We start from the raw sequence: 72089 nt of genomic DNA, 5'->3' as shown, positions 1-72089 counted from the left end.
ACATTGTCTGATATCGAGATCGTATCTTCAGTTGCAGGTGTCAGTACCCAGCTTGAAGATTCCGATGAGGACGGCGACGATGATGTGGACTCCTCTCAGCATGACACGACTCCAGCCATCCCCAAGCTGAGCGCACTCCGGGAACACCTAGAGTTTGTTCTCGACTACCTGGAACACCCGGACTGCGACAGGGAGATGGGGCCCTTGGGACTTGTGGAGGAAGTGCGTGCTTTCGGGCAGCGCATCATCAATCGTCAGAATCGTCGGTCCTTGCGTCAATCAACCACTGACAGTTTTTTCAGGCCCGTGACTCCCAGTGTGCCCTGCCCTGGCTCCACTCCGTTGCCTCCCCAAGACAGGCCCTCATGCTCCGAGCCACAGCCCAGCACATCAGCCACGGTGGAGTCACCGCTCGACGTGAGTTTGCGTCTATCTTCAGAGTCGTCTGCAGTGGGTATACCATCACCACGACCCAGCGACGCACCCCTAGGTCACCTGCCAGTGATACTCTCGGACTCTGACAGTGATTAAACAGCAAGAACTTCTCCACTAGACCACACGGGAATTTACAGTGTTGTGCAGTGAAAAAAAACAGTGCGTTGTGTTAAGGATTTACAGTTGTGAGTGAAAAGACAATTTTTGAACTAAATTTAACGTAAATAGACTTGTTTGTTTTTGCTTTAGAAAATGGTTAGAAGAGTGGGAAAAGTTAAAGTGCAGAGTGCAACACTTAGTAAGTTACAATGGAGCATAAGTTAGACAAGAGTGCGCACTGTGAAGAGAACGGGCTTCTGAGTGAGACTGACTAAGTTCAGTGCAAGACTTCATGAACAGTGTACTGCAAGTGGTTCAGGAAATCCTTCTTACTGTCAGAGTCTGAGAGGAGGCGGTTATTCATCGAGATGGCCATGGACTTGCTGTAAGTAGGCAGAATGTTTCATACTGTACTTTTTTCCATACTATACTTACCTCAAACACCTCATTTCACTCTTTAATGTCCTTTATTGGTGTGAATAGGGTGTTAGGAGCTATGCATGTGCAGTAGGAAGGTGTTTTTCTGAGTTAGGCTAGGTTAGGGTCCATAAGTACCAGTCCAGGAGCCAGGGACTTGTACGTACCCAGAATGTTGAATATTGTATGAACCTACCTCAAAAACATCATTTTATGCTTCTTTTGCATTTATTTCAGTCTTTTATGTGCCTTATTGGTGTGATTTAGGTCTTAAATAGGTGCTATGCATGTCCAGAGGGAGTTGTATAGGTGTTTCTCGGAGTTAGGGTCCATAAGTACAAGTCCATAAGCTGGGGCCCAATATCTGGACAGGACCACTATCCAGACCTGCCTATGGCTCTATTACATCGGATATCGGAGGGATTACTGTACTCAGTTTCGGACTGTTTCCCGCACATGTTCAGTGTGTGCTGCAAGTTGAGTGTTACACTCTCGTGTCCTTGATTAGTAATTGATGGAAATGCTGTACGTCATCTTGTGCTTCAAGTGGTGCCAAAGGTGGACCGAGTGATAGTGGAAATGGTGTAAGAAGGCTTGAACCTGGAACAGCAGGCAGTAAAGGGAAGGCCTTGTGTGACTACCACAAGGGGGTGAAAAAAACGGATGCACACTATGATAGCGAGTTAAAAAATAAAATTATGATGGAAATGGAGAAAGGTGCTCATAACTCTGAAATATACAAAATACATAATGTGCCTGAGTCGAATGTATGTAGTATGAGAAAACAACCAAGTGAACTTAACCCCCGGTGAGCTCATTGCCTCACATGACGCGATATGCAGGCCACCCCGGCCGAGCTGATCACCTCACATGAGCCGATGGGTCTCCACACCATAATTTCAAGCATGAGGAAGCGTCAGTGGTTTCCATGGGAACGCCGAGTCTCCCTCTACACCATCAGAGCAGCTGCCAAACCTTGCCACATACCGCATATTTAGTAATTCAGATATGCAGGACATCCCTGGCAGCACTGCCTCATATCAGGCAATGGGTCTCCGCGCCATAATTACGAGCAAGAGGAAGCGTCAGTGGTTTTCATGGGAACGCTGAGTCTCCCACTATGCCATCAGAGCAGTTGCCAAGCCCTGCCACACTAAAGTTGCCAAATACCGCATATTTAGTAATTCGGTTCTCATTTGTAGCCCAGCAATGTCGGATTCACACCCATCTACTTCCCGCTGAGCTGGCAACTTATTGCCGCCCTCACAACAACCCAAGAAACATAAATTACAAAAAGAAAAGAGTGATGAAGAGTTCGAGCTCAGAAACACTTGATCTGATGACAAAAAATCATATTACAGTAAAACCTAACTAGAACAGACTAAATGGGGCCCAAGCCATTCCAAAAAAGGCGACATATGGACTTCCCCCTGCTAAGATATTTTCATACATGAAAAGCATCACGGTCACCATCCTGCTTTGCCCCACCATTTCCTTCTAACTTTTGGCAATATCTCACTTGCCTCTTAACTTTTCTCAAATGCCACTATAAAGAATTTACTGCATACACAGTATAATTGTAACAAGGTTTAGACTCGATAAAGGCCATCTGTAACACACTCAAGAACATTTTGTCATACATGGAAAGCATCATGGCCACCATCCTGCCTCACCCCACCAGTCTCTTCTAACTCATGGCAATATCCTATCTGTCTCTTAACTTTTCTCTAATGCCACTAATGCTACTATACTGCTTAACAAAGTAAATTTTAAGCAAAGCTTGAACACAACATAACTCATAAGTAATAAAAAAAAAAATATTTTCTTACATAGCCATTCTGACTCACTTGGCTCATCCTATTCTCCCCCCCTTCCACCCTGCCAAGGATTTATCATCATTCAGCACACAGTGAAGGATCCTTCGGAGCAAATCCTTCAAAATCATTATCGATTATCTTCAGGGTTATTTTCAAGGAACAGCGAATCCTCCTCCTGCTTGTCCTCACTGGCAGGAGCTGAATCATAGATGGGAACTGGAGGTGTAGCTTGTACCTTGTGTGCCGTGTGGTGTACTTAATTTTAACCCCTTAACCGCAGGGCGTCACTTTCGTGACGCTTGGGAGCAAGGGATCATACCGCGGGGCGTCGCTTTTGTGATTCTGTGTTATTTTGAATTCACCCGGGCTTCCAAGTGGGAGGCTTGTATCATCTATCAGTACTGCCAATGTCCAACACTAGTCAGCACTCCTAATCTCATCTGTACTCCCATCCATTGTTGACAATTTAGCCATTTCTCCCCGTTCTTGACTCCCCTCCCTACCCCCCCTCCATTACCCCATCCTCTCGCCTGCCCGGCCGTGCTACGCTAAGTAAATCTTCCCTGGAATTTTTCACTGATTTCATCCATTGAAATATGCCCTATGCCCTATTCTTAAACCAAATAATATATACAAGAAAGAAATAAGGTAAGTGAGAGTGTCATACACCTGGAATTGGCTAATTATCACCTGACAACACCTCACGTGCACTCGTTCGCTAATTTTCACTGTTTGTTTCCCCTTGAAATATGCCGTATAATCTATTTTCATAATAAATATACATATAAGGAGGGTAGGGAGAAGCCTAAGTGATATTTACATTCACCTGGAACTACCTAATTTATAATGTATTGTCTACATTTCCTGCCAATCATTTCACTGCTATATATAGCTGTTTCAACAGGCTAACATTGGTAGTAATGAATTTCCCTAGGTAGGCCACCACCCCGGTCCACCCTTATCAGTTCACTCTCATCTTCTAACGTGGAGGTACGTCAGTTCGCTCTTGCTAGCTTCAGGGACTTTTCACCCCCATGCAAAGGGCCCTGTGACCTTTACCCCCCACTAAACCTCATATGGAAAGAGGTAAAGGGCTGACAATTGATAAAAGAGTGACTACGATCTTTCTATTGAGTAAAACAGTGCAAGTGGAATTGTAAATAATGTGTAAATAATGTGTAAACAGCAAGTGAAAGTAATGAATGTAAATATACATGAACAGTGGAAAATAGTTTTATAAGTTACTTCAAGTGACAGTGCATAACAGTGTAAATAAAACAGAAATGTAAATAACGTAAATAAAATAGAGAATGTAAATAGAAATGTAAATGAGTAGTATTATAAGAATACGAGTATATACCCTAGGAGTAATGAAAGTGAAAGTTTCACTCTAGCATGTCTGAATACTATGAGTTATGAGAGTGAAGCTGAAAGTGACATTCACTCTCAATGCTAGTATACAGGACGAGAAAGTGAATGCTACGTATTTTACTGAAAGAAATTGAATCCCTACAGTGACACTCCGGTACGGCCTGTGGACCCTCCAGGGAAACGTCGTCTGTGGCATTTTGGAGCCACGGACTGGGAGGCCCTCACGCAGTACTTCTTTGATTTTCCCTAGAATGATTATTGCTTCCATGGCCGGGAGCCATCTGAGTGTGCCTTGCGCATTATGGAGGTTATTCTCTCTGGCAGGGAAGCATACATTCCTTTCTCATATCCTTTGACTAACGCAAGAAAGCCTTGGTTTAATCACGCTTGTTCTAATGCTGTCCGCAACAAGGAGAGGGCCTACAAAAGGTACAGGAGCCAACCCACCCCTGAATCACATCATCTTTACATTTCTGCCCGGAATCGTGCTAAGTCTGTTCTTCGCTCTACTAAAAATAATTTCATCCATACTAAATGCTCTCAACTCTCCAACTCGAATTCTTCCCGCTCCTTCTGGCACCTTGCCATAAATCTTTCTAACAACTTTACCTCATCATCCTTCCCTCCTCTTTTCTACTCTGATGGTTCTGTAGCTATTTCTTCTACTGATAAAGCAGATCTCTTTGCACAGACTTTCTCCACCAATTCCACCTTAGATGATCCCGGTGCTGTTCCTCCATCACTTCCCCCCTCTGACTTCCTCATGGCTGACATTAAAATTTCTTCAGTTGATGTATTTTTTGCCATCACTGGCCTCAGTACTAACAAGGCATATGGGCCTGATGGGGTCCCTCCTGTTGTTCTCAAGAACTGTGCTTCTGTGCTTACACCCTGCCTAGGCAAACTATTTCGCCTTTGTCTGTCAACTTGTACCTTTCCATCTTGCTGGAAATTTGCTCTCATTCAGCCAGTCCCAAAGAAGGGTGACCACTCCCAACCCTCCAACTATCGTCCAATTGCTTTAACATCCTGTATTTCAAAAGTTTTTGAGTCAATTCTCAATAGAAAAATTTTAAGGCATCTTTCCTATCACAACCTTCTTTCCGATCGTCAGTACGGATTCCGTCAGGGACGCTCCACTGGCGATCTTCTCACCTACCTTTCAGACTCCTGGTCATCCTCCTTTCGGGACTTTGGCAAAAGCTTTGCCATTGCACTTGACATCTCAAAGGCTTTCGATCAAGTCTGGCATAAATCTTTAATTTCCAAACTGCCCTCCTACGGTTTCTATCCTTCTATCTGTGCCTTCATCGCTAGCTTCCTTTCTGGTCATTCTATAGCCGCTGTTGTAGACGGCCATCGTTCTTCTCCTAGATCTATCAACAGTGGTGTTCCTCAGGGCTCTGTCCTATCACCAACTCTCTTCCTTTTATTCATCAATGATCTTCTAAGCTGTACATCTAACCCTATCCACTCATACGCTGATGACTCCACCCTTCACCTTTCCATTCGGTTCCCGCAACGCCCATCTCAACAGTTACTTCAACAAACAAGGGATGAGGCTAGCGCACATCTAATGTCTGACTTGGCTCGTATCTCTGACTGGGGTAAAAATAATATGGTTGTTTTTAATGCATCTAAGACTCAGTTCCTACACTTATCAACCCGACAAAATCTTCCACAGGTATACCCACTAATGTTTAATATTATTCAGCTTAATCCTGCATCATCCTTGAACATGCTTGGGGTTTCATTTACTCAGGACTTATCTTGGAAAGATCATATTACATCTCTTGTAAAATCTGCTTCCAAGAGATTGGGTGTGCTAAGCCGACTCCGCTCTTTCTTTACCCCTGCACAATTGTTGACTCTATACAGGGGTTTTATCTGCCCCTGTGTGGAGTACAACTCTCATGTGTGGGGAGGCTCCCCACATACAGCTCTTCTCAATAGGGTGGAGTCAAAGGCTTTTCGTCTCATTAACTCTCCTCCTCTTACTGACTCCCTTCAACCTCAGTCTCTTCGCCGCACTGTTGCATCTTTATCTCTTTTCTATTGCTACTTTAATGGTCACTGCTCCTCTGAACTGTCTGCTTGCAGTCCTCCACCTCTACGACGGGCGCGTAGCACCCATCTGGTAGCAAACTCTCATCCCTTTTCTGTCCAACTCTCTAATGCAAGAGTTAACCGTTACTCCCAGTCTTTCATTTATGCAACAGGTCAGCTCTGGAACTGTCTCCCTCTGTCTGTATTTCCTGCTGCCTATGATCTCCAGTCTTTCAAACGCAGTGTGTGCAGGCATCTCAAAATGATCGGATCTTGAATTTGGCTCTCTATTGTATTTTGTTTTTCTCTTGGAGGGAACTGTTACTGCAGGCTCATGGCCTTTGGTTCCTTCTTCCTCGCATAAAAAAAAAAATAATAAAAAAAATAAACTAATACTACTGAAGGAAACTTATGGATAAAGACTGTAGATATATATAAGTGTTATATAGTAATAGAAATATAAAGTGTGAGGGGTTTTATGAATAATGAATGACAGAGTACCAAGAGCGAACTAGCGCAAGTGCGACAGTCAGACGCACTCGTAATTTTCATTGCTTTCACAGTGTTTTTTTTTTTGGAGTATGGATCCCAAACTACTTGAAAATCATGGGGTAGTGTTTATAGTGTTAATATCTGGCTGTGGTAATCATATTACGGGTTGTCGGGAAGTGTAAAGTGGAGACTTCATTACCCAGCTTCAGAGGTCTCCACAAGTCCTACGGTAACCGACGAAGGCTAAACAAACATTCCAGGAGAAAGCTGAATGTATGTCCCATAAGCATATGTAATTTTAATATTCTAGGACTAATAACTGATTTCTGGCAAATATTTTTTGAGAGTCTGTCGAAGCCTGAATAACCGCACGGCACATGCAAAACATTGGTAAACATGGCCGCTGTGTAGGGGTTAAGCACTTTTCAAAGACTGTACTGTACACTTTATCTATCTATCTATTTATCTATAGCCCGACGCCCTAATCCCGCAAAGGGTGGCCGCAGACAAAACGCCTCCAAGTCACTCTGTCACCCACCATTTGACTCCTCTCCCCCCAACTCACCCCCCCCCCTCCCTCATATACCTCTCAACTCCATCCCTCCACCTCATCCTCGGTCTACCCCTCCCTCTCCCTCCCTCCACCTCACCTACATACACCCTCTTAGTCAGTCTTTCATTCTCCATTCTCTCCACATGTCCAAACCACCTCAGTGTATTTCTCCTAATCTTTTCAACCACATCCACATCTACCCCACGACGTTCCATCACTTCTTCATTCGTCAACCTGTCCCTCCACATCACTCCACATGCTCCTCTCAAGTAACTCATTTCCACTGCTCTCACTCTTGACTTGTTCCCCTCTTGCAAGGTCCACACCTCGCTTCCATACGTCAGGGTAGGGATCACAATACCATCATGCAGTGACTTCTTAACTTCCATACTCACCTCCCTATTTCTCATCACTGCTTTCAGTGTACCAACAACCTTTCTTCCCTGCTGTACCCTTTCACGTACTTCATCCCCCAAAGTTCCATCCTTACTCATCACACTACCCAAGTACTTGAATGCACTCACATTCTCCATATCCTCACCATCCAACCTCACTGCACACTCTGTGACTTCATTCCTCTCAAACACCATAACTTTACTCTTGTTTACATTAACTTTCAGCTTCCTCCTCCTACACACTGTCCCAAATTCATTCACCAAACCTTGCAACTCCCATTCATCTTCACTCAACAATACTGTATCATCAGCAAACAGCAACACCGGAAGCTTCCAAATCTCACCCTCATTCATTAGGGCCACCCCCACATCCACTGCCCTACCTTGCACCTCCTTTACAACCCCATCCATATATATATTAAACAGCCATGGAGACATCACACACCCCTGTTTCAGTCCCACATTGAGATCAAAGAACTCACTCAGCTCACCATCCACTTGCACCGTAGCCCTAGTTCCCTCGTACATACTCTTCACAGCACTCAACAATTTCCCCTCCACTCCATATATTCTTAATACCTTCCACATACCTTGCCTATCTATTCTGTCATACGCTTTCTCCAAGTCCATGAAGGCAGCATACACTTTCCTTCCCTTCTCTAGATACTTCTCCACTAAACATCTTAGAACAAATATCTGATCTACACACCCTTTTCCCTTCCTAAATCCCCCTTGTTCTTCTCCAACTAGCTCCTCTGTCATATGCCTAACCCTATCAATGAGTATTCTACCATATATTTTACCAGTCACACTAAGAAGGCAAATACCCCTATGGTTACCACATACTTCTCTCTCCCCTTCTCCTTTGTACAGAGGAACAATTATACCTGATTTCCAGTTCTCTGGAACCCTTCCCTCTTCCCAAGCCAATCTACACAACTTCCATATCCACTCCACAACAATCTCACCCCCATACCTAAGCATTTCACCACACACTCCATCAATTCCTGGGGCCTTTCCCAGCTTAATCTTCTTTATACACCTTATTATTTACGATGTTACAAACTAAAGATGTTCACTTTGTCTGTATATTTCACTTATCACTCGTCACCCTCAAGCAGTATATTAAGGACTTTCAGGGAAATGATGTAGGTCAGACTGTGGCAAAACACGGGGGAGACAATAGTGATGCCGCAAGCCCGCCACCAACCTATACATATTCAAGGGATGGTTGGGGTTTATTGCTCACGTAATACCACTCGGGGATGAGCGAGGCTGGTCACTCTCATCTTAAATGCCAGGACCAACTTGCCTAGCCCCAGGTTCCTACGCTCCTCAAGGGGCGACACAGGAATGATGGATGGATTAATGTAGACCCCTTTTCTAATTATTTAGCATTTAGAAAATACTTTATTGGTACAACTTAATTCTAAACAGTTTTCAAATACTGTACTGCACACTTTATGCACCTTATAATTTATGATCTTACAAACTAACGATGTTCACTTTGTATGTTTCACTTATCATTTTTCATCCTCAAGTAGTAAATCAGGGCCTTCCAGGGAAATGATGTGGGGGAAAATAATGTGGGTCAGACTGAGGCTGACCATGGGAGGACAACAGTGATGCCGCCAGCCCGCCAACAACTAATGCACGAACACACAATATGGCCGCCCTGGGCTGAGGTTAGGCAGTCCAGACCGCTTCTAGCTTTTTCTAAGTTTTCTTGATACACAAGAAATTATTCTGGTCGGCTCCTCAACTCCGAGGTCTAATGAAGTCTGTTGTAGTGAGGACATACTGTACTATAACAAAATACAAAATACAAAAATAAATTTTTTAAAAAATCCAAAAATGATGATGATGTGAAGATAACTGGGTTGATAAGAATTAGAGCAGCAGGGGTTAAAGCCAATCTAGCCCTTGCGAAGAAGTATTCTGAACCAGGCATTGGAGGTAGACAAAAAAAAAACAATGACCGAGTACAGCTTAATTATGCTAGTGGTTGAACATTATCTGTTACAGCGGCTGAATTGGGAAAAAAGCTGCATGCGGCCTTCATGGATTTGGAGAAAGTATATGACAGGGTGGATAGACAAGGATTGTGGAAAGTATTAAGAATATATGGAGTAGATGGGAAGTTGTTGAAGGCCGTGAAAAGTATGTATGAGGGTGCTAAGGCTGCAGTGCGTGTGGATAGTGAACTAAGTGAATTTTTCTATTTGAAGGTTGGATTGAAACATGGATGTATCATGTCTCCATTGTTGTTCAGTCTGTATATGGATGGGGTTATAAAAGAGATACAAGGTAGGGCAGTGGATGTTGAAGCGATCCTAGTGAGAGAGGGCAGCGTCTGGGAACTATCTGTACTGTTGTTTGCAGATGATACTGTGTTGTTAAGTGAAGACGAAGGGGAGCTGCAAGGCTTTGAGGACGAGTTTGGGAGAGTGTGTAAGAAACAGAATCTAAAGGTGAATGCAGGGAAGAGTAAAGTTATGGTCTTCAAGAGAAGTGAAATCAGTGAATGTACAGTGAGGCTGGATGAGGAGGAAATGGAAAATGTGAGTGCATTTAAGTACTTGGGGAGTGTGATGAGTAAGGATGGAAGTTTAGAGGGTGAAGTGACTGAAAGGGTGCAACAGGGAAGAAAGGTTGCCGGTTCCTTGAAAGCAGTAATAAGAAACAGGGAAGGGAAGTAAGCATGGATAAGAAAAAGCTACTACATGACAGTATCATGATACTAACTCTAACGTATGGAAGTGAAACCTGGACCTTGTTGGAGGGAAGTGACTGAAAGGGTGCAACAGGGCAGAAAGGTTGCTGGTTTCTTGAAAGCAGTAATAAGAAACAGGGAAGTGAGCATGGAAGTGAAAAAGCTACTACATGACAGTATTGTGATATTAACTCTAATGTATGGAAGTGAAGCTTGGACCTTGTTGGAGGGACAGAAGTCAAGGGTGAGAGCAGTGGAAATGAGTTATTTGAAAGGAGCATTTGCAGTCACATGGAGAGACAGACTGACAAATGAAAAGTGAAGGAGCGTTGTGGTGTGGATGTGGATGTGATAGGAAGCGTTAGGAGAAACACACTGAGGTGGTCTGGCCATGTGGAGGGGATGGAGAGCAAGAGAATGATGAGGAGAGTGTATGTGAGTGAGGTGGAGGGGGGGAGAGGGAGGGCGAGACCAAGGATGAGATGGAGGGATGGAGTGGAGAGGTATATGAGAAAGGGGGGTGTGAGCTGGGAGCAGGGCAATGAAATGGCAGGAGACAGGGCAACATGGAGGCAATTTGTTTGTGGCCACCCCTTATGGGATTAAGGCATCTGGCAATAGACCGATAAATAGACAGGCTGAATTGGAGGACCCAGGAAGGCATTAGTGTGTCAGGGCCTGAAATTCAAGATCAGGCCCGCCTATTTTATGATGCAGTTCCAAAGACACGTTAACACTGCATCACCCCCACAGTTCACTGCTTCACAGGCTTAGCTACAGAGGTTCAAAGGCAAATTAACAGAAACATAACTTTAGGACATATTTAAAGTAGGAAATACTCTAGGGGGGTGAGTTTTCTTGAGGACCCAGTCCCTATCAGCTTATTTCCCATAAGGCCAATGCCCCAACTTTGGAGGAATAAACTTTGGTGGCACTATTCATGGTCCCTATTAGGTGCAAAACCTGGTGCCTTACTGTAGTCACTAACTGATAAATTCTGTGTCAGACTAGCAAAATTTTGGAGTTACTAGTTTGGATGGACTAGTAAAAATTTTTCTGACAAACTTCTCTGGGTTTTTCTGGCTTGCACTTGTATTTTCTAGAACGTCCCAGAAGTTGTATATCTGTTCTGATCTACATCTTTCCAGAATAATATGAATGCCCTGGAATATTCTGGAGCATACCTGTTCTGATCTACATCTTCCAGAAAATTCTGAAGGTCCTGGAACACTCTGGATGCATCATTGCCAGAACTTACCAGAGCAATCCGTTTCCGGAATATTCCAATGCTGAGCATAAATATCAGTGCTGCAAAGACCAGCTTCACTAGCTATTTGGAACAGCTCAAGGAATACACAGCTTGGAGTAAAAGATTACACATTCAACCTGTGGATTATTGCATGGATTACTTCAACAGTAGAAAAGTCTGGTCAACTCTCAATTCTTTCAATATTAACTTTAACAAGTCATCATCTATTCCCCCACTAAAATCTTCAAATGGCAACATTACAAGTGACCCGTGTAGGAAAGCAAATACAGGCATTCCCCGGTTTAATGATGTAATTGATTAGGTAAAACCCCATTGTTAGGCAAGGTATTGTATATCAGGGTACTTTTAACATGTAAAGTAATGTGTTTACCAGCCTTGGGTTTCCCCCCAAATCAAGCCCAAAACCCACCCAAATGAGCCCCAAAACAAGTTTAAAGCCAATCTAAATGGTGTAACAGCTGTCAGGGAAGCTAACCTAAGTCTAACACCTGTAAATAACACTATAAAACCAACAAATAAAACCTGAAAATCGTCAAACATGTCTGAAAAAAATCAAGCTTAGTAAACTGTACCCCAAAATGATAATGTTCACCCCAACTATGGCTAAAACACATTGGTTTAAGTCTAAAAGCAGTGTATAAATCAACTTAAACAAACAATTTGTCCAAAATATCATCAAAAATTGGTAAAAAAATAAAAACCCATCATTAAACCAGGGTTCAGCCATCGTTAGGTGGGGTATGGTGGTATTTCTACCCCCACCACTAAGCTGGAGTATCATATCTAGGGGCATCGTATATTGAGGTATTACTGTATCTTTGCCAGTACATTTGCCAAAAATTCTACCATAGTAGAAGTCAGCCAGAACACCCCAATACTTGAACTTGACTCTACCAACATTGTTCCACTTAAAATACAGACCAGATACATAAAATACATCCTAGACAATTTACCAACCAACAAAGCTTCAGGCCCAGATGGAATTCCTCCAACTGTTTCGAGAAAGTGTTTTCTAGAACTTGCCTCTGTTCTAGTTAAATTATTCAGACTATGCATACGCACTTCTTCATTCCCTAATTCATGGAAAGAAGCCAATATCCACCCAAATCCAAAGAAAGGAAGTTCCTCTAACCCCTCTGATTATAGACCAATAGCGATCACATCTTTTCTTGGTAAAGTACAGGCATGCACCGGTTTAACGATGTAACTGGTTAGGTAAAACCCCATCGTTAGGCAGAGAATCATATATTGGGGTACAGTACTTTTAACATGTAATGTGAAGTGTTTACCAGCCTTGGGTTTCCCCCCAAACCAAACCCAAATCCCACCCAAATGAGTCCAAAAAAAAGTTTAAAGCCAATCTAAATGGCGTAATAGCTGTCAAGGAAGCTAATCCAAGCCTAACACCTATAAATAACTCACTAAAACCAAGAAATAAAATCTGAAAATCATCAAATATAAGCCTGGAAAAAATCAAGCTTAGTGAACTGTACCCCAAAATGACAATGTTCACCCCACCTATGGCTAAAACACATCAATCTAAGTCTAAAAACATTTTAAAAATCAACTTAAACACACAATGAAGGGAGAAACCTGTACTGTACACAGGAAAAATCATCTGGTAAATTACCAATATGCTGGGAATCGAACCAGGGACTCTCAGATGAGAGCCAGGCAGCATACCACTACACCACGACCAGGTAAAAGTTAACTCACGTTGTCACAATCTTGTAACCAACGTCCCTCCGCCCCCACTGTGGGCATCAAGAGGATGAGTTAACCCCCTGGCACTCGGGCAAGTAGATGCTTTTAATCTATCCCAAGCACTTACGGCAAGTCAGAATGAAGGGAGAAACCTGTACTGTACACAGGTAATTTACCAGATGATTTTTCCTGTGTACAGTACAGGTTTCTCCCTTCATTCTGACTTGCCGTAAGTGCTTGGGATAGATTAAAAGCATCTACTTGCCCGAGTGCCAGGGGGTTAACTCATCCTCTTGATGCCCACAGTGGGGGCGGAGGGACGTTGGTTACAAGATTGTGACAACGTGAGTTAACTTTTACCTGGTCGTGGTGTAGTGGTATGCTGCCTGGCTCTCATCTGAGAGTCCCTGGTTCGATTCCCAGCATATTGGTAATTTACCAGTTAAACACACAATCTTAGTCTAAGATATCACTAAAATTGGTAAAAAAATCAATACTCATTGTTAAACTGGGGTTTGGCTATCATTAGGCGGGGTATGGTGGTATTTCTACCCCCATCATTAAGCCGGGGTATCGCAGCAAGGGGTATCGTATATCAAGGTATTACTTTTGAAACTGTAATTGATAAGCACTTAGTTAAACACACTGAATCCAACAACTTCATTAGTGATACAGGGATGGCTCGATATTATGAGCCAATGTGGACCATGAATGCCACTCACTCTGCGAATTAAAGAACTTATGGGAATAATAGAGATCGGTTCCGTGACCATCCAGGTGATCCCCCCCACAACCCTTATACAAGAATAAAGGGGTGCTCATTGGACGCTTAGGAGACATCGTGATATTGCACAGCACTGATACAGTATATTCGCAGCGTAAGTGGAACAGTAAGTGACGGAGGACGCAGGAGAAACGCGCGGGCTATTGTCTCCAGTAAGCTCCACCCATTAGGCTCAGTCAGCTGTGTGGCTGGCTAGTGGTGGCCCGCAAAATGTGAAATCTGAGTACTTGTACGGATTCTCGCAGTCCTCATACTCATAGCATCAAATGTTGTGCTCATAACAGTGGTAAGTGGTATAACTTTGTTAAGCTCGTAATTCAGGATTCTTGTACACAGAGTACTCACACTGCTGGCCATGACTGTAGATGGTTTTTGCCACAAAAGATCCACCACTGAGACACTCAATATCCAGACTCATACCATCCATCAATCAACTGATCAACATGCAGAACCTCAAGCAGTAGCCCTTGATATTTCTAAAGCTTTCAACAGTGTGGCAACATTCCCTGCTATACAAACTCCCTTGTTAGAGACTAACGTCTTTTGTTCCTATGCTTTCCTTATATCTCAGCAACAGAAAAGTAAGAGCAAAAGTAGATGATGTATATTCCAATTTCCACTCAATTAACTCCCCTGGGGGTAGGGGGGTTTCAAGAATACTCCCTCTGCTTGTCGTGTGAGGCAACTAAAAGGGTTGGTGGTGGGTTAGTGCCCCACCCCGTAAAAAGAACTAACTACACAAGTGAATAAAGCGCCTCGGACCAGGACGGACCATACGTTGACGACTAAGGAATGGACAAAGGACTTTCTAAGGGTGGGGACATGGAATGTGAGAGGAGTGAATGATGAAATGAAAGAGAGAGAGATTGTTCAGGTGCTTGAGGATGCAAGAGTGGATGTATGTGGATTGACTGAAACTAAATGGAAAGGTGAAAGGGTGAGAGAATGGGAATACAGTTTAAGAATATGTGCGGGAGTTAATGAGAATGAGAGGGCAAGAGAAGGAATATGTCTGATGAGAAGCAAGAAGTAGAAGGAGAATATAAGAGAGTATGGAACAGTGGGTGCAAGGACTGTATGGGTGAGAATGACAGTAGGTATACACGCTGGGTGACTGTATATGTGTATGCATCGACAGAGTACCGAGTGGCAAGAGTGAAAGATGAGTTTTGGGCGACTGTACATGCATGTATGGACAAGTTTGAGAGGAGCAAGAGAGTGTTTTTGATTGGAGACATGAATGGCAAAGTTGGGAATATACAAGTGGATGGAGTGGTTGGTCAGTGGGGTGTACCAGCTGAAGTAGATGGGAATGGTAGTGCTTTGGTGGACATCTGTGCTGGTAAGGAATTGGCAATAGCCAACACCTTCTTTTGGCATATGACGATCCACAGGTATACATGGAGAGTTATGAGGAGAATGGATGGTGAACTTGTTGAAAGAAAGGCAATGATAGATTACATGTGTGTGGATGAGCGAATGAGAAGACAAGTGTTGGATGCAAGAGTGTGGAAAGGGTGGGGGAATGGAATCTCGGACCATCACTCAGTGATGGCCAAGGTAAAGCTGCAAAGAAAATGGGTGAAGAGATGAAGGGGAAGACAGGAGGAAACAGCCCCTGTGAGAAGAGTGGAGAAGTTACAAGATAGTGAGAAAATGGCAGAGTATAAGAGCACAGTGGAAGAAAGACTGGGAAGGTATGAGTTAGAGCAGAAGGAAGGGGTGGAAGATGTCTATCTATCTATCTATCTATTGCCAGACGCCTCAATCCCGTTTGGGGTGGCCACAAACAAATCGCCTCCAAGTCGCCCTGTCCCCCGCCATTTCACTGCCCTGCTCCCAATTCACACCCCCCTCTCTCATATACCTCTCCACCCCATCCCTCCATCTCATCCTCGGCCTCCCCCTCCCTCTTTCCCCCTCCACCTCACTCATATACACTCTCTTCGTCAGTCTTTCACCCTCCATCCTCTCCACATGGCCAAACCACCTCAGTGTATTCCTCATAACGCTTCCTATCACATCCACATCCACACCACAACGTTCCTTTATATCCTCATTCGTCAGCCTGTCTCTCCACGTGACTCCACAGGCTCCTCTTAAATAACTCATTTCCACTGCTCTCACTCTTGACTTGTGTCCTTCCAACAATGTCCAAGCTTCACTTCCGTACGTTAGAGTTGGTATCACAATACTGTCATGTAGTAACTTTTTCACTTCCACGCTCACTTCCCTGTTTCTTATCACTGCTTTCAAGGAACCAGCAACCTTTCTTCCCTGCTGTACCCTTTCAAGCACTTCACCCTCCAAACCTCCATCCTTACTCATCACACTACCCAAATACTTAAACGTACTCACATTTTCCAATTCCTCACCATCCAACCTCGCTGTACATTCACTAACTTCACCTCTCTCAAAGACCATCACTTTACTCTTCCCTACATTCACCTTTAGGTTCCGTTTCTTACACACTCTCTCAAACTCATCCACCAAGCCTTGCAGCTCCCCTTCGTCTTCACTCAACAACACAGTATCATCTGCAAACAACAGTACAGGGAGTTTCCAAACACTATCCTCTCTCACCAGGGCCACTCCAACATCCACTACCCTACCTTGTACCTCTTTTATTACCCCATCCATGTACAGATTGAAGAACCATGGAGACATGACACATCCCTGTTTCAAACCAACTTTCAAAGAGAAAAATTCACTTAGTTCACCATCCACACGCACTGCAGCCTTCGCACCATCGTACATACTCTTCACAGCATTCAACAACTTCCCATCTACTCCATATATTCTTAACACTTTCCACAATCTTTGTCTATCCACCCTGTCATATGCTTTCTCCAAATCCATGAAAGCCGCATACAACTTCTTTCCCTTCTCTAGAAACTTTTCCACTAAAGATCTAAGAATGAATATCTGATCTACACAAGATATTCATGGAAGAGATAGCTGCAGCGTGTGAGGTGGTTTGTGGAGTGAGGAGGAAATAGAGGGGTATGCAAGAGACAGCATGGTGGAATGATGAGGTGAAACAAGCTGTGGAACAAAAGAAGAAGGCATACAGTGATTGGCTAGCGAGTATAAGTAGGGGAGGAGATGAGAGAGAGAAAAGAGAGGCATATGTGAGCAGGAGACTGGAGGTGAAGAGATTGGTGAAGGAGAGTAAAAAGAGAGTGGATGAAGAGTTTGGGAAGAACCTGAATGTAAAACGGAGGGAGAGTAAGAAATTGTTTTGGATGGAGATAAAGAAAGACAGTGTGAAAGGGAAAATAGTAGGGGAGTGAAGGATGGGAATAATAGATTGTTGGTGGAGAAGAGAGAGAAATTGAGGAGATGGAAGGAGCACTCTGACGATTTGTTGAATGTAGAGAGTGAGAGCAGTGCGAGTATAAGTGGTTGGGGAATGGCTGGGAGAAGGAGAGATAATAAGAGGGAGGAAGAGATCAGTAGGGTGGAAGTAGTGGAAGCAATGAAGAAGATCAAGATGGGAAAGGCCCCAGGAATTGATGAAGTGTGTGGTGAAATGCTGAAGTATGGGGGTGAGATTGTTGTGAAGTGGATATGGGAGTCATGTAGATGGCTTGGGAAGAGAGAAGGGTTCCAGAGGACTGGAAATCAGGTATAATTGTTCCTTTATACAAAGGAAAAGGGGAGAGAGAATTATGTGGTAACCAAAGGGGTATTTGCCTAGTGTACTGGAAAAATATATGAGGGAATACTCATTGAGAGGGTTAGGCATATAACTGAAGAGCTAGTTGGAGCAGAACAAGGGGGATTTAGGAAGGGAAAAGGGCGTGTAGATCTGATAGTTGTTCTAAGATGTTTAGTGGAGAAGTATCTAGAGAAGGGAAAGAAAGTGCATGCTGCCTTCATGGACTTGGAGAAAGCTTTTGACAGAATAGATAGGCAAGGTATGTGGAAGGTATTAAGAATATATGGAGTGGAGGGGAAATTGTCGAGTGCTGTGAAGAGTATGTACGAAGGAGCTATGGCTACGGTGCGAGTGGATGGTGAGCTGAGTGAGTTCTTTGATCTACATGTGGGACTGAAAAAGGGATGTGTGATGTCTCCATGGCTGTTTAATATATACATGGATGGGGTTGTAAAGAGGTGCAAGGTAGGGCAGTGGATGTGGGAGTGGCTCTAATGAATAAGGGTGAGATGTGGAAGATTCCGGTGTTGCTGTGAAGATGAATGAGAGTTGCAAGGTTTGGTGAATGAATTTGGGGCAGTGTGTAGGAAGATGAATCTGAAAGTTAATGTAAACAAGAGTAAAGGTATGGTGTTTGAGAGGAATGAAGTCACAGAATGCACAAGTTGGATGGTGAGGATATGGAGAATGTGAGTGCATTGAAGTACAGAATGTACTTGGGTAGTGTGATGATTAAGGATGGAACTTTTGGGGGATGAAGTGCTTGAAAGGGTACAACAGGGAAGGAAGGTTGTTGGCTCACTGAAAGTAGTGATAAGAAATAGGGAGGTGAGTATGGAAGTTAAGAAGTCACTGCATGACAGTATTGTGATCCCTACCCTGACATATGGAAGCGAGGCATGGACCTTGCTAGAGGAGAACAAGTCAGGACTGAGAGCAGTGGAAATGAGTTACCTGAAAGGAACATGTGGAGTGACAGGTTGACGAATGAAGAAGTGAAGGAACGTTGTGGGGTGGATATGGAAGTGGTTGAGAAAATTAGGAGAAATACACTGTGGTGATTTGGACATGTGGAGAGAATGGAGAATGAAAGACTGACTAAGACGGTGTATGTGGGTGAAGTGGAGGGAGGGAGAGGGAGGGGACGACCGAGGATGAGGTGGAGGGATGGAGTTGAGAGGTATATGAGGGAGGGGGAAGTGAGTTGGGGGGAGGGCAGTCAAACTGTGGGTGACAAAGCGACTTGGAGGCATTCTGTCTGCGGCCATCCTTTGCGAGATTAGGGTGTCGGGCTATAGATAGATAGATAGATGCCATAAGGATCAGTTCTGGTGCCAACCCTATTCCTAGTTCATATTAATGATCTCTTATCTGTCACCCACAGTCCCAGCCATTCATATGCAGATGACTCAACATGTCACAGTTCATTCACACTCAAACACCCATTTATAAAGTTTAATATCTCTCTCTCAACTCAGTCCAGCCATCTCCATAAATCAAGACTTATCTAAGATCAATAAACGGGGACAAAATAACCTTGTCTCATTTAATGCTAGTAAAACCAAATATATGCAATTTACTAATAGAGAGATATTGCCAGATTTGTATATTACCTTCAATGCTACTAATATTCCCATCTCCAAAACCATTGAAATTCTCGGTGTTTCACTTAACAATGCCCTCAGCTGGACCTCCCATGTCAGACCACTTGCTAAAACCGCCTCAATGAAACTTGAATTATTGTACAGAGTTTGTAACTCCTTCACTGACGAGCAGTTAGCTATGAGAGTCATGTGTGCTCTCAGCTCGAATATTGCTCACCCATTTGGAATGGATGTGGAGAGGTTGCACCAAAACAACTACACAAAATTCAGAAAAAATCTGTTGGAATTATTAATAACCCTGCCATATAAATAAACTACCTCCCCTACAAGTAAGAAGGAATGCTGTCTCCCTTCCATTATTTTACAGGTACTTTTACGGCAAATGCTCAGACGAAGTTGCATCCATTGTGCCACCTCTCCAGGCCTTCCCTCGTGCTACACAGGCATCTGGTAGTGCTCATGACTGGAATGTCACATGGCCATATTGCAGAACTTCTGCCTATCAGAATTCTTTTATTCCCCGAAATGCATGGAACTCGCATCCCCGAAGTTATTTCCCCCCAAACTTCAACTTACAGCTGCTCAAGTCCACCTGTTACAGATATTTCAAGAATGGAGGATGCCAGAAATCTGGTTTATTTATTTATTTATTTTTTTTGTTATTCATTTGTTTTTCCTTCCTCTATTCTCTTATGAAAAAATAAAGATAAAAATAAAAATGGAGACTGCTCAGGATACTGTGGACATACTGCCCAGGGACTGTGACACCAGAATTACTCCAGCCAGCAAGGATTACTGAGGAGAGTTGATGCTACAGGCATACTGCTTGTGAATTTTCATTATTGTGTACTACTACACTGGGATTGGTGGCTGAAGTATGTGGAGATACCTGAATGGTGTGTCACAACCACAACCAAAAAGAAAACAAACCCCTGAGGATGCAAGAGCCAAAGATTAGGAGTATGAACAGAAGAAAAGAAAAATAAATTCAATGAAGACTGGAAAAAGGATCACCCTTGGCTCAAACTGCATCAAGATGAAAATGGAGAGGAAACAAAGTACTGTGATATGTGCACGAAGGTTAGATCCAGAAGTGACAAAAATGCCTTTGTCCAAGGATAATCATACTTTCGACCGGAAACCACCAAGTACCATGCATCAAGCAACAAACACAAATATCCAGCCAACAAATTTGCACATGAAAGCAACCCTACAGAAGCATCAGCATACAAAGTCAAACTGAGCTTGAACAAGGCAGCATACAGCAAACTTGCAATCCTCTTTTGGACAACCCATGCAATCAACATCCAAGGAAGACCAGCACATGACTATGTCTGGATGAATGAACCTGATGAAACAAAAGGACTGGATCCTGCAAAACAATACACCTCAAACAAGCACAAACATCATGAGTTCAGGTCAGCCATCGCTGATGTTCAGCAGTGAGATTTGCAACAAACTGACAAAGTGCAACTTTGTGTCAGCCATGGTTGCAGTAAGTGCTGACAGTTCAATCGTGGACAATGAAATGGTGTACATACAAACATGCCTGGAAGGGAAAATTGCAACAAACTTCATCTACTGCTCCCAGGTACAGCATCGGACTTCAACAGCAATTGTGCAGGCGGTTCAATAGGCAATTGCTACAGTCTGTGATTGGAGAGAGTTTCTCTGCAACCTAGTTGCTTTGGGTTCTGATGGTGCTGTAGGCATGCGGGGCAAAAGCAATGGTGTCACTGCACAACTTCAAGCCATGCAACCAGACACCATTGTAGTTCATTGCTCTGGACAACTGACTTGAGCTTGCATACAAGGATGCAATCCAGCAATCTCCATCAGCAGAAAAGGTCCTGACAATGCTGTCTGGATTGTATTACATGTACAAAAACAGTGCTGTCAACAGAGCAAACCTGAAGAATGTTTACAAATGCCTTGCTCAGATGGTTCTTATCTCCCCAAAGACTGGAGGTACAAGATGGGTAAGTCACACTGAGAGCTTTGAGCAACTCTCTCGCTGGATACCCTGACATTCGACTTCACCTTGAGCAGCTTGCTGCATCCAATGAGAAGAGTGATATCAAGTCCAAGGAGACTGGATTTCTGAAGCTTCTGAGGTCCCATGACTATATCAATGGCACTGTTCATGCAAGATCTCCTCACAGTTCTTCAAAAGATCAGCCTGAAGTTCCAGGAAGAAGGTTCAGTAGTAGCAGACATTTCTCTCACAATCAAAGCTGCAGTGTCATGGACTGAAACACTAGCAAAGAATGAAGGTCCATTTCTGAAGATACTCTCACAGTATGAAACCAGCCAAGCTCCTTCTGTTGGACCTGCAACATGGAATGTCTACAAACTTACTGGATATGGAAACACTGCTACTGACAGACAGAAACTTGTGGACATCTATGCACCAATATGAAGACAAGATTTGAAGACACAAACAAAGGCTTGATTCTTGCTACATCCACTGCCAACTTCAAGAAGTGGCCTGACAAAGAAGATGCCCTTGAAGAATCTGGAGATGAACAAATCAAGGAACTGGGGGATCATTTCCAAAACCAGCTGCAAAACACTGATGACATTCAAGCTAGGTGACCTTTGCTTCGCTTTGCTGTGTTTGCTTTGTTCTCAAAGAATTCTGAAACACTGAACTGGGAACAAGTAAACAGGAGGTTCAAAAAGGAATATCCTAACACTCTTTGCTCGTTTGATCTGATACTCACAATTCCTGCCACATGCACAGCATGTGAAAGGCAATTCTCATACATGAAACTGGTCAAGTCTGACAGGAGAATAAACATGACTGAGAAAACTTTGTCCAACTGCCTGATGATCAAACTGGAGAGTCTAAGCATCGAGGACTTCAATCCTGATCAAGCAATTGATTTTTGGTTCAGTATACATCCAAGAAGACCAGGAACATCTGGCTTAAATGCCAACAGAGCTGATATCCAGTCAGCTGCCAATGTTTTGGAGGTACTGTCTGAAGGTGACTTGGAGACAAATAAAGAAGAGGGTATCTGGGATCAGGAATATGCAACAGAAGTTGTGGCTGCTGAAGACAATGCAGCTAAGCCACCACCACCTGTACTGCAATACGGACTGGTGCAGCAGGCTGAGACTCTGATTATGACTATAAGTCAGATTACAATACTGATCTGGAGGACTGTGAAGATGATTCTGATAAGACTGTCAACTGCTGAGATGTATCATTGTGTGTAAAAGTGAAAATTTGTGATTGTTCAAATAAAATGTAACTCAAAACTGAGTTTTGCTATAAAAATAATAAATCAGCATGGCAATACATTGTAACACTTTTATAGTTACTTCACAATTACTGGTACATTTACTAAAATTGGCTGGACTAGTAAAATTTGGCCCGGACTAGTAAATTTGGGGGGTTACTAGTCCGCTTGGACTAGTTGATTTTGATCCTTAATTCCCAGTCTGCTGAGGTTAGTATACTCCTGCCTCCTTGAGAGTTGTGGCTTGTTCAATAACCTTTTAAATTAATGAAGGCCTATGCATCAAACAGTGTTGTAAAGCTTACGGATTTATTACAAATGCAAAATGCAGTACTGTACTATGAAGAATGTTCTGAAGAACAAAAACCACCTGAAGGGAAGAACACAGAATCTGGAGTGAAGAGTACAGAAATTAGTTGACAGATTAAATAATGAATGTTAAATCATAAAAAATGAAAAAGACAGGAGACACTGGAAGAAGGAACAATAGGAGAGGGTAAAATCACAAGAGGAGAAAACAATGACAGAAGAAACAATATATGCTTTTTAAGCCAACTTGAGAAAAATAGTCAGTACCCCGAAGTATTAAAAAAAAAAAAAAAAAAAAAAAAAAAATTAGTTCTTTTTCCCTTTCATTTCACTCTTTTCTCCGATTTCCATGACTTCTCTTCCTTCCTGTTGTGTCTATCACTCTTCCTCTCTCAAACGTTCTATTTCAGTTTTCGTTTTCCCTCTTCCTCTAATCTCTTCTCTTAGTGTTGTGGTCATGAGCTGTCAAAAAATGCTGAAAATATGTTAATTTCACTGTGCTCTTCTTCTCAATATGTTACAAATATGGTATATAGTGCAATAATGCAGAATCATACAGTACAAATATGCAGAATCATTAATTTACTAGACCTGTTCCTCTCCATATTTATTCCTTTCACATTAGGTAGTGAAATCTAATCCATATATGGTGATATACATTCAAAGCTGTATAGAATGTAACTGAGATACATGAGACACTCCCTGCAACCATGGAAACATCATAACGATGAAATATATCAAACTGCAAAAAAGTATTACATCATAGTTTATACTGTAGCTCTTGATTTAACTGCAACAACACTGTATTTTTTCTTTCTTTTTTTCAGCAAAAGAACATTTTTATACTTCCTTGAAGCCAATGTAATTAGTTTCACAGATTATTATTTCTTTCATTAATTTTTTTCCACTACCTTAATTTTTGAGGGGTTCAACTCTTTACATACAGGAGTAAGTAAAGATGAATACAGTAATCACTCAATTATCTGGACACTCTGTACATGACATGCTCCATATCCGGACGTTAGACCATGGCTCTATCAAATCCGTATCCGAAAAAAAGAAATTCTGACATCACCGGTTGGGCAGCCTACAGAGTCTTCTCAGGAGGGTAGGCCTCCATCATCTCACTGCACATCCCCACTCATCACCCAGCTCCAGATGATGATGATGATCATAATGATGATCATGATCAGAGCAGAGCAGAGCAGAGCAGGAGGAGGAGGAGGAAAGCAAACAGCAACAGACCTTATGGTCCTTTCGAGGCTACCTGTTACAGAGTGGACTATGATTACAAGATCTAACTCTACAGTATATGCTGAAGGATAAGGACAGTAGAGCAAGAAGGCTCCCCCCACCTCCAAACCCTCCAGGAAAAAGTGAGAAGGACCACCATGCAGCATGGAAAAACTGACATGGAAATTTAACAGGAATGACTGGAAAGGAAAAGTCACATTCTATAATACTTTTTTCTATAAGCTACCACTCTAAATAACCTGAAAGAGAAAGTAATCAAATAAACTAATAACTATGGCATGACATTATTAATGGATACATTGAGTTAATGGGGTGTCTGTAGACATAATGTGGAAACTGCACAGTGCACAGTGTGGATGTTCATGGGTGGTGCGACAGCCTTGCCTGGAGCTTTTAAGGTAGGCAGCATTTAAGGTAGGCAGCATTTAAGGTAGGCAGCATTTAAGGTAGGCAGCAGTCAATCAGGACCTAGCTCCGTTCACTCCACTGAGACAAGGAACTCTCCCATGTGGGTCAAATACACAAGCTTCCTCCTGAAGTAGTGACCCCTGGTACATTAAACAAATCCCATTGGTGGTCACTTGGCTAGCAGGGGCCCTCAGTAATACACAGTCCATCATAGGTCAAAAGTAAAAGTAGTGACTGTTAACTCAGGGCTATCTGTGCAGATCCTAATCTGTGCTTATATTACTTTATTTGCACTGAGTAAATTGAAAAATATAAAATGACGTGACGCGACGCTATGTATGGCTAAGTTAAGTTTACGAGGTGTCTTGCAGACAAAAGGTGATTGCACAGTGTGGATATTCAGGGGTGGTGCAGCAGCCTTGCCTGGTGCTTTTGAGGCAGGCAGCAGTCAATCAGGCCCCATCTCCATTCACTCCACTGAGACAGAAAACTCTCCCATGTGGGACAAATACACAAGTTTCCTCCTGGTACATTAAAAAAAAATCCCGATGGTGGTCACCTGGCTAACAGTGACCATCGGTGATCCACAGCTCATCACAGGTCGAAAGTAAGAGTAGTGACCGTTAACTCAAGGCTATCTGTGCTTATATTACTTTATTTGCATTGAGTAAATTGAAAAATATATAATGACGTGACATGACGCTATGTACAGGTACGTTGTTTACAGGGTGTCTTGTAGACAAAAGTGGAATGAACTTACACGATGCTGGTACAAGTAAGTTATTCGGACAGAAAAAGAGTCACCTGAGGATTCTTGTGCAAATAATTGTCTATTTTGTTTTTGAATGTCTAAATTGAGATACTGTTCACCATATCTGGGGGTAATCTGTTCCACATATTTATGACTCTGTTGAAGAAGAAGTATTTTGCTTCATGGGACTGGAAATGCTTTCCCATAATTTTGCAGCCATTACTTCTGGTTTGACTCGACCGGTCTATTTCAAAATATTTATTCATGTCTAAGTTGTCCTATCCCTTCATGTTTTTGAAAACTTCAATAAGGTCACCTCTTAACCTGCGTTTCGTTAGGCTAAATAATTTAATTCTTCAAGGCATTCCTCACATGGTTTGTTTCTCAGTTGTGGCATCATTTTTGTGATTCTTCGCTGTACTTTCTCTAATTTTTCCTCACATGGTTTGTTTCTCAGTTGTGGCATCATTTTTGTGATTCTTCGCTGTACTTTCTCTAATTTTTCCTCACATGGTTTGTTTCTCAGTTGTGGCATCATTTTTGTGATTCTTCGCTGTACTTTCTCTAATTTTTCTATGTCCTTTCTGTAGTACCGAGACCAGAACTGCACACAATACTCAAGATGGGGGCGCACTAACGAGTTGTACATGGCAAGTACAGTAGAACCTCGGAATTCGTACTCAATCATTCCGGGAGGCTGTACGACTTACTAATTATTTGAAAACCTAATCATTTTTTTCCATAAAAAACAATGTATTTTGCATTAATCTGTTCATTAGTATGGATGAAAAGGTAGTTTTCGTCATACAATAATGAATGGCAAGATCGGAGACACAGGTTCCGCTTTCAAACTTTGAAGGGAGTTCTTTTTTCAGCTCAATTGTTGTTCTCACTGCTTTTCTTTTAGCTCCAGCTGACTCACTAATCTTCTTAGGCCCATGATTATGTGCAATTTTCTAATGAAAATATGTAATTTATCACAAAGTTTAATGAAACCTGTATGATAGATGCGTAGCTGGCAGAAAACAAAGCGGAACTGGCAACCATGTGGCACCTACAACGCCAAGTCTCTTAGTACAAATAGCGGGTCGCCGTATGAAAACTGGAGCGATTTTTGGACGAAAATGCTGTACAAAAACCAAGTTGTACGAGTAGAGAGGCGTACGAATTCCGGGGTTCCACTGTATGAATTTTTCCAATTTAAACTCGAAACTTCTTCCAATAAAACCCACCAGCAATTATAACTGCCTTGGTGCACTGCTTACTCGGTTATAGGTTGTTTGATATTATCACACCAAGATCCTTTTCACTGTCTGTACTTGATAAGTGGATATTATTTGTAATTTGCATGGACATTGTTACTTCCAATATGAAGTACTGTACTGTCCTTTACATTTTTCTGTCTTGAATTTCATTTGCCATTTTTTTGGCCAGCTGGCTAAAGTATTAAGGCCATTTTGTAACTGCTGCCACTGTAACTTTGAAGTTACTTTACTGGTTATTTTAGTATCATCTGCTAATCTGGATACTTTACAATTTAGACTCTCATCTGTATCATTTATACAGATAATATAAAGTATAGGTCCAAGTACTGAGCCCCTGTGAATGCCGCTAAATACATTATGCCATTTGGATTCCTTTCCATTTATCACAACTCGCTGTTTTTGGTCTGAAAGCCAGTCTTGTAACCATTTTGGTGTATTTCCATTTATTCTATGTGCTTCTATTTTGCTCATGAGACGCTTGTGAGGGACAATGTCAAATGTTTCTGAAAGTTGAGGTAAATTATATCCACTGCTCTTGGGTCATCATATGATTTGTGAACATCATGGAAGAAGTCCAGTAAGTTAGTTATGCATGAACGACAATGTCTGAATCCATGCTGTGAGCCGTTAATTATATATACACCCACTGCAAATTGACTTAGGACCCACACACAGTACTGCTATGGGAGAGTTGTCTGTCTTTCCTTTGTGTTTCCACCTCTGCCAAATGAAATTTTTTGGGCAAGAAGTAACTGGCAACGCCTCTGGTGTTGGCAGGAGGTTGTGAAACATTCAGCACATCAATGCTTTCCCAGAAGTGGGAGTGGGAGTATATGTTCCCATCGCTCCGACCTTGCACCTCCCTCTTTTTTCGTATGAATTACTGTTTGCCTTGTTATTTTCCTAGGGTCATCATGCCTGGAAAGTACTGCTCAAAGGATGACAGGGTCCGTATCATTGCACGGAGGCAGGTTAATGTCCCAATCAACACAATTTGTGAACGTACTGGATGCGCAGTCGACCGTCATGAAGATTCTTGCTGCAGCGCGCGGTCTGCCACCTGATGTCATGCCAAGGCACAAGCATGGCTGTGGAAAGAAGAGGACGACTTCCAGAGGTACAGATACACTTCTCAAGAGGGAAGTAATCAAGAATCCGCGCCTGACAGCAGCAGAATTGAAGAGAATGCATCCCCAGCTGTTACATGTCTCAATTCGAACTGTCCAACACTGCTTGCAGAAGGAGCTGGGTTTGCCAAGCCGCATCGCAGCCAAGAAACCGCTTCCCACTGACCACATGAAGAAGCAACACATTCAGTCTGCCAAGAACTATGCACACTGGACATCGGATGAGTGGAGAAAAGTTATGTTTTCTGATGAAAACACATTTCAAGTGTTCCAGGTGCTTTCTGCCAAGGTTTGTTGCCCTGCCTCCCGTAGTTGATATGACCCTCCTTACACGGTGCTGACTGTTAAGCACCCACAATCAGTAATGGTATGGGGGTGTTTCTCAGGTGAAATGGGAAGGGGAAGCCTCTACTTTCTTCCTAAGAACTTGATGATGAATGGTGGCCAGTACATTCAAGTTCTGAAAGATCATTTGTTAAACCATTTTGCTATTGATGGGTGCGACTTTTTCATGCACAATTCAACTCCATGTCACAGGTCAAGAAAGGTGAGAAAATGGCTTCAGGATAAACAGATTGAGATCCTCAACTGGCCTGGCAACAGTCTGGATCTAAATCTGATAGAAAACTGCTGAGCAAAGATGAAGAAAATCATGGCAGAGAAAAGGACACCCAATATGGACAACCTCAAGACTGAACTGACAAATGTTTGGTGCAAAGAAGTGTCCTTAGATTACTTTAGAGATCTAAGTGATTCCATGCCAAAATGCATCCAACTGGTCCTGAAAAACAACGGAAACATGATTTCATGTTAATGAATGGCATTTCATGAACAAACACTGTGATATACTATGATTTCTGTGTTTTTTAATACCTTGTGGGGGGAGGTCCTAAGTCAATCTGCAGTAGGTGTATCATTTTCTTCTAGATAATTTACTATTTTATCTCTCATAATTGTTTCCATTAACCTGCACACCACTGATGTTTGGCTGATTCGCCCGTAATTTCCTGGTGTGACTTATTTCCTTTTTTGAAAACTAGTGTTACGTGTGCTAGTTTCCATTCGCATCGAGCTTTCCCAGTACTTAACGATTTACTGAAAAAGGTAGAAAGTGGCAGCAACAACTCACTTTTTTGCTTCTTTGAGAATTCTCTGTGATATTTTATCAGGACCAGGGGTTTTGTTTATGTTTGTACTAATTATGGCTGAAAAGATATCACTATTGTGGATAGTACTGTATAGTTACTATGGGCTGTGCCACTTGCTTGGTTTGTGGGTAACAGTAGGTTTCTGGTGGTGTTTTGTACCGTAAGAACAGATGCAAAGTAACTTATGAATGTTCGTCATTGTTCGTTTCTAGAGGACCTATGGATGTAGTCATAACCTTTTTCTTTCTAATGTAACTATAAAATTCTTTAGGATTTGATTTGCACGCATTAGCAATGTGGATCTCCAGTGCTCTTTTGTTTTGTTTGATAAGTCTTTTCAATATGTGGCATAGATTTTTGTACTGTAATTTATCATCATTATTTTGTGATTTTATATTTATGGTATGCCTGTTTTTTGGCTATTAAGCTATTTTTAATTTCACTGGATCACCCCATTGGTTTACTATTACCAGCTGGACGCCTGTTACATAATGGCACATATGACTTTACCGCTTCATTAAATTTTTTGGTGAATATTTCCCATGTTTGGTTTATGCCATCAGTTTCAGACATTTGACTCCAATCCTCAGTTGCAAGTAGTGCTCTGAGCCTGGTGAAATCAGCTCTGCGATGGTCTGGGACCCTTTCTTTGCTCTCTGTTTATTTCACTTTTTCAGCAGTAATATTAAACTGTATAATTCAATGATCACTGGAACTAAACTCAGGTCCGATTTCAAAGTTGTTGACTAGGTTAACATTTGTAGTTAAGATGATGTCTAGGATATTGTTTCCTCTTGTTGGGTATTCTATGTGTTGGTAAAGGGCACTTTCTTGAAGATTCACACAAAGCTCTTGTCCTGAGTGTGCAGTCAGTGATTCAACCCACTTTGTTACCAGTAGATTAAAGTCTCCAAAAATTACGCTATCCTCTTGACAACAAATTTCCGGAGTTTGATCATAAAGTTTTTCATCTGTGTCAGTTGACTGTGCTGGAGAATGATAGACGAGACATATATGTACTTATTTTGTGCGATTTAATACTACTCAGCTGAACCTAACTAGCTTCTATGTTGGTAATACAGTAAGACCTCAGTATAATGGACTAATTGGGCCCCAACCCATTCTGAAAAAAGTGAAATTCTGATAAAAGCGACATCCCGACTTCCCCCTGCTAACCCGGACCTTTTCCGATATATCAGACATCAGTCCGGATAGCACCAATGGTTTTTAAACTGTTTTCACCACCACTGCAGTACTGAACTATATTATACCTTCACTGCAATAATCAATTGGTATTATATATATATATATATATATATATATATATATATATATTGTTACATAGCCTATGATTTCATCATCCTTTGTGTAATTTTAACGCACAGTTGCTGCATGTTTGATCACGAGCGTGTTCTGCCTCAGTCCCCCCCTTCTACCGTTATAGTAGAGTAAGTCGTCCTTTCTGTTATTCAGTGCGGGATTGTCGACCGTTTGTCCCCATCGCTTCATTTGCGCGTCCCTCTTACAAGTTGTGTCAGGCCCTGCTGGCTCCTATATAATGAGCTCAGTCTCTGCATCATTGCCACTTAGATCTGCTCCTCATTTTGTTCACATCTCTGTCCTCCCCTGTGCAGATATTATTATTGTGAGTGCTCAAGAAGTCTCCAACCATCTAGCAGCTGTGTGTAATTTGAGTATAACTGTTGTTGCATTTTTTCTTGTACTGTATAGCATAAGTTTAATTTGTAGGCCTAGTGAAGTTTTTGTAATTTATGTGGGGTTCTTTGTCAGTCATTTTTGATAATAGTTTGTATCTGTAATAATTTATCTGGCATTCACTGAGTATTATCTGGTATCTCATTTTATCAGGGCTGACTTAGATAAATTTATTCTTGCTAATTTCGTGTTAATAGAGGCTATTGCAGTTAACCATATATTTAACCTGTTTTTGCCATTACATTATCCTTCTGAGTCCTGAATGTTTTGTTGTTAATTTAAGCATTAAACTTTAACTTGTAATTTTACCTAACTCTTTTGTTTTGAACCTGGAACTTTACGGGACAGTAGTGACTCTTCGTATTCTCACTTAAAGTGTACATTATCTTTCTCTGTTTCGTAACATAAATTTGGCGACCTCGCCAGGATATTCAGGATATTATCATAAGGATATTGTTTGATATTTTGTGACTGTAATATATTCATGATGGCTACTATTTCTACACTTGATGAAGCCAAAGATTTTTTGTCAAATGTGCAAACAGTGTGTGATATAGAAAACAGAACAAAGAATGAACTTAAGCTTGTTGCTCAACAATTGGGAATTGCAGTTCACTCTCATCATTCTAAAGATCAAATTGTTGGCATGATTAATAAAAGCTTGTTTAATGTAACTCCTCCAAATGAGCAAACGCAGACTGAATTAGCTAAGTTACAGCTAGCTCTGCAGGAGGCTCGTGCTAAAGAAGCTGAATTTCAGGCAAATGCTAAGGAGGCGGAATCTCAGGCTCGGATTCAGGAGGCACAGATACAGGCACAAGTTGAACTTGCTAGGATTCAGGCAGACCATGAGTATCGCATGAAACAAGGTGGAACTGGATCATCTAGCTCTGATGATTTTGATGTGGCTAAAAATGTTAAACTTGTCCCTCCTTTTAATGAATCTGATTTAACAAAGTATTTTCAGTTGTTTGAGAGGGTAGCTACAGGTTTTAATTGGCCTAAGGAGTATTGGCCAGTACTCCTTCAAACTGTTCTCACCGGTAAAGCTCAAGTAACTTATGCATCTTTGCCTCAGGATCAGTCTGATAATTATGATGTAGTTAAGAGCTTGATTCTTAAGGCCTATGAGCTTGTTCCTGAAGCCTATAGAGTAAAATTTAGGACAACTTACATGCAAGATAAGCAATCCCATGTTGAGTATGCAAAAATCAAAGAAGATTTGTTAGAGCAGTGGTTAAATTCTAAGAATGTGGATTCTGATTTTGACAAATTTAAGCAGATGATTTTGCTGGAGGACTTCAAAAGGTGTATTTATAAAGATGTAAGCCTATATCTTGATGAGAAAAGAATAGATAATTTGTCTGATGCTGCAGTTTTAGCTGATGAGTATGTTCTCACTCACAAGAGATATTTTAGAGGAAAAAGGAAAGCTGAGAGTAAGTACGTTGCCTCTACTCAGAGTACAGGTAACAGGAAAGAGAATAAAGATGATGTTTCTCAGGAAGTAAATACCAGCTTCACCTCTAGATTTCAGAAAAGTAAATGTACTTATTGTAGTAAGCTTGGTCATACTACGGAGAGATGTTTCAGGAGACAGCGTGATGTGAACAAAAAGGAGTCTTTAAATATTCAGTCAATTGGTCTAGTGTCCACTCTTGAGAGTTCCCAGAATTCTTTAACTGAGTTAACTGAACCTGCTTTGAGGGTAACTTAAATTCTCATGATGGAGCTCCTCTTTTGAGCAGTAACGTGGGTGACACTCTCAAGAATTCATGTGCTAATTTCCTGTCTGATGGTTTTGTCAGTCCTCTGGACAGTAATGACAGGAAATCAGTTCAAATATATCGTGATACAGGTGCTTGCCAATCCCTTATGCTGACCAGTGTTCTAGGCTCTAATGTTAATTCCTCTGATGAAACTGTAATCTTACAAGGTGTAGGGAATAATTACTTCTCTGTTCCTCTGTGCAGAGTGAATTTAGAGTCTGGTTTTGTTAATGGTTCTGTTATGGTTGGGTTGGTTGAGACACTCCCAATGTCAGGTGTAACTTTCTTACTTGGAAATGATATTGGTGGAAGTCAAGTGTGTCCAGCTCCTCAGTTGTCTAGTGAGCCAGTGGCTGTGTCCCAGGATTGTGATGTCCCTGATGTGTTCCCTGCATGTGCTGTCACTAGGGCTAAGTCTAAAGTTACTGGTGATTTAGAGGATGATGATGATGTTATCCTAGCTGACACTTTTCTTGCTAATTTGGACCACTCACCAGATGAGGCAGTACCCGTAGTGTTGATAATTTGTCTCGTCAAGAGTTGGTTGAGTTGCAGGTTGCTGACCCTGAGTTGAAAGGTCTAGCTAACTCTGCTTACAGTGAAGAAGAGTCAGCCGGTGCTTCTACTTGTTATTATGTAAAGTCAGGAGTACTTATGAGGAAGTGGAGACCCCCAAACAGCAACAGCCGACTGTGAATGGGAGGTTGTACATCAAGTTGTCATCCCTTGTGTTTGTAGGCAGGATATCATTAGAGTGGCTCATGATTCCAGTTTGGCAGGACACCTTGGAGTGAGGAAGACTGTGGCACGCATTTTGAAACACTTCTACTGGCCAGGTATCTTCAGGGATGTTTCCTGGTATTGTAAGTCTTGTCACACTTTTCAAGTTGTGGGGAAGTGTAATCAGACCGAAAGGTTGCACCTCTAGTTCCCATTCCTCCTTTTGAGGCGCCTTTCACCCGTGTGTTGGTGGATATTGTGGGCCCTCTTCCTAAGACTTCTTCAGGATTTTCTTATGTGTTGACCATGATTGATATGGCTACTCGTTATCCTGAAGCCATTCCACTTAGAAACATCTCAGCAAAGAACGTGGTTAAGGAAATGCTAGGGTTCTTCACAAAGTTTGGTCTGCCCAAGGAGGTACAGTCAGACCGAGGAAGTAATTTCATGTCAAATGTTTTCAAGCAGTCTCTGAAAGAGTTGGGCATCACCCAGATCACGTCTTCAGCTTACCATCCCCAGACCCAAGGAGCGTTGGAGAGATATCATCAAACACTCAAATCGATGCTCAAGAAATACTGTTTGGAACATCAGAAAGACTGGGATAAAGGTCTCCCATTCGTTGTGTTTGCCGCAAGAGAATCTCCAAATGAATCACTGGGCTTCTCACCTTTTGAACTACTGTTTGGCCATGAAGTAAGAGGACCCCTTAAGCTACTCAAGGAATGCTGGCTGTCGGAGGAAGATGACGTCAACCTGTTGGAGTATGTGATGAATTTCAAAGAACGGCTGTCCACTGCTTTACAGCTGGCGAGAGAGAATTTAGGAGCTGCTCAGGAGAAGATGAAGACTTGGTATGATAAGAAGTCCAGGTTACGCCACTTTCAGCCAGGAGATCAGGTTTTGATTCTGCTACCAGTTCATGGGCAACCTCTTCAAGCCAAGTTTAGTGGTCCTTATTTCGTGGAGAAGAAACTCAGTGATGTCAGCTATGTCATCGCCACACCAGATCGTAGAAAGAGCAAGCAACTATGTCACATCAACATGCTAAAATTATATCACAAGCGGGATGAAAATAATCCAGTCTGCACTGTAGCTGTTCCACCCGAGTCTGCAAGTGAAGCTCTCCCATGCAGTATGAGCCTGAGTGATAGTTTGGGGAAGAATCCTGATATCATGAATGATCTCCAGACTAAGCTTTCTCATCTACCACCCAAGGAAAGGCAGGAGTTTTCGGCATTACTGCAGGAGTACCCGCAAGTGTTCCGTGCCACTCCAGGAAGAACCACTGTGTTGATGCATGATGTCGATGTTGGAGACGCAAAGCCAATTAAATTGCCTCCTTACCGTGTGAACCCAGTGAAAGTTCCTCTCATCCAGAAGGAGCTTGGCTACCTGTTGGACCACAAGATGATTGAGCCCTGTCAGAGCGAGTGGAGTTCTCCTGTCACTATAGTCCCTAAGCCAGGTGGGTCACAGAGGCTTTGCATCGACTACAGACGTGTTAATCAGATAACCAAAACAGACACTTACCCTCTCCCTCGTGTGGAAGATTGCATAGACAAGATCGGAAAGGCTAGGTACATAAGTAAGTTTGATTTGTTAAAGGGATACTGGCAAGTACCTATGACTGAACGTGCTAGGGAGATCTCATGTTTTGTAACACTAGGAAAGGTTTTTGCATGTTCTGTAATGCCGTATGGTATGAAGAATGCACCAGCCACATTTCAGAAGCTCATGAATGTTGTAACAGAGGGTTTGGCAGGGTGTGTTGTTTATATTGATGATGTATTAATCTTCAGTGACAACTGGAAAGATCACCTATGCCATGTCAGTAAATTTCTTGACCGTTTAGTTCATGCTAATCTTGTAGCTAATTTATCAAAGTGTGAGTTTGGTCAAGCTAAAGTTCAGTACCTTGGGTATGTAATTGGTGATGGACATGTTGCACCACCAGGAGCTAAGGTTCAGGTTATAAGTGATCTTCCCAGACCTAAAAGTAGGAAAGAGCTACAAAGATTTTTGGGAATGGTAGGTTATTACAGGAGATTTGTTCTTAACTTTTCTATTCTTGTATCACCACTTACAGACCTACTGAAAAAGGGAGTTGAATTTGTCTGGACCGATAACTGTGAATCCTCTTTCAACAAACTTAAAGCTATTCTATTAAGTCAGCCAGTGCTCGCTACTCCAAATTTTGCTAAGCCTTTTAAGATGGCTGTTGATGCAGGTGATACAGGAGCTGGGGCTGTTTTGCTGCAAGAGGATGATCAGGGTATTGAACATCCTGTATCTTATTACAGTAAGAAGTTCACTCCACCTCAAAAGAACTACTCAACTATTGAGAAAGAGCTTTTGGCCTTGATTTTGGGTTTACAGCATTTTTCATTTTATTTGTGTTCTGGTTTTGACCCCATAGTCATTTATACCGATCATAACCCACTGAAATTCCTTAGTAAGTTTAAAGATAAAAATCAGAGATTGGCAAGATGGAGTCTACTTCTTCAGGAGTATTCATTAGACATACAACATGTCAAGGGGAAAGAAAATGTTATTGCAGATTGCTTATCTAGACTTTAGACAGATTGTTTAGAGTAATAAGAAATTTCCTTTGTAAATTTCTTTTTCTTTGTGGGGAGGTGTTACATAGCCTATGATTTCATCATCCTTTGTGTAATTTTAACGCACAGTTGCTGCATGTTTGATCACGAGCGTGTTCTGCCTCAGTCCCCCCCTTCTACCGTTATAGTAGAGTAAGTCGTCCTTTCTGTTATTCAGTGCGGGATTGTCGACCATTTGTCCCCATCGCTTCATTTGCGCGTCCCTCTTACAAGTTGTGTCAGGCCCTGCTGGCTCCTATATAATGAGCTCAGTCTCTGCATCATTGCCACTTAGATCTGCTCCTCATTTTGTTCACATCTCTGTCCTCCCCTGTGCAGATATTATTATTGTGAGTGCTCAAGAAGTCTCCAACCATCTAGCAGCTGTGTGTAATTTGAGTATAACTGTTGTTGCATTTTTTCTTGTACTGTATAGCATAAGTTTAATTTGTAGGCCTAGTGAAGTTTTTGTAATTTATGTGGGGTTCTTTGTCAGTCATTTTTGATAATAGTTTGTATCTGTAATAATTTATCTGGCATTCACTGAGTATTATCTGGTATCTCATTTTATCAGGGCTGACTTAGATAAATTTATTCTTGCTAATTTCGTGTTAATAGAGGCTATTGCAGTTAACCATATATTTAACCTGTTTTTGCCATTACATTATCCTTATGAGTCCTGAATGTTTTGTTGTTAATTTAAGCATTAAACTTTAACTTGTAATTTTACCTAACTCTTTTGTTTTGAACCTGGAACTTTACGGGACAGTAGTGACTCTTCGTATTCTCACTTAAAGTGTACATTATCTTTCTCTGTTTCGTAACAATATATATACACAGTATATTAATACTGTACTGTACACTGATGGACATGTCTTTTGTTTACCTTACTGTGGTGAACATAGCTGAAGTGGTCAGGTAGTCTGGACTGCTTCTGACTTTATGGGAATTTCCAATATATAGGAATTTAGTCCGGTAGCTCCTTGATTCTGATAAAAGCGAATTCTGGTCTACTGAAGTCAGTTATATCAAGGTCTTACTGTACTGGGTTTGGATAGCACAAGAGGGTGGAGACTAGTTTTCATGTATAATAAAACAACGGCACCAGCACGATGTGGTCACTCACAGCTGAAAATATTGTACCCTGTTAATAAGTATTCCACTAAAATGTCACAGTCAGAGATGTTAATCCAGGACTCTGTGATGCCAACAATGTCATAACTTTCTGGGTAAATAAGAGATTCTAAATCCTCAACCTTGTTGCACAGACTAAGTGCGTTAACATAGCAGACTCTAATTCTCTCCCAAACAGTTGATGAACTGACTTTGCGGATATTTACGTTGATGTTACTGCTCCTGGACGTTCCGTGTTTTTTTATTTGAAGAGGGCAACTTTTATCATGTAAAAGTCTACCTAGCCATGCGGCTCCTACTGAGTTCAAATGGAGACCATGTTTCTGGAAAAGAGTATGTTGCTCATAGAACTGGTCCCACAGATTGACAAAAGTTGACTCCTTCTTGCGTGCAGAGAGATTTGAGACGGTGATTTGTGCTGATGGCCTTATCATAAAAACTATCCTCTGCCTTGATCCTTGGGAGTATGCCAGATATTATTGCATTAGTGGACTTAGTTTTAAATCATTTGATCATCTCATGATACTTTGCTGGCAATTCCTCCAATCTATTGCGCTTCAAATCGTTCATGCCAACATGGATGACATATAGAGTTTTATCATTTGCGTCTTTTGTGACCCCATCGTAGGCTTCTGAGATATCGCATCCACCTCCTGGAAAACAGTACCTCTTTCTGTGGCTGGAGACGTGTCCACAAAATTCCTCCAGTTGACCACGCACAACAGAGTCCCCAGTAAGCCTTGTTTCTTCCAACTCACTAACCGCTTCAGCAAGGATCTGGTACCGATTGTATGTAGTTATGGGGAGGTGCCTCCTTGTATCTTTTACGGGTTTTGCGCCATTTCTTACCATAGTCAAAGGGGACTTTGCTTGGTGAGGGAAGTACAGTATTGCTGGGTAAGGAAGATACACTATCATTTGTAACTGTCTGATGCGTGGGGGCTGGTACAGGTTCGGTTTGTACATGTCCTCCTTGAGTGTTGTTGCTGACTCCTACGTTTGCAGCTACGAACTCTTTCAGCATCTCAAACTCTGCCTCGAGTTCCTTGTAATTTCTCTGTGATTTGGCAAAACCATTTTCCAGGTCTCTTGTCATGACGCAGTTTGCACACAGGTGTCGAAAAGTAATCCGAAAAATACTTAGGCACAAAATGACCACTGCACTCCTGGCAGATCTTCAGTCTAGATGGCATTTTGTAACAATATTTCGATAATACCACAAAAATAAAAAATAAAAATAATGTACAACTGGCTAAGGGATGTTATTACAAATGGATAATTTACTCTATACATGAAATATTAAATTTCTAGGGAGATCCACTTACTTTCTATATACTATCTTCCTCTACCAGTGTAAAAAGAATAGACAATCTACTTGCTATGGTATACTCAAACTAACCATGAATTCCTTTACCAGTGTACAAAGAATAGAAAATCTACTTGCCATGGTATAAGCTAACTTACCATGAAATCCTTTACCTGTGTAAAAAGAACAGAAAATCTACTTGCTATGGTATAATCTAACTTACCATAAATTGTAGAAATGCATCATAAACTGATTCACTGGGGAAAAAAAATTTTAATAACAACAGAATGGCGGGAAAAATAAAAATAATACCTAGCTTCACACAGTAAACAATTATTTATCATGTATAAACTATTTCATTGGTGTAAAATCATACATACAGTTGTTACTCTGTACAAAAGACAATGCTAATCACTTGAACTAAAACAGCAAGCAACTCATTTAACAGCTGTTAGACTTTACAGTGCTAAGATGTACACAGCTGATAGTAGTAGTAGTAGTGGAGGAGGAGGAGGAGAACATCTGGTAAACACCTGCTGGGGGGTCAGCGACGCCTCTCCGACGGCCACTGGGTGGTAAGTACTGTACTCTACTATGGATCTAAATACAGTTACTGTACAACAGCTGAAAGAATGACGAACACTGGCACAATTAGGTAGGGAACTGTACATACTGGCTGGGTATAAGCAGGGTATTGGTAGGATACTGCTCCATATCCGGATTTCATCCGTATCTGGATACACCGATGGCTCTACTACATCAGATAATCGAGGGATGACTGTCCTGTCATTATAATGCAAAATACAGTACAGTAAGGTACCAGGTTTCACAGAATCCAGATTGGCAAAATGCACTTTGGCAGCAGTCATCAAATATTCCTGATTGCACATTCACAACTAAAAAAAATACTTTCACGCCCTCCAGCACCACAAGTTTTGGGTTCTCGCCACAGTGACGCCAGTGCCAACACTTAGATTCGACCTGTTTCCTACATGTGTTCAGTGTGTCTGCAAGTTGAGTGTTACACTCTTGTGTCCTTGATTTGTAACTGATGGAAATATGCCACCTAGTGCTTCAAATGGAGCCGAAGGTGGACCAGGTGATAGTGGAAATGGTGTAAGAAGGCGTGAACCTGGAACAGCAAGCAGTAAAGGGAAGGCCAAGCATGACTGCAGCAAGGGGGTGAAAAAACGCCAGTATGATGACAATTTATAAAATAAAATTGTGGCAGAAATGTAGAAAGGTGCTTGTAACTCTGAAATATGCAAAATGCATAACGTGCCAGAGTCGACTGTGCACAGTATTTGAAAACAGCTGAGTGAAGTTAAAGCCAATCTAGCCCTTACGAAGAAGTACTGTATTTTGAACCAGGTGCCGGAGGTAGATGAGTGAAAACAGTGACCAAGTACAGCTCAATTACACTAGTAGTTGAACATTATTTGTTTCTACCATTGAACAGGAGGACCCAGGAAGGCATTAATGTGTTAAGGCCCGAAATTCAAGACCAGGCCCACCTATTTTATGATGCAGCTGCAAAGAAATGTAACACAGTGTCATCACCAGAGTTCACTGCTTCATGGGGTTGGCTACAGAGGTTCAAAGGCAGGGCCAAAGTCAAGCATGTGGTCTACCATGGGGAGGCACAGTTGGTCGATGTGGAAGCCGCAGCCTCCTTCCCAACTGTAGCCGAAAAAATTGTTGAGGACGGCAACTACTACTTGGCCAAGATCTATAACTGTGACGAGACTTGGGCCTATTAGAAGTGATACCCCCACTCTTCATATATCGCCATGTCCAAAAGGCAGGCCAGGGGCATCAAGACAGCAATGAACAGATTTACAGTCCTCCTGACCGCCAATGCTACCAGAACCCACAGGATGAACCCTATTACCCTGCACCATTCAAAGCAGCCATGAGCCTACAAGCATGCCGACATGAAGGACCTGAGGGGGTACATTTGGAAATCTAACTCCAAGGCCTACATGACCTCCACCATGTCCCTGGTGTGGTTTGACAACCACTTTCTCCCCGACGTGAAAGCATTTCGTGAAGAGAACAATCTGGCCTTCCATGTCCTATTGTTCATGGACAATGCTCCAGGCCATGCCTGCTTCCTCACTGGACAGCAACCAGCAGTATAGGTAGTGTTTCTGCCTCCAAACACCACTTCAAAGATCCAGCCTTTGGTTTAGGAGGTGATTGCCAACACCAAACAAATTTTTTACCAGGACATCCTCACCCAGCTTAGGGTGGCCATGGATGCACAACAGGAGCTCCTAGAAGTCCAGGGCTCTGAGTTGCCTAGGCCTAGGACCTCCACAGTGCCTGATTCGGATGGCAAGAGCGATACTGACGGCCCTGGTCATTCTTCCTCCACAACCTCTAACTCCACTAGCACTACCAAGGTTTTTTTTGGACAAAATTTAACATTCGTCAGGCAGCTGAGGCTTATGTGAGAGCAAGGGAGTCACTCTCTGTACTCACCTTTACTCACACATGGAAGCTGCTGTTGCCAAATCTCATCACCGGTCAGCCTGGCTGGGAGAAGCAACAACAGCTCTTAAAAGAAACAGTGGAGATGATACGGCAGATCCCAGTTCCGGGGTTTGCTGACCTAACACAGCACGAAATCGACGACCTGATCAGCCATGCACCTCCACAGGAGTCCATAGAAGAAATGCTAGATAAGGATATGGAGGCGGAACAACAGACTGCCCAGGAGCCACAAGAGGAGGTGGAAAGAGCCTCAACCACTTCATTTCTGTTCCAAATTATTACTGCCTGTGAGTCATTTGCTGAGGAGACTGAGCCTTTCTATTTCACTCACATAGAAAGTGATGGAGAACATAAAATAAAGTCTCCTCCATGGGTGAAGTGTTCAACAAATTAATCCAGAAAGGCCAACAGGCATTAATAACCTGATACCTAAAACTGAGGCCCGACATGGCTACAGAAGTGGAGGTCCCAGTCCGAGCTGAGGGGTCCTCTGAACATGACACCCGACCAGATCCTGAAGCTGCGGCCAACCTCATGCTAAATGAGGAATCTCTGATTTGTGGAGGAGCAAGACAGGCAACCTCTAAGAGACAGGCATAACTGAAAAAAAGTGCTGCGCCAAAGGGTGCAACACGAAAGAAGTGGTGGTGATGATGACGGTGCTGGAGGCAGTGGTGGGGCCCACTAGCCCTACCCAAAGCCTTGGATACCTCCTGGCATTGAATAAATTAAGCCCTTCACCCTGGTCTTTTTGGTGAGTATTACGTTTAAACAGAGGATGTGTGTGTATTACACATGTAAGTAATACCTGTACTGCTAATGCATACTGTATTTAAGTATTTTGTATTTTATGATGTTTTTATGTTTTATTGTTAATTTAATGTTACTTTATGATTTAATGTGTTAATAGCACCATTTATGGTAACTTTAGGACAAATTTAAAGTACAGTATACATTAAAGGTGAGTTTTCTTACGGGCCCAGTCCTTATTAGCTTATTTCTCATAAGGTCGTTGCCCCATCTTTCATAGAATCAACTTTGGTGGCACGTTTCATGATCCCTATTAGGCGCAAAACCTGGTACCTTACTGTACTATGAATATTACATGCAATGAAAAAAAAAAAAAAAAAAAAAAAAGGAAGTTACATGATTATTGCCTCACACACTCAGACCAGGACCACATTACTGTATGTTCTGAAAATTATATGCTGAATAAGATTTTCAACCTTATGGTCCCTACTATACCTAGGTGGTGGTAGGTGATTTCAACCATCACCCACTCATTACACTGTACTAACATAAAGCTGCCTACTTCTTCCTTTCCCTTTCTCATTCTACCTCCACATCTGCCTTCATCTCATCGTGTTTCTTCCTTTCCTTCTGGTCACTTTTTATTACTCTTCTTTCCACTTCACATGGCTATACACTAACTTCAAGTCTAATGGATTCCTGTAACCCTGGAAACCATTTACAATGCTGGGCAGTAACCATACAACCAAATTATGGGGTGATTTGGGGCCTGTTATGATGCTCCTGTTAACTGGGTGGAGATGTAACTGCTGTGTCCATCCAGGAACCAAACCTCCATATTATTCCCCATGCCTCACTGTGGTGAGATGCTGTCAGTTGCAAGGGAACATCATTTCACTACAGGGACAACTCCTGCACGGGTGGTTGCCTGCCCATGGCTGATGGGCGTGTTCAGCCTGACAGACAACAACAAAAACAACAACCATATCCAGGATATTCCATACTGCATATGCAAGACATTAAAATGCTCTACAGACAGTGAAAAGAAACTGGATTTGGGTGCAGTAATGTTTATGTACTTATTGCAAGAGGTGGGTTTATAAATTATTTCTTGGATGTGGATTTTTGAGACATTTCAGGTTCAAGATGATTCTAGAATATCAGAAATGCATTTAAATCATTCAATGAGATCCATCTACTATCTAAACACTCCTGGTTCTCTATTTGTGTCCCAATACTATTCACTGCCTAGATGCTGTTATTGTTGTTGCAGTGGTCCCAGGCTAATCTAAACATGAACCCAGTAGATTGCAGGCTGAACCTGCCCTTCTGCAGTCCACCATCATCTTTTCAGGGGATGGGAAGGGAGATGGGAAACACTTGTATAACAAAAGCAGCTCTGTTGCCCAGTTATATCAGTGCATCTGTGTTATGGCATCCCTCTCTAGTACCAACCTGAGATGAGGTATGGTGATCTTGCAGTGGGGAAACTAAGTTGTGGTAGGGACCTGGAAACCTGATGCTGTTTTTGTTGGAACCACCACAAACACACAAAATGAATGACTGATAGAAATTTCTTAGTGCTAGTTCTTACCATAACATTATTATAGAAAGTGAAGCCAACTGGGGATGAAGTAGAAGTGGCAGCGTGGTCACGAGGGTAAGATGCAGCGCTGTCCCCCAGTAACAAGGAGCTTTGCTTTCCAGATTCATCTTCACTATTCCTGTAAACAAATAAGGTAGAACTAGTTACAATTTAACCTACAAATGGTCAGGACAACTGTAGCATTCATTTCCAACTGATGCTAGATGAATTTATTCAACTGATGTGAGTCACTGGAGTCTAAGAGAATACTGTGTTGGTGCCAAACCCTCTCCTGGTCAGGACTACTCTAGTATTATATTCCACCTAACACTGGAGATTTTTATTCATCTGAGTGTTAATGTCTGTAAATGAGCTAAATTCTATAACTACTGTTCACATATTACCTAAGCAATTATCACATTATCTCTGACACCTTGCTCTGTCCTAGGAATCTCCTAACTGGTAATAGCTATCTGAGCTATTTTATCCTTCCATTTTTCTTCTTACTCTAACACCCCTTTTCCCCTTCTTCCCCCCCCCCTTCTTTTTTTTCTTATATAATGAGTAACACAAAATCCCTCTCCAAATGCTGCCCCCCCAACTTTATTTATACTGCTAGTGACTTTCCGGGGCTCTATCTTCATGCAATCTTTGACACCTTCCCTCAGATGACATAAATTTCATTTTATCTTTGGTACCTCCAGATGATTTTCATCACAGGTTTCTGAACTCAAAGAGATACCATAAACATAGCCTTCAGTAACCCATTCATAACTTGAACGTTCAATTACAGCTGAATAAAATCAACTAGTAATAGGCACGGACTTTCCTTACCTACGAACTATCAAATCCTTCAGAAAACTGCTGCTTACTCACATTACTCTGCTCTCTTGATGTCATTTCTCCCTCACCTGACAATTCTGTTGTCAAGCTTATAGAAATTCCTTCAGTATGATAAAGTCTGTCGTACAGTATTTGATTCTTTTATTAGTGGTAGGTGGTGGCAACCATCATCCACTCACTCGATGTAGTGCTGCCTACTTCTTCCTTAGCCTTTTTCATTCTTTTTCTGTGCCTGCCCTCCTCTCTTTCTATTTCTTCCATCTTGCCTGTCACTTCTTATTGCTTTTCTTTCCTTTACAGGTGGCTTTACATTGAGTGACAAGCCAATGGTTTCCTGTAAGCCAAGAAACCATTTACAATGCTGGGTGGTAACCATATAACCAACCCATACGTGCTCCCTACGTGTCAACAAGTGGGTTGGTGGAGGGTTAGTGCCCCTCCTCGTGAAACAAATAACTGAGTCAAATGGCCACCCGTTATGGGATTATGGCATCTGGCAATAGATAGATAGATAGATTCTGGTTCCCAACCGATCTACACAACCTCTTCCCTTTCTAAAATCTCCCTGTTTTTCTCCAACTAATTCCTCTGTTATTTCTCTAACTCTGTCAATAAGTATCCTACCATATACTTTTCCTATACACCAAGAAGACAAATGCCCCTATGATTACCACACACTTCTTTTTTCCCTTTTCTTTTGTCTATCTATCTATCTATTGCCAGATGCCTCAATCCCGTTCGGGGTGGCCACAAACAAATTGCCTCCACGTCGCCCTGTCCCCCGCCATCTCACTGCCTCACTCCCAACTCACACCCCCTTCTCTCATATACCTCTCCACCCCATCCCTCCATCTCATCCTCAGCCTCCCCCTCCCTCTTCCCCCTTCCACCTCACTCACATACACTCTCTTCGTCAGTCTTTCATCCTCCATCCTCTCCACATGGCCTTTGTACAAGAGAATAATTATACCTGACTTCCAATCCTCCGGGACTCTACCTTCCTTCCAGGCCAATCAGCGCATCTTCCACATCCATTCTACTACTTTCTTCCCCCCATGCTTCAGCATTTCACCACACACTCCATCAATTCCTGGGGCTTTCACCATTCTGACTTTCTTAACTGCTTCCACAACTTCCATCCTACTGATTTCTTCCTCTCTTCTCACATCCCTCCGTCTCCTAGCCACTTACACTAGCATTACTTTCATTCTCTATGTTCAACAATTCCTTAAAGTGTTCTCTCCATCTGCTCACCTTTTCTCGCTTCTCCACTGGTAATTTACCATTTTTATCTTTCACTCCCCAACTAATTTCTCTGCCACCCTGTCTAACTCTCTTTACCTCCTTCCAGAACATTTTCTTACATTCCCTCCACTTTACACTCAAATTCCTCATCCACCCTCTTCTTAATCTCTCTTACTAATCTTTTCACCTTTCTCTTCCTCTCTATATATAACTCTCTCATCTGTCTCTCAACTTCTTCCATGCCCCTGTTTCTCACCCACTCACTATATGTTTTCTTCTTTTGTGCCACAGCCTCTCTCACCATTTCACCACACACTCCATCAATTCCTGGGTCTTTCTCCATTTTAACTTTCTTCACTGCTTTCACAACTTCCATCCTACTGATTTCTTCCTCTCTTCTCACATCCCTTCGTCCCCTAGCCACTTACACTCGCATTACTTTCATTCTATATGTTCAACAATTCCTTACAGGGTTCTCTCCATCTGCTCACCTTTTCTTCCTTCTCCACTAGTAATCTACCATTTTTATCTTTCACTCCCCACTCTGCCACCCTGTCTGACTCTCTTAACTTCCTTCCAGAACATTTTCTTACATTCCCTCCACTTTACATTCAAATTCCTCATCCACTCTCTTCTTAATCTCTCTTATTAATCTTTTCACCTTTCTCTTCCTCTCTACATATAACCCTTTCTTCTGTCTCTCAACTTCTTCCACACCCCTGTTTCTCATCCACTCACTACATGCTTTCTTCTTTTGTGTCACAGCCTCTCTCACCTCATCATTCCATCATGCTTTTCCCTGCACCCCCTTTCGTCTTCTCTTCATCCCACTCACCACCTCACATGCTGCACAGATTTCTTCTGTGAATATCTTGCACACACCTCCCATGTCCCCCATCGGCTCCAATCCATATTTACCCAATCACTCCTCCACTTCCCTCTAATATTCTGCCTTTTTTCCATCCTCTTGTAACCTTTCCACTCTCCTTGTATGAGCTTTTTCCTGTCCTTCCCTCCTTCTCTTTCCCCATTTCATTTGTACCTTGATTCTGACCACCACCAAGTGGTGGTCAGAAAGTCCATTACCCCAAACTCTGTATACTCTTGCATCCATTACATACCTTCTCATCTTTTCATTAACACACACATAATCAATCATTGCCTTCCGTTCATTCAATTCACCACCCACCCTTCTCATCACTCGCCACCTATACCTATGGATCATTTTGTGCCTGAAGAGGGTATGGGCTATCACCAACCCCCTCCCAGCACAAATGTCCACTAAAGCACTGCCATTCTCATCCATCTCTGCAGGCACACCCCATTCACCATCCACTCAGCCCACCCTCACATTCCCTACTTTTTCATTCATATCTCCAATCAAAAACTCTCTCATTACTTTCAAACTTTTCCAAGCACACTTGCACATATGTCCAGAACTCTTCTCTTACTCTGCTTGCACAATCTTTCATTGGCGCATACACACATACAACCGCCCACATTTGTAGTCCAACTTTCAATCTTATCCACACAATCCTTGTGCCAACTCATCCATACTCTCTTATATTCTCCTTCCATCTGTTACTCACAACAATGCACACTCCTTCTTTTGCCCTCTCATTCTCACCTACTTCTGTGCATATACCCCATCAATACTCCCATTCTCTCACCTCTCCATTTAGTTTCAGTTAATTCACATACATTCTCTTTCACACCCTCAAGCACCTGGACAATCTATCTTTCTTTCACCTCATCATTTGCACCCCTTACATTCCATGCAGCCATTCGTACCATGTCCTTTGTTTGGTCCTTAGTTGTCATCTTTTGGTCAGTCCTGGTCCGAGGCTTCTTGTTCGTATTTTTAGTTAGTTATTTTCCGGGGAGGGGCACTAACCCTCCACCAACCCACCTGCTGTCACGTAGGGAATACGTTTTCGTTGGTTATTAAGTTACCACCCAGCGTTGTAAATGATTTCCTGTTTCACAGGAAATTATTTGGTTTGCCACTATATGTATGGAGTACCTGTACCACTACTCTAAGTAGGTGGATGATGGGCACCCCCACCTACCACATATAATACAGTATATATTATATATATATATATATATATATATATATATATATATATATATATATATATATATATATATATATATATATATATATATATATATATATATATATATATATTTATACTGTATATGTATATATATATATATATTTATACTGTATATATATATATATATATATATATATATATATATAGTAATCCCTCCAATATCCGATGTAATAGTGCCAAAGGCATGTCCGGATAGTGATCCTGTCCGGATATTGGGCCCCAGCCTCCTGGACTTGTTCTTATGGACCCTAACTCAGAAAAACACCTATACAACTCCCTCTGGACATGCACTGCACCTATTTAAGACCCAAATCACACCAATAAGGGACATAAAAGACTGAAAATAAATGCAAAAGAACCATAAAATGAGGTTTTAGAGGTGAGTTTATACAATATTAAACATTCTGGGTACTTACAAGTCCCTGGCTCCTGGACTGGTTTGAACCGCCAGTTTGCAGTCCACAGTTAATCCTCTGCACTCTAAATTCTAATTTCTTAACACTGCACAACACTGTAAATTCCCGTGTGTTCTAGTGGCGAGGTATTGCAGTTTATTCATTGCTTATTCACAAAAAACAAGCACTTGTGGCTTGCACTGCTATAAGCATCTGCTCTCGATCGGAGTTTGGCTGTGACTGTTGATGATGGCGGGGTAACAGAGTTGCCAGATCGCAACGGCCACATTACCAGTCTCCTCAACTTTCATTACCAAATTCGTAAGGCTAGCATTTATTCTTCACTAATTATATATATAAGTGGAAATACATGTAATCACTCTCCTTATAATTAACACCACGCTATATAGGGTAGCAGATTAATCAGAGAGAGCAAACAATCCACCATCTCCATCCTGTGTATCCTCATCCATCCATCCATCCATTGCCAGACGCCATGTATCCCAAACAGGGTGGCCAAGGGCTTAGAGTTAATTGTTTTACAGGGAGGGGCACTAATCCTCCACCAACCCCACTTGACACGTAGGGATGCCAACAGCATCTGGTATTCCCAGGCGGTCACCCATCCAAGTACTAACCAGACCCAACGTTGCTTAACTTCGCTGATCGGACGGGAAGCGGTATACTCAACGTGGTATGGCCGTTGGCAAATTAAATATTGCGGGGATTCGAACCAGCGCTTGCAACTGCGTGAGTACAGCAGCTTACCAAGTGAGCCATTTAGACACCCCAAATTAAATATTGCGGGGATTCGAACCAGCGCTTGCAACTGCGTGAGTACAGCAGCTTACCAAGTGAGCCATTTAGACACCCCCACCAACGCCATGCATCCCAGACGGGGTGGCCAAGGGCTTAGAGTTAATTGTTTTACAGGGAGGGGCACTAATCCTCCACCAACCCCACTTGACACGTAGGGATGCCAACAGCATCTGGTGTTCCCAGGCGGTCACCCATCCAAGTACAGTACTAACCAGACCCAACGTTGCTTAACTTCGCTGATTGGACGGGAAGCGGTGTACTCAACGTGGTAATGCATTATTCTGATTCATTACCAAACAAATTTTCCATTACCAAATTGGCCCACACTTGGTAATGAAAAATACCAAATGGCAACCCTGACAGGGGAGGGGGGAGGGGGAGGAAGGAAGAGGTGAAGAGACCATGGTGTAACAGCTGTTTGGCGCCATGCAGCAATTTCAAATTACGGAAGGGAAAAAAGTCAGATTTTTTTCGAATTTTTTGCGGTTTTTGGCCCATTTTGGGAATATTGGATCCCGGGACGATTATGTCCGGTTAGTGGGAATGTTCGGATATTGGGCGTTCGGATATTAGAGGGATTACTTATATATATATATATATATATATACATATAAAACGTTTTGCATTTAAAGGCTCCAACATGCTTGCATGCGTAGGCATTGGTCACCTATTGGCGGCTCTCCATGATGCACAATCCATTGCAGCCTCCCTGTTCAGTCCCTTAACCCTGAGGTCACATTTAATGACCTCGTCCCACCATGTCTTTCTTGGTCTACCCCTCATGACCCCACCCCCAATATTAACACTTCTCACCTCCCTCACCCAATTATCATCCCCCATCCTCTCCACATGTCCAAACCATCTCAATCTACCTCTCCTCATCACAACAACAATACACTCCAGTCCCATCCTACCTCTCAACTCTTCCATCGTAAACCCAGCCCCCCCAGACCTTGCACACAGGGACGCACTACACATCCACCTAATCATTGTCATTTCTGTATGTCAGAGCCAGCGAATATCCTCCTCCTTTACTGCCCAGGTCTCACTACCATACAGTATTACACTCCTAACACATGCTGCATACAAAGACCCCTTAGCATGTAGAGAGAGTCCTCTCAATGTCAGGAGAGGCAAGAGCTCCCTGAACTTCTTCCAACCACTTCTCACCCTAGCCACAGCTAGCTCCAGCCCCACCTCCAGCACACAACATGTCTCCCAAATAAGAAAACTCTTCCACACACTCAAGAGATTCTCAATCCTTTCACACCTGGCAATCTCCACCTGCTCTCCCCAACACGCCATAGACATAAAATCAGCATTATCTCACAGTCTACCTCTTGTGCACCCATTTATCACAAACACCGCACAAGATGGAATTACTTCCCACGCCCTTGTGGCAAACTGCACATGGCCACTCTCCCTTGTCTTTGACAGTACAGCCACCAACCCTAGACATCATCACTTTTGTTTTATCTGCATTTACCCTTAAGCCCTTGTGCCCCATACCATCTCTCCACATCCTAAACCTTTCCTCCCTTCCATTTTGTTCTCTGCAATCAACACCAAATCATTAGCATACATCTCCCAGGGCAGTCCATTTCTAAAGTCACGTGAGAGGGCTTCAAGTACCATGATAAACAACATGGGACTCAAAACTGACCCTTGATGCACACCAACATTCACAGAAAACTCATCACTGAAATCTCCATTCACCCTTACCTGGGTGCGAGCACCCACATACAGTACATAGCCATAACCACCCTAACCAGCCACTCCTCCAATCCAAGCTTTCTCATTGCCCACTTCACCACCTCTCTAGGGACTCTGTCAAATAAATATATACAGTATACTGTATATACAGTAATATCTCGATATACGATACCTCTAGATGTGATACCCGGGCTTAACAATGGGGGTAGAAATACCAATATACCCCACCTAACAATGGCCAAACCCCGGTTTAACGATGAGTTTTGATTTTTTTTTTTTTTAACCAATTTTAATGATATTTTAGACTACAATTGTGTGTTTAGGTTGATTTATAAACTGTTTTTAGACTTGGATTAACGTGTTTTAGTCATATATTTGGGGCACAGTTTACTAAGCTTGATTATTTTCAAGACTATAAGTCATCCCATAACATTCCCGGTTTTAAAAGTTTTGAATATCCGCAGATGGCTACAGAAAAAAAAAAAAATTATCTCACTGAACTCTGCTGACACTGTAACATTATCCCAGGCACAGTTCGTGGCTGTTTTAGTACAGCAATGGCATTATCCAGTGAATGAAATGTACTGTAGCACTTTTCCTTTTCGAGGGAGCTGGGATAAGCACAGTTGTCAGAAGAGGCCATACAGGAGTACACTATTCATTATTTTCAACTTTTAGTGTTCTTGTATTAAATAAAGTAGTTATTTAGTGTTCTTGTATAAAATAAAGTGGCTGTAAACATGTACATAGGGAAATGGGGGGTCCAGGGGTGTTTTTAAGGGGGGCAGGAGATATTCGCGGATTTTTAACATTCGCGGGTGTCTCTGTTACCTAACCCCCACGAATGTTAAAGGATGACTGCATCTGACGATTTTTAGAGGAGGCTGTAGCACGGGCTGAACAGGGTGGTACTCCCAAGGGGAATGAGAATGCTGGTGATAGGGAGAGCTGGAGCTCCTGTTTCACTAGCTATCTAACCATCCCCTTTGCTGACCTTTTCAGTGCAACAGTAACATGGAGAGTAGACCAGCATACTCTCCCAAACATTTCCTTTAACTATCTTATGCACTACACCACATGCACTTTACATTTCACACAACGTATCCCACTACGTTACAGGGGTTGGCGCCAGCAACGGCATGCGGCCAGAAAACTTTGCCCCCGCTACGTAGTCGCGGACTTCTGGGGGGAGGCGTGACAGGGGTTCTGCCAGCATAGATTATGGGTCCAAGGTAAGATGGGGCACGAGCCTGTGCTAGAGGGTACAGGGCATTGCAGTTCCCAGGCTGCCGCTTTTCCCCAATAGAGAGGGGCCCGAACCTGGGAGTAGCGCCCCAGGAGGCTGCCCTATCAGTGGCTGTATAATGGCGAGATAGTTGCAGTGCCAAGGTGCACTAGGAGGGTGTCCCTGCAGCTGTCCTGGCAGGGTGCCCTGAGGCCACTACCACAGCCACTGGTAAGTTGGTGGGCTAGGGGTCCCACATCCACTGCCTGGACCTGGGACTGTGCATTGAGTGGGGCCTGTGGTATGTCTGTCTCCTTTTATTAATACTGACTATGACAAAACACAAGAATAAGTTTCAAAGCAGGCCTGAGGACAGTAAATCACCCATGGGGATGAGGGTGGGTTCATGGAATGTGGGAAGTTTGAGGTGAAGAGCAGGGGTAGTTGTTGAGGTATTCAGTAGGAGGTGGGTGGATGTGGCATGTTTGCAGGAAGTCCGGTACAGGGGTGGATCAGCCAGAAAGGTTGTTGGGAACGACTGTTACTATAAGTTGTTTTGGCAGGGGGGGACAGACGAATATGGGGGTGTTGGTGTGATCGTTGCGGAGAACTGGGTGGAATATGTTATGAATGTTATGAGAGTAAGCGATAGCATATTGGTAGTGAAAATTCTATTCGGTAGACAGATAGCTGCAATTATATCGGCATATGCTCCACAGGCAGGATTGGATGAAGCAGAGAAAGATAGATTTTGGGATGATTTAATACGTGTAGTAGGTGGTATGCGGGATGATGAGATAGTGGTTTTGGGAGGAGACTTAAATGGTCACGTAGGTGAAGCTGCTCAAGCTTATGAAGGAGTATATGGGGAATGTGCGTATGGTGAAAGGAATGCGGAAGGGGAAAGGATACACGAGTTTGGGGAGGCAACGGACATGACTGTTTGCAACACATATTTTAGGAAAAGAGAGAGTAGGTTAATTACGTATGAGTCTGGGGGAAATAGCAGCCAGATAGATTATTTTCTGGTTAGGAGGGCTGATAGGAGATCAGTGAGGAATGTTAAAGTTATAGGAAGTGAGGAGTGTTTGCAGCAGCAAAAACTATTGATCTGTGACATGGTGCTTAAAGAACGAGGGCTTATGTACCTAGGAGGAAAATATGGAAGCTGAAAAACCAAGTAGTACGGGATGCCTTCTATAGCGAGATGAGGAGAGTGGTGGCTGAACAGGAAGCTGTAGACAGAGGCGTTAATGAACATTACAGAGCCCTCAAGAACAATCGCTTGAGAGTTACTGATGTAACATGCGATTGGACAAGAGGACCACCAAGACATAAAGTAACTTAGTGGTGGGATGAGGGTGTAGAAGCTGCAGTTAAGGAGAAAAGAAGGCTTTTCTGGGAATGGAAGAAGGGTGGTAGCAAGGTGGAATACTTGGCTGCCAAGCGTAGGGCTAGAAGAGAGGTATACAGGGCAAAGTCTGAGTCACAGAGACTTTTACTTCATAACCTAAATCATGGGGAAAGGAAAATACGATATTTAAGGTGGCAAATCAGATGAAGAGGGATAAATGGGATATTATAGGTGAGCAGTGAGTGAAGAATGATAGAAGAAGGGTAATGGTGAACCGTGAGGATATTAAAGATGCATGGAGAAAGCATTATAGTCGGTTGTTGAATGAGGAGTTTGACTGGGACAGGGAAGGTTTGGAGCCGGCAGATCCAGTGTTTGGCCCTTGGCCTTTGATTGATGCTGCTACTGTTAGTGAGGCAATAGGCAGGATGAAGGTGGGAAAGGCAGCAGGTATGTCTGGGTTGACTGCCTTAATGTTGAAGGCCTCAGGAGATATAGGGGTGAGGTTAGTCACTGACCTGATAAATATGATTATTTATAAGTGTGTTGTCCCAGATGATTGGCTGAAGAGTGTAACTGTAAATGTGTATAAAGGGAAGGGTGATGCCCTGGAAAGAGGAAATTAAAGAAGTATAAAGCTTTTAGGTCAGATAATGAAGGTAATGGAGAGAGTTTTAAAAGGTATGATTAGAGAAAGAGTGAATATTGATGAGATGCAGTTTGGGTTTATGCCAGGTAGGGGGACCACTGATGCCATATTCATTGTTCGACAGCTTCAGGAAAAATATATTGGTAGGAGAAGGGATCTGTATTTTGTATTTGTTGATTTGGAAAAGGCTTTTGACAGAGTCCCTAGAGAGGTGGTGAAGTGGGCAATGAGAAAGCTTGGCTTGGAGGAGTGGCTGGTTAGGGTGGTTATGGCTATGTATGTGGGTGCTCGCACCCAGGTAAGAGTGAATGGAGATTTGAGTGATGAGTTTTCCGTGAATGTTGGTGTGCATCAAGGGTCAGTTTTGAGTCCCATGTTGTTTATCATGGTACCTGAAGCCCTCTAACGTGACTTTAGAAATGGACTGCCCTGGGAGATGTTGTATGCTGATGATTTGGTGTTGATTGCAGAGAACGAAAGGGAGGCGGAGGAAAGGTTTAGGATGTGAAGAGATGGTTGGGGCACAAGGGCTTAAGGGTAAATGCAGATAAAACAAAAATGATGATATCTAGGGTTGGTGGCGGTACTGTCAAAAACGAGGGAGAGTGGCCATGTGCAGTTTGCCACAAGGGCGTGGGAAGTAATTCCATCTTGTGCGGTGTTTGTGATAAATGGGTGCACAAGAGATGTAGTGGTATCAGAAGTAGACTGTGAGATAATGCTGATTTTATGTGTACGGTGTGTTGAGGAGAGCAGGTGGAGATTGCCAGGCGTGAAAGGATTGAACTTGCTGGTGAATCTCTTGAGTGTGTGGAAGAGTTTTGTTATTTTGGAGTCATGCTGTGTGCTGGAGGTGGGGCTGGAGCTAGCTTTGTGGCTAGGGTGAGAAGTGGTTGGAAGAAGTTCAGGAAGTTCTTGCCTCTCCTGACATTGAGAGGACTCTCCCTACATGCTAAGGGGTCTTTGTATGCAGCATGTGTTAGGAGTGTAAAGCTGTTTGGTAGTGAGACCTGGGCAGTAAAGGAGAAGGATATTCGCCGGCTCAGACATACAGAAATGACAAAGATTAGGTGGATGTGTAGTGCGTCCCTGTGTGCAAGGTCTGGGGGGGCTGGGTTTACGATGGAAGAGTTGAGAGGTAGGATGGGACTGGAGTGTATTGGTGTTGTGATGAGGAGAGGTAGAGTGAGATGGTTTGGGCATGTGGAGAGGATGGGGGATGATAACTGGGTGAGGAAGGTGAGAAGTGTTAATATTGGGGGTGGGGTTACGAGGCGTATACCGAGAAAGACATGCGACGAGGTCATTGTGACCTCAGGGTTAAGGGACTGAACAGGGAAGCTGCAATGGATCGTGCAGCATGGAAAGCAGCCATTTGGTGACCAAGGCCGACGCATGCAAGCATGTTAGAGCCTTTAAAAACGAAACAAAACAAACAAAACATTCTAGTGAATTATTTACAGGCGTTAGACTTTGGTTACCCTCTTTTACAGCTGTCAGGCCATTTAGATTGACTTTAAACTTGTTTTGGGGCTCATTTGGGTGGGTTTTGGACTTGGTTTGGGGGGAAACCCAACGTTGGTAAATGCTCCCCATCACTATACGTGTTAAAAGTACCCCGATATACACTACCCTGGCTAACGATGGGGTTTTACCTAACCAATTACATCGTTAAACCAGGGTATGCCTGTATATACAGTAATACCTCGATACACGATATCCTCAGATGCAATACCACGGCTTAACGATGGGGGTAGAAATACCACCATACCCCTGCCAATGATGGCTGAACCCCCCTTTAACGATGGGTTTTGATTTTTGTTACCAGTTTTGATGATATTTTAGTCTAAAATTGTATGTTCAAGTTGATTTATAAACTGTTTTTAGACTTAGATAATGTATTTCAGCCATAGGATATTGTGAACACTGTCATTTTGGGGTGCAGTTTACTACGCTTGATTTTTTCCAGACTTATATTTGATGATTTTCAGATTTTATTTGTTGGTTTTAGAGGTATTTACAGGTGTTAGGCTTAGGTTAGCTTCCTCGACAGCTGTTAAACCATTTAGATTGGCTTTAAACTTGTTTCTGGGCTCATCTGGGTGAGTTTTGGGCTTGGTTTGGGGGGAAACCCAAGGCTGGTAATCGCTCCACATTGCTTTACATGTTAAAGTTACCCCGATATACGATACCCCGCCTAACGATGAGGTTTTACCTAACCAATTACATTGTTAAACCGGGGTATCCCAGTAAATATATATATACAGTGGATTCTCGAATTTCGATAGTTTAGAATTTGATGAATCAAATTTCGATGCATTTTGGAGTGATCTGACTACCTCACTTTTCGATGCAAAAGTCACGTATTTCGATGCTCTCAGGGCCAAACTCCAACCAAAACAAGCAAAGATAATATTTTTGATGCAAATCAAAATGCTAGAAGTGAAGGAAAATTATAAGAAAAAGTATGCGCCTAACCTAATATCGTATGTAACATGCTCTCAGGGCCAGACTCCGACCAAAACTAGCAAAGATAATACTTTTGATGTGAACCAAAATGCTAGAAGTGAAGGAAAATTATAAGGAAAAGTATGAGCCTAACCTAATATCGTATGTGACGTGTCAAGAAGAGAATGAAAATCAACATCATTTATTCATATGAGGAGCACAGGATGATAAGGTTCTGAGACAATTCACCATCAACTCAATTCGCCGTCAGATAATTCCCCATCAAAACATGGACGATTTCCCATCAAGACAATTCGCACCCTGGACTATTCCCCGTCATTCTATAAATATACTTACAGTATTATTAACTAATCAATACTTTAATGACTTGAAGATATAACAAGAGAAACTAAAGGAAAAGAATCAATAACAGAAATACTAAAACAAAATGAATTACAGGTGGTAGCAAATGCAATAGGCAGAATACTGAAACAAAGAGAAGTACAGTAATTATGAATATAAGGAGCAACGCTGGGATGAGCAATATAGAAAAAAAAAAAAAAAAAAAAAAAATCATGTTGTTTAAGGACAAGAGCTCCCAGATGGGAGTAGGCACCATCAACAACAAGCCATGTGCAAGGTGATGTTCTGTTGTTGGCGGCCATTTTGCGACTGTCCTGCCAGCAGCCAGCCCTCTACAGTACAGCCAAGTGCCTGTACCTTCCATGTGTGGATATTCATCTCACTGCGATTCAGTTGTATGTATGTTCTTCGTATTTCTGTCGCAACTTACCTGTTTCAAGATGGCAAGCAAGAGTGGTTCTTCGGGTAGCAGTGGTAATGGACAAAAGCAACCTGGCACCTCTAAATCTTCGCAGCCAAAGGAGAAATGGCAATACAGGAAAGGGCAGAAATACACCAAATATAAACTTGTCGATAGCAATACAATGCAGAACTACAGTTACTTAATCACAGGGGGTGTGGGCAAAAAATCATGATTTTATGTAGTTAGGTTTGAAGGCCCCGGAGCCAAAATAATTTTCCCCATAAGAAGTTCAGCTTAAATTTCACTGATTTGAATTTCACAGTGATTTTTAGGTACCCATACCCATCGAACTTCAAGAATCCACTGTGTATATATATATATATATATATATATATATATATATATACTGTATATATATATATTCATTCATTCATTCATTGCCAGACGCCATGTATCCCAGACAGGGTGGCCAAGGGCTTAGAGTTAATTGTTTTACAGGGAGGGGCACTAATCCTCCACCAACCCCACTTGACGTAGGGATGCCAACAGCATACTGTATATATATATACAGTAGAACCTCTTTGGTCCGGACCCCTTTAATCCGGATTTCTGTTAATTCGGACAAAATTTAAAAATAGTAAGCTCCAAAAATATGTTGAAAGTAATTCTAAAGTCATTTTCAGTATCGGCGCAGAAAGCAATCGTAATTCGTTTAATCTCGGATCACGCTAGGTCGCAAAATGGGCGCCTGTTTAAACACACGCTAGCATTCGTTCCATCAACTAGTTCACCAACCATTTATATTTTTATGCTGTACTTCAAAAGTTAATCCTCCTTACCATGCCCCTTAATGCAAGTGTAGCTTCTGCAATGAGTAAAGGTGTTAAAAGGAGGAGTTTGCTTACACAAAAATGGGTCAGAATATTCTGCAGTGTTTAGTGATTACTGTAGGTTATTTTTTATACTTAAATGTGCTTTACTTGTACATCAAACATTAGCTTCTTGCCCAGATGGGCGTTATCAATATGCCAAAGATGACAATGTATTTTTTGCCTAGATAAGTTTTATTTTTATTCCAAATGTTAGTTAATTAATTAATTTATTTTTTTGCCTACACGGGCCTTAGTCACTTACTACAATTTAAAATGTAGGCTAGTTTCTTGTCATGGCCTTACCTGTAAATTATGCAATACAAAACTATCGTACATGATTAGTTTGGTTATTTTAGTATCCTTTCATCTTTTGCAGTTACGCAGGGTTGACATATGCCACATATGTTAATAATTAACAAGCATACCATATGTAGATAGTTTTTGGTATGAACTGGAGATTACCCTGATGGTCCGGACAATCTGCTAATTCGGACAACCCTTCCCCCCATATAGTCCGAATGAGAGAGGTTCTGTGTATATATATATATATATATATATATATATATATAAGAGACAGGTAGCTCAGTTGGTAGAGAGTTGGCCTACAGTCCTAACGGACCCAGGTTCAAATCCCGCTGGGGGCAGGGAACAGTTTAAGGATTTGAATTCAGGAAAAATCAGACTTTACTCATTTACCAGAAGACCCGCCGACATGTTGTAAAAATACCCCCGCTAATACCAATACACCAGTCCTGTATGAAACAGCCCTAGCATGTATTCAGTATGGACGGTGGGTGTTAGCCCCGAAGTGGTGACATGTAGAGGTGTACGGTACGTAGGAGGACTACTGGGCCTTGAAAGCAGGCTGTGAAGCCTATGCCCAGAGTCGGTCACATTTAAAAAAAAAAAAAAATAAAAAAAAACTTGGGTCAAAGATTGTGTGGGTAAGGTTGAAAGTTGGAATATAAATGTGGGCGATTGTGTGTGTGTAAGCGCCAACGCAAGATCGTACTAGCAGAGTGAGAGAAGAGTTTTGGACAAATGTGGAAGTGTGCATGGAAAAGTTTGGAAGGAATGAGAGAGTGTTTTTGATCAGTGATATGAATGGTAAAGTAGGGAATATGAAGGTGGATAGAATAGTTGGTGAGTGAGGTGTGCTTGCTGAGATAGATGAGAATGGCAGTGCGTTAGTGGACATTGGTGCTGGGAGGAGCTTGGTGATAGCCAATACCCTCTTCAGGCACAAAATGATCCACAGGTATACATGGCGAGTGATGAGAAGGGTGGGTGGTGAACTGAATGAAAGGAAGGCAATGATTGATTATGTGTGTGTGGATGAAAGGATGCGAAGATGTGTAATGGATGTAAGAGCTTATAAAGGTTGGGGGAGTGGACTTTCTGACCACTACTTAGTGGTGGCCAGAATTAGGATCCAAGTAAGATGGAGAAATAGAAGAAGGGAAAGACGAGAGGAAGGAGTAGTTGCAAGGAGAGTCGAAAGGTTACAAGAGGATGAGAAACTGGCAGAGTATAAGAGAGAAGTAGAGGAACGACTGGGCATATATGAATTGGAGCAGACTGGGGACGTGGAACGTGTGTGCAGGATATTTACAGAAGAAATACGTATAGCATGTGATGTGGTGTGTAGGAGGAAGAGAAGACGGAGGGGGGTGCAAGGAACATCGTGGTGGACTGAAGAGGTGAGACAGGCTGTGGCACAGAAGGAGAAAGCATACAATGAATGGATGAGAAATAGGGGCGTGGAAGAAGCTGAGAGGCGGAAGAGAGAGTTATATGTAGAAAGAAAGAGAGAGGTGAAAAGATTAGTAAGAGAGAGTAAGAAGAGAGTGGATGAGGAATTTGGAAGGAATTTGAGTGTAAAGTGGAGGGAATGTAAGAAAATGTTCTGGAAAGAGGTGAAGAGAGTAAGACAGGGTGGAAGTGAGGGTAGCAGGGGAGTGAAAGATAAAAATGGTAGATTACTAGTGGAGAAGGGAGAAAAAGTGAGCAGATGGAGAGAACACTTTAAGGAATTGTTGAACATACTGGATGGAAGTGATGCGAGTATAAGTGGCTGGGGAATGGCTGGGAGAAGGAGGGAGGTGAGAAGTCAGGAAAAAATCAGTAGGATAGAAGTTGTGGAAGGAATGAAGAAAGTTAAGTTGGGGAAAGCCCCAGGAATTGATGGAGTGTGTGGTGAAATGCTGAAGCATGGGGGAGAGATAGTAGTAGAATGGATGTGGAAGATGTGAAGATTGGCCTGGGAGGAAGGTAGAGTCCCGGGGAATTGGAAGTCAGGTGTAATTATTTCCTTGTACAAAGGAAAAGGGGAAAAAGAAGTGTGTGGTAATCACAGAGGCATTTGTCTTCTTAGCATAATAGGAAAAGTGTATGGTAGGATACTTACTGACAGAGATAGAGAAAGAACAGAGGAATTAGTTGGAGAAGAACAGGGAGGCTTTAGGAAGGGAAGAGGTTGTGTAGCTCAGATATTCATTCTTAGATCTTTAGTGGAAAAGTTTCTAAAGAAGGGAAAGAAGTTGTATGCGGCTTTCATGGATTTGGAGAAAGCATATGACAGGGTGGATAGACAAGGATTGTGGAAAGTACTAAGAATATATGGAGTAGATGGGAAGTTGTTGAATGCCGTGATGAGTATGTATGATGGTGCGAAGGCTGCAGTGCGTGTGGATGGTGAACTAAGTGAATTTTTCTCTTTGAATGTTGGGTTGAAACAGGGATGTGTCATGTCTCCATGGCTGTTCAAAGTGTACATGGATGGGGTAATAAAAGAGGTACAAGGTAGGGTAGTGGATGTTAGAGTGGCCTTGGTGAGAGAGGATAGTCTTTGGAAACTCCCTGTACTGTTGCTGGCAGATGATACTGTGTTGTTGAGTAAAGATGAAGGGGAGCTGCAAGACTTGGTGGATGAGTTTGGGAGAATGTGTATGAAACGGAATCTAAAGGTAAATGTAGGGAAGAGTAAAGTGATTGTCTCTGAGAGAGGTGAAGTCAGTGAATGTACAGCGAGGTTGGATGGTGAGGAATTGGAAAATGTGAGTACGTATAAGTACTTGGGTAGTGTGATGAGTAAGGATGGAGGTTTGGAGGGTGAAGTGCTTGAAAGGGTACAGCAGGGAAGAAAGGTTGCTGGTTCTTTGAAAGCAGTGATAAGAAACAGGGAAGTGGGCATGGAAGTGAAAAAGTTACTACATGACAGTATTGTGATACCAACTCTAACGTATGGAAGTGAAGCTTGGACATTGTTGGAAGGACACAAGTCAAGAGTGAGAGCAGTGGAAATGAGTTATTTAAGAGGAGCCTGTGGAGTCGCATGGAGAGAGAGGCTGACGAATGAGGATATAAAGGAGCGTTGTGGTGTGGATGTGGATGTGATAGGAAGCGTTGTGAGGAACACACTGAGGTGGTTTGGCCATGTGGAGAGGATGGAGAGTGAAAGACTGATGAAGAGAGTGTATGTGAGTGAGGTGGAGGGGGGAAGAGGGAGGGGGAGGCCGAGGATGAAATGGAGGGATGGGGTGGAGAGGTATATGAGAGAGGGGGCTGTGAGTTGGGAGCAGGGCAGTGAAATGGAGGGGGACAGGGCGACGTGGAGGCGATTTGTTTGTGGCCACCCCAAATGAGATTGAGGCGTCTGGCAACAGATAGATAGATAGATAGATACAGTATATGAATGATGAGTGAATGGAAGCGTGGCCCACTGTATTGGGGAAATTTGAGCTGTCTGGACATTGCTTCTCCTCACCCTCCCCTTGGGTGGGAAAGGAGGTCGAGATGATGATGATGATGATGGTGATATACACATACAGTCCATCCCCCTAGTAAGCGCCAGGACGGCGTACAAGGAATTCGCATACTTTGAATACATAAACTTATAGAAAAAATTACATCTGGGCAGCACCCCCCTTCATGGGCAACCCTTGAGACTCCTTTCAGGCCTAAGTATTGTTCTGTACAGGGGAACTATCCAAGACATATTACCTAAGATAAAGTAAACCAACATGATTGTGGCTTTACTAAGTTAACAAGGATATGGCTTAACTATACCAACAAGAATATGGCTGCTCACTTTAACCCAAGAAGACAACAGGCTTGATGGAGGTAAGAAGGGGATCCAAGACAGGATGAGGCACCTAGTGTGCATCTCCTGCATCACCCACCACATCACCTTCCTCACCACTTTCGTCACCAGCACTTTCGACACTTTCACTACCTAATGCACTCACTTCATTCATAAACCCTTCAAAGTCTATTCTTGACCCCTCAGACATCGCATCATCCTCTTGATCCTCCTCAGGATATGGCCCTTCTGATGTTGAAGGGAGTGATTCCTCACTTTCTTCAAGCCGAAGGTAATGGGTGATGAGGGTCTGCTTCTGTCTGCTTACTTCCTGGTTGTGCTTGTCTGTGTAGTAGCGGAAGGTTCTGTCCAGTGAAGCTATCACCTCCTCCAATCACAACTGAGAGTGTTCGATATCCTAGAATTCTTCCTTGAATTTATCAAGGGCACAAAGTACCCAGCTGATCTCCATCAAGGACAAATCTTCGCTCTCCATCGCTTGTGTTGCTGGCTTTTCTGCTGTGATCTCCTGCTCTGCGTCGGCCTCATCCACTCGCTGCATGACTTCCTGAGGTTCCTGCTCCACTGCTGGCGAATGTAAGCCACTGATCTCCACCAGTGTGACGGCCTGAAACCCAGGCACAGCTTGTGCAGTTGTGAGAGTGGCTGCCTCGGCAGCAGCCAGGGACTGAAAGCTGCTTCCCAGTGCGATTTCACACAGGTGTGGCACAAGGAGGCGCCAAGCATGGTTAATTGTTGCAGTGGTTATATCTGCCCAAGAGGACAACAAGAATGTGATGGCATCCTTGAGGCTGAATGACTGTCAAAAAGTCATAACAGTCTTATAAGGAGTTGAAACTGGTGGTTCAGGGGCTGTGCGTGGAGCGGGTGAATCGGCTGGCAAGTTCAAACCATCCTCGGCGTCCATGACATCACTTCCAGCAGTGTCGAAGTCAAGAATTGCCTGCAATTCCTCAGAACTGTCGGTCTTGCTGTGGAGATGATTGTAGAGGCGTTGGTGGTATAGCTGCTTTACTGTTGCAATTAACTCCTGGTCTAGTGGTTGGATGAGACAGGTTGTTCTGGGTGGCAAGAAAAACAATTTTGCATTCCTTGCTGAGGTCTCCTAGCCAGGTTGGATGACTTGGGGCATTGTCAAGGACGAGGAGCACCTTGAAGGGGATGCCAAGTTCCTGGGATTTAGCCTTGGCATCAGGGATGAAGTGCTGCAAAAGCCACTCGGAAATGATGCTGCTCGTCATCCAGCCATTAGAATCGCTGTACCAGTACACCCTGCTATCATCCATGCAGTGAAGATTCTTGTAACATCTGTGGTGTGCTGTGGTATGAACCACAACAGGCCGCATCTTGTGTAAGCCTGATAAGTTCACGGCGAGCATGACCGTTGTCCTGCTCTTGTCCACTTTTCTCCCCCGGGCCTGGCACTGCTGCTTACTGATATAAGTAGACTTCGGGATAGCCTTGTAGTATACGGCTGTTGCATCTACGTTGTAAATTTGGTGCTTGCTATAGCCACCCTCGTCGATTATCCCCTTCAGGATGGCAGGGTAGTCCCTAGCTGCCATTTCATCTGCAGATGCACGCTCGCCGGTGAGGCGAATGTGACATAGTTCCTTCCTCTTCAAGAACTGACATAACCATCCCATGGAGGATTTAAAGGGTTTTGTGACATGCAGCTTCACAGATGCAGCTTTGTAGAGAATCTCGGCATGGTCCCTCATGTAGCGCCTGTTCAGTGGAATTCCTTCCTTCTCCTTCCTCAGGAGGTATGTTGCTAGGTACCGCTCCATGAGAATTTTTGCCCAGTTGGTTAGCCTGCTTCTCCCGTCCAGTGTTGCCGTCCCGTACATCTTGACAGTCTTCTTTATGGCCTCTCTGTTCGCCCATATTGTTCTCCCTGTCGATTCTGCCAAGCCGAGTTCCTTCCCAATAGCAGTAATACCCTTCCCACTCTCTTTCTTCCGAATGACTTTCACCTTCATGGCAGCTCAAATTTGCCCATGCCATGCCACTTCTTCCTTCTTGAGGACGAGGCAGACATCCTGGCTCACAAAACAATATCCTCAGAGCAGACGAGAATGTTGCTGGAACAACGAGTGTACCCTCTGTGCGTGTGTGTTTCCCCTGCTGAGCCTCTCTCACCACCCTCCAAGTGGCGCATTTGAGCATCATGTGACAAGTGCGCATCATTGATGTCACAAGGTGGGCAGAGCGTAGGCAACCGTTTTTCGCTTCTTGGGGTGGCAATGTTGAGTATTCAGGGTAACCCAGGATCTGGGCCACTCTTCGCTGCCCGTCTCACTTACAATGAGGTCAATTCACATACTATTGAAAAAATACAGTAAACTCTGTAATATCTGGACGCCCAATTGCCGGACACCCCAATTTACGGACATTTTGGACCTGGGCCTTCTGAACCCCAAAATGGCCAAAAAATGAAATTTTTTTTTTTTTTTTTTCCCACCCGTAATTTGAAATTGGTGCGCAGCGCTGAACGGCTGTGTTTACCACGGACACCGGCCCCCTGCTATTCCTCCCCCCTCCCCAGTTACTGCCTAACTAACCTCGTGAGTAGATGCCTATCGCAGTGGATGCCGCACGTGCTCGTTTTTGTGAATAACGTGAATAAACTGTAATACCTTGCCACTAGACCACATGGATATTTACAATGTTGTGCAGTGTTCAGAAATTAGAATTTAGAGTGCAAAGGATTAATTGTGGAGTGCAAACTGTCGGTTGAAACTAGCGTTGTACAATTAAGAAAAGAATGTGCAGTGTTAAACAATTATAACTCACAGTGCAAAGAATTAAGTGCAGCACAACATTGGATTACTGTACGTGCTTCAAGAGCATTTTCACCACTGCCAGAGCCTTAGAGGAGGCGGCCATAGACATGCTTAAGTACCCTGTACACTGCTAAATATTTTCCATTCTCACTTCTAATTCCTCCATCCTTCTTTCCTTCCATCCTCTTCTGTCTTCCTTTACTTCATTATTTCCTTGTCCTTCTGCCTACAGGTAACTTTACACTCCCTCTTCTGTCTTTCTTTCCTTCATTCTTTCCTCTTCCTTCTGCCTGTGGGTGACTCTACACTGAGTGACAAACCAAATGGTTTCCTGTACACAAGGAAACCACTTACTATGCTGGGTGGTAACCATATAACCAAATTTTGGCACCTGATGGTTTAGTGAGTAATTATTGCACTCCGATCGGATTGAGCCAGTGAAGGTTTATATCCATGGGGTGGTTGGGGATGATTGCTCATGTAATGCCACTCAGGGATGAGTGAGGCTGGTCACTCTCATCTTAAATGTCGGAACCAACTTCTTAGCCCCGGGCTAATATGCTCCTCATGGGGCAATGTAGGATTGGATGATGGATGGATGGATGGACTTCTACTTCCTCACTCTCTGGTTCCTTATCATTTATTTCATGTTTTATGTCCCTTATTGGTGTGAATAGGGTCTTAAATAGGTCCTATGCATGTTCGGTAAGGGGTTATGTAGGTGTTTTTCTGAGTTAGGCTGGGTTACGGTTCATAAGTACCAGTCCAGGAGGCAGGGGCCCAATATCTGGATGAGCCCAATTTCCAGACGTGCCTTTGGCTGAATTACATCGGTTATTGGGAAGATTACCATACACGAAAATTTGAAAAAAAAAATAGGTCCTCGTGTACAATGAGAATCGACTAATATATATACTGTGTATATATATATATCTATATATATATATATATACACAGTATATATATATATATATATATACACAGTATATATATATATATATATATATATATATATATATATATACAGTATATATATATATATATATATATATATATATATATATATATATTGTCATCCCTTAACATTTGCATTTTTAACATACAGTAATCACTCCAATATCCAACGTAATAGAGCCATAGGTAGGTCCGGATACTGGTTCTGTCCGGATATTGGGCCCCAGCTTATGGACTTGTACTTATGGACCCTAACTCAGAGAAACACCTATACAACTCCCTCTGGACATGCATAGCACCTATTTAAGACCCAAATCACACCAATAAGGCACATAAATGACTGAAATAAATGCAAAAGAAGCATAAAATAAGGGTTTAGAAGTAGGTTCATACAATAATAAACATTCTGGTGACTGGCCCCTGGACTGGTACTTATGGACCCTAACCTAGCCTAACTCAGAAAAACACCTTCCTACTGCACATGCATAGCTCCTAACACCCTATTCACACCAATAAAGGACATTAAAGAGTGAAATGAGGTAAGTATAGTATGGAAAAAAGTACAGTATGAAACATTCTTATGTCCGGATAGTGGGGATGTTCGGATATTGGGCGTCCGGATATTAGAGTGATTACTGTACATGGTTTTAAATATCCGCGGGTGGATACAGTACTAGGGCCGGAATCACTAAACCATTTTATCTCGTTGAACTCTGATGACACTGTTCACTGCAAATGTAACATTATCCTAGGCACAGTTCATGGCTGTTTTAGTGATGGCATTTACCAGTGAATCAAATATAAGACTCTTCCTTTTGACCACTTCATTTATTAATGTCATTAATTCATCAGGGGAAAAGTTAGGACAGGCTGGAAGTGTTTCGTTTCTACCATGTTCTCCTTTGCAATCTTGGCGGCGAAGGGTTTTGTTGTATATACCAGATGATACAAGGGGAAAGCTCCATGATCGGTTGGTCATACCAAAGCTTTGTGTGTAAAAGCCTCAGTCACTGGCTAATCAAAATTCAGCTGGTAATGGTTGAAATGCATGATGAACCTGGTGACCCTCCTCCCATCGCCGAGAACAGGTAAAGTAAATATTTTAACCGTTTTTTATAGCTTTTCTTGCCCTTAAGACTATTGTTTGTAAAGAAACCTTGGTCCCAATTAACGTGCCTATATGGTGGATGCGCGAGCAAGCACTGTTTGATATCGCACTATGTGATACACGTAAATTATGGGGAAAAATTCATTTGGTGGATGAGTGACTCAACTTTAGGGGTTAAACTTTTAAACACTGACAATTGCCCTAGTACTAAATAATAGTATACATACATACATGTACATGTGTACACATACACTCAATGAGCTGGTCTAAACCGGTTTGCTGCCCCCCCTCTCGTAAATAACACGAAGCAATACGCACCCAAATTGCAATGAAATTGTATGAGAGTGGCTAAAAGTGTTATTTCATATTATATTGTGAATTACTGCGATAAAATACAAGTGATTTAATGATATTTTTGTGATAATCAGAGAAGTCATGATGCTAAGCGCATTAGCTAGCAAACTTTTTGCTGCTGCAAACTGCAACTAAGCTATGAAATGACTCATGACATTATATCAATAAGCTTTATAAAAGTAAGTGGTAATATAAGTCATTCATGAATTCTGATAAAGTTTGTAATGATTTTCCTCACATCGTTACTGTTTCGCTAAAGTCTAAAGTAAACACTGGAATATCATAACAAAATCATAGGAGACTGGCTAGAAGTGTTTTATTTTTATTATTATTGATATTACTCTGAGGAGGTAACGTGGCTGTAACCCTATTATGTATGGAAAAAATCTTGAGGAGTGGTGGAAATTTCTGCTTCCCTGGGCTATTTCCTGCATCAGAGAGTCAAAACACACCTTGTATTCCCCCAAATCATTCTCCATGCTTGGAGTGCCTATGGACATGCAGTTTGATGCAAACGATAGTAGAAAGATTGACATTTGTCTCACAAAAATTTTAGCTCCCAAGATTAACGATAACCGGGTTAAAACACGAGTTGAAAACACAATTTTTTTCCTAATTCTCCACAGTGAGCACAGTCAGTTCAATGTCATCACAGCCTCTGCAGCCAAAGGGTTAAGGGGTGTCCAGGGGTGTTTTTAAAGGGGGCAGCAGATATATGCAGATTTTTACCATATGCGGGTGTCTCTGTTACCTAACCTCCATGTATGTTAAGGAAGCACTGTATATAGAGTATATATACAGCTACAGCAAACTGACTCTGGACCTCCCCCCACAAGGTATTAAAAAACACAGAAATCATAGTATATCACAATGATTGTTCATGAAATGCCATTCATTAATGTGAAATCATGTTTCTTTTGTTTTTCAAGACCAGTTGGATGCGTTTTGGCATGGAATCACTTAGACCTCTAAAGTATCTCTGAGGACATTTTTCTTTGCTCCAAATATTTGTCAGTTCAGTCTTGAGGCTGTCCAGATTGGGTGTCTTCTTCTCTGCCATGATTTTCTTCATCTTTGCCCAGCAGTTTTCTATCGGATTTAGATCCAGATTGTTGCCAGGCCAGTCGAGGACCTCAATCCGATTATCTTGAAGCCATTTTGTCACCTTTCTTGGCTTATGACATGGAGCTGAATCTTGCATGAAAAAGTCACACCCATCAATAGCAAAATAGTTTAACAAGTGATCTTTCAGAACTTGAATGTGCCAGCCACCATTCATCATCAAGTTCTTCGGAGGAAAGTAGAGGCCTCTCCTTCCCATTTCACCTGAGAAACACCCCCATACCATTAGTGAATGTGGGTGCTTAACAGTCGGCACTGTGTAAGCAGGGTCATATCGACTATGGGAGGCAGGGCGACAAACCTGGGCAGAACACACCTGGAACACTTGAAATGTGCTTTCATTGGAAAACATAACTTTTCACCACTCATCCAATGTCCAGTGTGCACAGTTCTTGGCAAACTGAATGCGCTGCTTCTTCATGCGGCCTGTGAGAAGCAGTTTCTTGGTTGCGGTGCGGCTTGGCAAACCCAACTCCTTCTGCAAGGTGTTAGATAGTTCGAAATGAGACATCTTGTAACACCTGGGGATGCATTCTCTTCAATTCTGCAGCTGTCAGTTGAGGATTCTTGATTAATACCTCCCTCTTCAGAAGTGTATCTGTACCTCTGGAAGTCGTCCTCTTCTTTCCACAGCCATGCTTGTGCTCTGGTACGACATCAGGTGGCAGGCCGCACGCTGCAGCAAGAATCTTCATAACAGTCAACTTTGCGTGTCCAGTATGTTAACAAATCGTGTTGACAGGGACATTATCCTGCCTCCATGCAATGATACGGACCCCCTCATCCCCTGAGCAGTATTTTCCAGGCATGACAACTCGACTTTAGGATAATAACAGGGTAAACAGTAATGCATACAACAAAAAAAAGAGGGAGGTGCAAGCTCGGAGTGACAGGAACATATAGTCCCACACTTGCTTCTGGGCAAGCACTGATGTGCTGAGTGTTTCACCACCTCCCGCCAACACCAGAGGAGTTGCCAGTTACTTCTTGCCCAAAAAATTCACTTGGTACAGGTGAAAACACAAATCAAAGACAGACAACTCTCCCATAGCAATTCTGTGTGTAGGTCCAAAGTCAATTTGCAGTGGGTATGTATGTATTTATGTGTGTGTATATATATAATACACATACATCTATCTATCTATCTATCTCTTGCCAGACGCCTCAATTCTGTTCAGGGTGGCCACAAAGAAATTGCCTCCATGTCGCCCTGGCAGCCCTGCTATTTCACTGCCCCGCTCCCAACTCACACTCCCCTCTCTCATATACCTCTCCACCCTATCCCTCCATCTCATCCTCGGCCTCCCCCTCCCTCTTCCCCCCTCCACCTCACTCACATACACTCTCTTCATCAATCTTTCACCCTCCATCCTCTCTATATGGCCAAACCACCTCAGTGTATTCCTCCTAACGTTTCCTTTCACATCCACATCCACACCAAAATGCTCCTTTATATCCTCATTTGTCAGCCTGTCTCTCCATGTGACTCCACAGGCTCCTCATTTCCACTGCTCTCACTCTTGACTTGTGTCCTTTCTGCAACGTCCAAGCTTCACTTCCATACGTAAGAGTTGGTATCATAATACTGTCATGCAGTAACTTCTCCACTTCCATGCTCACTTCCCTGCTTCTTATCACTGCTTTCAGGAACCAACAACCTTTTTTCCCTGCTGTACCCTTTCAAGCACTTCACCCTCCAAACCTCCAGCCTTACTCATCACACTACCGAAGTACTTAAACATACTCACATTTTCCAATTCCTCACCATCCAACCTTGCTGTACATTCACTGACTTCACCTCTCTCAAAGACCATCACTTTGTTCTTCCCTACATTCACCTTTAGATTCCATTTCTCACACACTCTCCCAAACTCATCCACCAAGCCTTGCAGCTTTCCTTCATCCTCACTCAACAACACAGTATCATCTGCAAACAACAGTACAGGGAGTTTCCAAACACTATCCTCTCTCACCAGGGCCACTCCAACATCTACTACCCTACCTTGTACCTCTTTTATTACCCAATCCATGTATATACATATTATATATATATATACAGTACCCTCGCGTCCAACACGCATTAGTCCAGCACGATTCACGTCCAGTACGGAGAGCAAATAATCAGTATTATTTAATACGATTTAATTATTGCAACACGAGTTTGTTAGCATAACACACACAGAGCTCCGAGAAGTTGGCCAAATCCGCAGAGTTCACCTCTAGCACGATCACCCCCAGTCCAACACGGTCATACTGGACATTCCCATGATGATGATAGCCAATGAAAACTTCTGATCAAGTAGCCTTCCCCGCCCTCTATCATGACGTGATCGTGATGCTGCCCAATTAAAAACGCTTCTGGTGTCACGTGATGTTTTGTTTACATTTCTCCCGCCACAGAGCCACTCAGTCGCATAATTGCATTGGAAGGTGCTTTTTTCTTGTTGCATTTTCTGCCCTTGTTACTGCATTTTACCCTGCTCACGATGCCTTGGAAGCCTTCTGAGAACCCCAAGAAGCATCGGCACCTCCCTCAGGCCACCAAGCTAGAAAGCATCGAGAGGAAGAAGAAAGGGGAGAGGAAAGTTGACATTGCCATGGCCTACGACATGAATGAAGCCAACGTGAGGACCATAATAAAATACCAAGACAAGATCCTGGCAGCTGAAGCAAATCACACGGCACTTCATACCAGGTTTGCTGAGGATATGATGGTAAATCGGAACGGTAACGTGGTAAAATTGCCGACGATACCACGGGCATTTGGAATTCATCTGGATGGATTCCTGCCGAGGATACGATGGTCAAAACAGTGTGACCAAAACCCAGGCGACTCGACAGAGAATGTATCGTACTACAGCATTGAACATTTAGCCTGACACTGAATACATATTAATATTTTAGAATAAATATCAATCATTTTGAAACCCTTCTCATTGGCCTGTGTACCAGTTTATAAATAAAGTTGCTTCTCCTTATTCTCTACCGAGTCAGCGACAGCGATCACTTTCCACACTCACGAGACGGGGCTCTGGCAACAGTGTGAGAAGCATGCCCTTTGCCGAGGATTAGAGTGCTAGGACAGGGAGAAGCAGGACCTTCCATGGCTGTGGACGAAGATAGTGATTCTGAGAGTGATTTCAAAGGATTTATGAGGGAGGTTGAGGAGGAGCAACAGCCATTACCCGCTAGTGACGCCAGCAGCCATCCTCCGGGGACCCAGTAGGACTACCTACAGCCTTGGATACCACCTTCCATTCCCAGCAAGCCCACCAACACTATCCTAAAAGGTTAGTTATCATTCATAGCACAGTACCATTTATTATAAATACAATAGTACCAATATATCTATAGGTATATGGTAGGTATTTAGGGTGACTTTTCCTAGGGTTGCTGACATAATTCATTTTTCCCCATAAGCTCTATTGTTAGTCCAACACGTTTTTGGTCCAACACGTGACCCATGCATGACAATATTACCGTGTTGGACGCGAGGGTACTGTATATATACATATATACATATATATATATATATATATATATATATATATATATATATATATATATATACCTGTATATATATATATATATATATATATATACACGTGGTGTAATGCGACGTGGAAAGTGTTAAGAATATATGGAGTAGATGGGAAGTTGTTGAATGCCGTGAAGAGTATGTACGATGGTGCGAAGGCTGCAGTGCGTGTGGATGGTGAACTAAGTGAATTTTTCTCTTTGAACGTTGGGTTGAAACAGGGATGTGTCATGTCTCCATGGTTGTTCAATCTGTACATGGATGGGGTAATAAAAGAGGTACAAGGTAGGGTAGTGGATGTTGGAGTGGCCTTGGTGAGAGAGGATAGTGTTTGGAAACTCCCTGTACTGTTGCTGGCAGATGATACTGTGTTGTTGAGTGAAGACGAAGGGGAGCTGCAAGGCTTGGTGGATGAGTTTGGGAGAGTGTGTAAGAAACGGAATCTAAAGGTGAATGTAGGGAAGAGTAAAGTGATTGTCTTTGCGAGAGGTGAAGTCAGTGAATGTACAGCGAGGTTGGATGGTGAGGAATTGGAAAATGTGAGTACATTTAAGTACTTCGGTAGTGTGATGAGTAAGGATGGAGGTTTGGAGGATGAAGTGCTTGAAAGGGTACAGCAGGGAAGAAAGGTTGCTGGTTCTTTGAAAGCAGTGATAAGAAATAGGGAAGTGAGCATGGAAGTGAAAAAGTTACTACATGAAAGTATTGTGATACCAACTCTAATGTATGGAA

At 42.6% G+C, this 72089-nt stretch overlaps 1 non-coding gene and 1 pseudogene across 1 annotated transcript; both read right to left on the bottom strand.

Moving 5' to 3' along the window:
* Positions 1-48136: 48136 nt before the first annotated feature.
* On the bottom strand, positions 48137-48255 carry LOC145404514 (5S ribosomal RNA). Its single transcript, XR_013898177.1, has one exon. It is a non-coding gene; the product is annotated as a 5S ribosomal RNA (ribosomal RNA).
* Positions 48256-48524: 269 nt separating this feature from the next.
* Positions 48525-48648, bottom strand: LOC145404515 (5S ribosomal RNA; annotated as a pseudogene).
* Between the last annotated feature and the right edge of the window lie 23441 nt (positions 48649-72089).

Source organism: Coenobita brevimanus, chromosome 63 (genome assembly GCF_032717465.1).
Source record: "Coenobita brevimanus isolate Jiangsu-jjx chromosome 63, ASM3271746v2, whole genome shotgun sequence".
Lineage (NCBI taxonomy): Eukaryota > Metazoa > Arthropoda > Malacostraca > Decapoda > Coenobitidae > Coenobita > Coenobita brevimanus.
This window is presented reverse-complemented; position numbering and strand designations above follow the sequence as displayed.